Here is a 67,317-nt window from a genome sequence, read left to right on the forward strand (position 1 = left end):
TTAGATAATAGGCCTATGTATGGAATGAATGAATAATGCTACGATAATATATTGTATAATACTAGTGGTATGATCTATATAAGTATTTTATATTATCTATATATTATCTACATCCTCTATATAATCTATATTATCTACATCCTCAGCCAACTCACTCCACGGTAACACTTGGTTGCTAGTGCCAACATGCACAATTTTGCCCATGATTGTTTCGGTTTGGGATCCACCTGTGTACGTTCTGAATATAGCAGATCTACAAGCTTGTGAGCTTGTAGATCGGCTATTTTCAGCATGCAACCAAGTGTACAATCTGCCATTGCGATGCCATCAAGGCCATTCTAAAATCTTATGGTATTATTTAGTCAACTAAAATATGACAAACTCAAAGGAAGTTTATTCAAAAGACTGACTAAAACCTTTTATTTCAGCAGCCCTGCAGGGGAATTTTACTGAAATCCACCGACAGATTTCTCGTGTCGTCATTTCCCTTTCCCCTACGGCAACCTGAATCATTTTAGTGATCGTGGGACGTGACGTGAACAACACGGTCGCCTACCACTTCTCTCCTGCTTCTTTCTACCGCCGCTGCAATCTACAAAGCCATGCCAGTTATTTGCAACGTTTAAACTGCTAGAACGTTACTCGACTTTGAACTACACGCGGAATGAGCGGCTCCATTTAGCTACACTCCCAAAGTTAGGCCTACATTTCTGTGACAATGACCACCGTGCCGTCAGTCAAATTAAATTATAAATACATACAGATGCAATGACAGTTACTGACAGATATCCATCTATCTATGACTATCTATCTATCTTATATAATATTAATTTTTGTGCCCAAGTTCAACCCAACTTCGCAAAATCATCCGTTAACAATTCCCTCCCAATCAATGTGATCTATTATCGCATTACCCACACTGTACATAATTTCCAGTTAATATATTGGAACAGGTCTAGTCTATATAATACTACAATAATATATTGTGTAATACTTGTGGTATAATCTATATAATACTACAATAATATATTGTGTAATACTTGTGGTATAATCTATATAATACTACAATAATATATTGTATAATAGTGGTATAATCTATATAATTATTTTCAATGAGATCTATATTATCTACATCGTCAGCCAGCTCACTCCACAGTGACACTCTGCAAGAGGAAACGCATGAATTTGAGGGTAGTTTGGACCAGCGGCTGCCCAAAGTCCAATGAGTTTCTTAGGTTATAGTAGCTCTCTTTATCTGGAAATCTCTTTTGTACATTGGATGGAAGTTATATTTTGCTCTGTTCATGATTTGGGCTGTTTTGAATTTGACTAGATCTGGGAACATTAGGATGCGGGAATTATAGAAGAGAATGTTCGCATGTTCACGGTACCCAGTATTGTGTCTGACTCAGGCCTGACTTTTGTAGGATGGAAAGTGAGTGAATTTCTGTCTTGTATGCCCATACTAATACACCAGGGGTGCCCAAAAGGTAGATCATGATCTACCAGTAGATCACATGATGCCCCTAAAAATATATAATTTAACTAGAATTGCAGTGCAAGTAGGCAACTGTAGTGCCTACTTGCTTGTTGCACACACTAGTGCGCAAGCAGAGCGTGCAACTACTGTAGACCGCTACAAACTTTCAAATCTCAGCCTCTCTGTGAAGGAACGTTTGCAATATTGAATTACTAGGTTTAGCTATTTGCTACGTACCTTGCTTTTGGAGGAGAAAAAGTAGTATTTTGAAGTATGGTAATGATTACTTATGCCTGTTATGGCAGTGGTGTCAGATTACATACATGTATACATAGGGGCATTACCTTTAGTCCACCCGACACTGAAACATGTCATCGTTACGTCACCATCGATAACCAATTATACCCTGGCATTGGTACATATATTCATCACGTCATATGCTATGTATATGTCATTTCTGAGTTGATTAGTGGTATAATGTGGTTACTCGGGTGGTTTGATGCATATGTCCCTTTTTTTTTAAATCCACCCGACACTGAAACATATCATTACGTCACCATCGTAAACCAATTATACCCTGGCATTGGTACATATCTTCATCACGTCATGGGACATACGCGGAAAACATACCTGCACGGTCTGCTTCCGTATGTCCCGTGCCAGCATTTGACGTCATATATTTTGCTGCTAAGGGACATTGGTACATATCTTCATCACATCATGGGACATACGCTTCGTAGCATGACGTAAAACATACCGACACGGTCTTCTTTGTGCCAGCATATGACGTCATATCATATGCTGCTAAGGGACATACGCATCGTAGCACCTGACTGATAACATTACTTGCACACTCTGCTTGCGCAAGTAATTATAAAAAGGCATCTGCCACTTGAATTAAGGCGATTTGACTTGATTGATTGACATAAAAAAGGGCATGTCATCTCAAACCCACAATGCAATGTCTTTGTTTTCAACAGTGTTGCGCACAAATATCAGCATTACAAAGTTATGTACCAAAAGGAAGAAAACAATTCCATTTTTACTCTTCTATTGTATGTAACATCAGCGCCACTAATCCAAAGGTACATTTTTTTTTAAACTATTTTCAGCAATGGAATAAAAAAAAATTGGTGGGTATATCTCGTTTAGCTGGACATTTTGAAAGTAGCTCTGAATTCAAAAAAGTGTGGGCGCACATGTTCTACACAATAGGAGAGGTATGGTAATATCATGGTGCAGTACAGGATATGTAGTGATTTGGGATTGAGGATGTGTTTTGCCTTGTTAACAGAAATGCTCTTTGCTATCTTGACTCCCACAAGCCTTATGTGAGATCTGCAGCAGATTTTGTCGTTCAAAACGGCACCTAATGTACTATTTTCATAAACACGCTATGTCAATGTTGTCCATCTTTAGCTTGAGTTCTGGTGATTCTTTGCATGGTTGCCAAAGACCATGAACTTTGTTTTGTTAAGTTTAAAGATGTATTGTTGTCGAACCACTGTTTATATTTACTTTATTCTGTTATGGTTTGCAAATGCTGCTGGATAGAGGGACAGCGAGTGCATTTTCCGGCAGTGGCAGGCGGTAGTGTTTCACGCGGCAGGACACTCTAATCCAAACCCTCACCATAACCGCAAGCACGGCGCAACGAATGTGCAACGGCATGAGCCGAGGAACACCCTTACCGTAACCATAACCAAACCCTTACCTTAACCGCAAGCACGGCGCAACGAATGTCTTCACCGCCGCGGTTGTTGGCGGCAGTTTACCGCTACCGAGATGAAGCGGCAATGGAGTGACAAATCCCCCGCGGCAACTGCCACTGCCACACTCATTTTGATCAATGACATGCTCATGTCGTTACAATCTGATACCTTATTTTTTAATTTGGCCACCATTTCAAGGACGTCCTGCTCCTCCACATCTCTCAAGTATATTGAACGTGGATTAGTAAAGCCTAGGTCTATCTGCCGTCCACTGTTATCAGGTTGTGTTGTGATTTTGTCTGCAAGTTCAGGTCCTATATTTACAAAAAAAACTGTTGAAACAGTTTGCAATATCTTTCATGCTATCTATTTTTCGTTCTTGGTCAATTAATTGCTTTGGAAAGCCTGTTTGGGTTGAATTTTTCCTTATGATCCCATTTAATATATTCTATAGTCCTTTGGTGTTCTTTTTTTCTAGGATGATGTTAGTTATTTTTACTGGCTCATAATAGTTATTAACTTTTTGTATAATTTATAAAAAATGTCAGTATTTATAGTCCTATTGTTTATAAATTGCTTATCTAAATTATTTTTTTACAAACGTTTTTTTGTCCCTTTGTCATCCAGGGTTTAGTTGTTTCAGGCTTATTATCTTTATATTTTCTAACGGGGCAATTCTTATTATATACACTACTGAGTATTTGAGTATTTAAGAATGTGTTGTGTGCTTTTTTACGACCCTTTCATTCAGTACACTGCTCCAATTCTGCCTAGCGAGATCCCTTCTGAGGGCTTTGATGGAGTTTTCAGTGATTAAGCGTTTGAATGTGCATGTTTTTGTGTCTGTCCTCTCTCAATGTTGCCTTAAATATTATTTGTAATATTAAATGCCAATTAAGGTCACTGTGTTCCTTGTTATTCTACTAGGTTTGGATATTAAACGGAATAAATTCATACTATACATTCTATTTATGAAGTCATCTGTTTATTTGAGTTTGTGTGGATTCAAAAGATCTTGGTTGAAGTCGCCACAAATGCATATCATCATCATATACTACTTATAAATATAGTTTCCCTGGTAGCAGAGTACAAATCCAGCTTGCAGCATGCTACAGCTACATACTTTAAAGGAGAATTCCATACTAAAAGGCTTTCTTACCTTTCTTTGTAGTTGTTACGTCCCCACCAAAGAGGTCCAGGTGTTATTTTGTGCAAAATCTCCTTGCCTATTTCCCCTAATAAGCACTAAATGAATTGCATTGAATTGAATGGGGCTATGGGGTGTTGTGCTAATTTGCTTATTTCCTTCGCTCAAAATAAATTTTTTGTATATATCCTCTCTTCATAATGTAAATAATATCCCAAGCGGCACACTTTACTACTTATTTCGATGGAAATAAGCGAATTAGCACAACACCCCATAGCCCCATTCAATTCCCATTCAATACAATTCATTGAGGGCTTATGTTAGGGGAAATGGCCAATAAGGAGTTTTTGCACAAAACACCTGGACCTCTTTGGGGACGTAACGACTACAAAGAAAGCTAAGAAAGCCTTCTAGCATGGAATTCTCCTTTAATCTCTCACACTCTCATAATGGCAAATTGATTAGCAGGTGAAAAGAAGAGTCACCTTCACGACAAACTGTACATTTCTGTCGACTAAGGTTTTTGATATTTTGTCGACTAAGACTAGACTATAAGACAATCATTTCAGAAGACTAAAGACTAAATGTGTGTTCAAAAGACTGTTTTTTGAGTATTGTTGGTTGAATTACTTGAACATAAGTACAGTTCATTGAAACTAGGGATGCACGATTATGAAATTATGACCGATATCGAAAAGCGTAGCTACGTTATCCAGGGGTTTATATTCTTTAATCCATGTTTTGATCCGATCTCATCTTTAGCCACAGTTCATTAGCAAAACAGTCAAAGTGGGACAGTGGCCATGGCCATTTTGAAAATGCGCGCGCATCATTAGTCTAGATGGAACGGGGGGTTCATGCACATAGGGTGGATTTTAACAAGAAACAATATTGTCCCAAGGGGACATTCTAAATGAAGAGACAAGAGAAAACAGCATAACTATTGACAAACAACCTACAGGGACAAATGAACACATGTTTCCATACAATTAGGACCCAAGGAATGGGAAAATGGTTATTATGAAGATTCACACATCTTGACTATTTCAGGGCAAAAACTGCACAAAAATAGCTGAAAATGTTAGGATCACATCTATATTTCTGTTTACTAAATTCTTAGGTGGATTTTTTTGTTCCAACAGTTATTTTCTCAATCCTTGAAGGGTGTATTTTAAGATTCTGCCAGGTAACCGGCAAGAAAAATGTCCCATGGAGTTCATTTTTAACCCTTTCTTACACAATCCTACCCAAATCCGAAAATGGAAAAAAACAGAAAACAGTAACTTTTGAAGGAAACAACCTACTGAGACAAATTAACCAACTTCTATACAGTTTGGACCAAAGGAATCCATTAAAGTGGTTATTATTAAGATTCAAGCACATCTTGACTCTATTGTAGGACAAACTGCAAAAATATTGCTGAAAACGTTCAGATCAGATCTACACTTCTCTTTTCACTAACTTTTTGGAGTGGACTTTTTGACATAACCTGTTTTTTCTTAATCCTTGAAGGGTGTATTTTAAGATTCTGCCAGGTAACAGGCTAAAAAAAGGTCCCATGGGGTTCATTTTTAACCCTTTGTTACACAATCCTGCCCAAATCCTAAAATGGAGAAAACGGCATCTATTGAAATGAACAACCTACAGGGACAAATTAACACATGTGTCGATACAATTAGGATCCAAGGAATACATATAAATGGTTATTATTAAGATTCAAGCACATCTTGCCTCTATTACAGGACAAAAACTGCCAAAAGATTAGCTGAAAACGTTCAGATCACATCTATACTGTTTTTCCTTATTCTGCCGTGAACCCCTTTTGGTGTTTTACCCCTTCAGGCCGGGAACCCATTTTGGGGTTCTGTACGGTATGTACAGTATATTTTTCAGAAAACTTAGATTTAGAGGCGATTTTAGAATCGGCCTCAGGCCTAAATGGGTTAAGTGTGTATTTTAAAATTCTGCCAGGTACCAAGCTGAAATAATGTCCCATGGGGTTCCTTTTTAACCATTTCTTACATTGTTCCAGTCTCTGGAACAGTGGAGGTAGTCACTGTGAAGGCTTTCGGTCACCTCAGTTTTTTAGGCTGGTCATTGGCACAACCAGCAGCAACTGATCGGCTAGCCTGGAATTCACCTATGCTTTTTATGGCATAGGCAGCTCCCGGCAGGATCCGCCGGGAGAAACTATGCGCAGCTGCGCGACATGAGACTAATTACTTAGAGCGACAGAGAGATGTGTGTGTGTGTGTGTGTGTGTGTGTGTGTGTGTGTGTGTGTGTGTGTCAATTTAACAAAGGTGCAAACGATCAGAAATCAGCAGAGAGTGAGCGATGTTTGCGCTACTCTATGCCGAATTGAAGTGGACTCGGAACCAGACTTTTTTTTTCTCCCTGGAAATAAAAACGTCTGGGTTTCCGAGGCTACTGATCGGCTGACCTCAGGGCTCTGCATGGAATGTGGATATATACAAGTTTTGAAAGGGACAGGGGGCCGGTGTACTGCATCTATAGACTACTGTCTGTATTACATCTATAGACTACTGTCTGTACTACATCTAAAGACCACTGTACTGTATCTAGCTCTGTACGAGACCACTGTACTACATCTAAAGACCACTGTACTGTGTCTATAGACCACTGTAAATGGTGCATTTATATAGCGCCTTTATCAAGGTGCTATACATAGATTGTGCATTACATTCACCCATTCACACACCGATGGCGGTGGAAACCATGCAAGGCAGCAACCAGCACATCATGAGCAATTAGGGGTTCAGAGTCTTGCTGAAGGACACTTTGACACTAACTCTGGGGGAGCCCGGGTTCGAACTGGCAACCATGGTTACCATCCGGCCACTCTACCCCTGAGCCACCACCGCCCCACTGTAGAGCATCTGTGTGCATGGACCTCTTGGATAAACTTTGTTCATTGTCACGCTAATGACAGGCTCTGGTGCCACATGTGCCGGGCCGGTGATTCACTGCACTTATTGGTAGACATTGCCTCACCCAACTCTTTTGTTTCTGATGGTAAACCGATGTAACACCCAGTCCCATTCAGGTATGTGGTTAGGCGCAAGCTTGGCTCAGGGAGGAGGACGTCCCTGCCATGCAGAGTCCAAGGCACTTTGGATAATAACATCATATCCTCTGTTTGTAAAACAGAGTTAAAGATTTATCTGGGGACCATCTGGAACCCCCTCAAGGACCACTGTTGTAACCACTGTTGTACTGGTACTAATGCAATTTTTCCTATTTGTCTCCACCAGGCCGAAGGCATGGGGAGAGAGTAGTGACCACTGACCACTACGTGACACTGAAGACCATTTCCATTACTTTTTTGCTGGATCTTGAAACTAACCATGACCCTATGACACTGAACTTTTTTTTTCTTCTAGTATTGAAGTAGCCTTTTATATATTTTTTTTGTTCAACTTCTTTTTTTAAAGTGGCGTCTGTATATATTAACTTGACCTGTTAATTTTTTCACTCAAATAAATTGTTACATTCCTACAGTTGATCTGTTGTTGTTGTTGTAGTAACGACCCAACACAATCAAATAAAAGGGGCTGATGACCCCCCCTTGGGCCCCCTCCACTCACTATAGCTAGACACTTTACCTCCTCCTCTCTGTCTAGCCCCCAAAAGTACAGGTAAAAATCTCTCTCTCTGTTTAAAAGTAGGCTACAGGTAAAAATCTCTTGCTCTCTCTCTGTTTAAAAGTACAGGAAAAATGTTACCTCGAATACAACGGTTTTACGGGTGACTTGTCCGGACTTTTGGGGGCGACTTCGCGGAGATTTTTAGCGTGGTCGGGGTGACCGTTCTTCGCGGTTTGGGGCAAGCAGTTTTGTATTCGTATGTAAAACTGGGAGAATGCAAAACAAATCTTCAAAACATCACGTGTGGACTGGAGTACCGCAGGGATCAATTCTGGGACCGAAACTATTGATCATGTACAGTATATCAATGACCTGTGTACAGTATCAAATATAACAATGTACTTTTTGCAGATGACCAACACCTTCTGTACAGCAGCATGTGCAAACCATGACAACAGAATTAATTAAATATAAACACTGCTTCGACAACAATAAACTATCTTTAAACTTAACAAAAACAAAGTGCATGGTCTTTGGCAACCTTGCAATCACCACAGAACTCAAGCTTAACATTGACATGGAGCGTGTTTACGAAGGGAAAAAAGTAGGTGTTGTCTTGGACCACAAAATCTGCTGGAGACCTCGCATGTTGCAACATATATGGCTTCTTGGTTTACTGTATGTGCTTCGGACAGTTGGCCAACTTGCCCTACTACTCTTCAACCAGTAGGTGTCCTACCCGGCCGTCACCACAATGTCTCAGTGGATGATCAAGGGAGAGTAGTCAGCTCCGTGATCACCACCACCGTCCATGGCATGATGCCAGCGGCAGCCACTACTTTTACTTTACCATGACTGCCGATGCGCTGCTAGACTAGTTATATTATATTAACATATAAGTACGCTACAAAGCTTTAATGGACAGGATTTGTATAAGCCCCAATATGTTCCCTCAGTCCCTACGCTCATTCTGTAGATGATCGAGCGTAGGAACATATTGGGGCTAGATTTGTATGAACAGAACGGCATGAACATTGAACAGTCAGTGGAGACTACTGGTCACTGCGTGGAGAGTACTAGACCTGCAGGCATGTTGCCACAATGCCACACCTGGACAGGTCCGTAGTACGAAGAACTAAACATGCCTGGCTGGATGGATTTGCATCAACTCCACCCACCCACTGTCTGCGCCTCCTCCGTTCGTTCGTTCGTTGTTGACTGAGAAACTCCTGAGATTCCCCACGGATCGGATTCGGTCTGCTGCCCGTTCCTCCGCTTCCTTCCACGCAGATCGGAACGAAAGAGCGTCTTTTGTTAGTTTTGTAACTGTAAGTATATTCAAGGAAATCTACATCGGCTGTTATGTATTATATCGTTTTGTTGTTATTTGCAACATTTCGGCAACGTTGATTTATGGATACGCGCTATTACGCATGGAATATAGCCTATTGTAAAAGCCAGTAAGCCTATGATTATCTCTAGCACAGCATTTGCTAGTGGCTGAAAAAGCTGTTTGATTGTTTGTTCGTACTTCGTAGGCCTAATATATGTTTGTTTGTTTGTATCTTATGTGTGAATCTTGTGTGAATGAAAGTGAGTCAACCACTGTTTTCTTTACTAAAAAATGTTTAAAAGCTATTGGGGGAGCGGAGCCCGCTGGCCAAGTGGTTGTGGTCCATGCGTCATGCTCTGGCCAGACAGCGCGTCCCGTGTTCGAGTCCCGTTCATGCTCCGTCCGTCCTTTATGTCTCTCCCCTTCTCTCTCTCCCACTTTCCTGTCTGTCAACTATCAATAAAGGCCAAATGACAAAAACAAATCTTTAAAAAAAAGCTAATTGCATGTTTAATAATTTTATACTAATTTCTTAGTTTTTTGAGGAGATATGTAACATAACTGCAATGCATGTATCCAGTCCTATCTAACATTACTTACCCATTTATTTCTTGTCTTAGCTTTATTAAACACAAGAGGTTTGACTGTCAGGTTAATAAATTGTTACTGTATTCCATCTGTCTTCCAGAAGAGGGAAGGCAGTCTAGTCTGTGAGTCCAGCTCACCACCATGAACTGGGCATTCCTCCAGGGCCTCCTCAGTGGGGTGAACAAGTACTCCACGGCCTTCGGACGCGTGTGGCTCTCCATAGTGTTCCTCTTCAGGGTGATGGTGTTCGTGGTGGCCGCGGAGAAGGTCTGGGGTGACGAGCAGAAGGACTTCAAGTGCAACACGGCTCAGCCGGGCTGCCACAACGTCTGCTATGACCACTTCTTCCCCGTGTCTCACGTGCGGCTGTGGGCCCTGCAGCTCATCTTCGTCACCTGTCCCTCGTTCCTGGTGGTGATGCACGTGGCCTACCGGGAGGACCGCGAGCGCAAGAACCGCCTCAAGCACGGCGAGAACTGTCGCCGCCTCTACAAGAACACGGGGAAGAAGCGCGGTGGCCTATGGTGGACCTACGTTCTCACCCTGGTCTTCAAAATCGTAGTGGACGTCACCTTCGTCTACCTGCTGTACCGCATCTACGAGGGCTACGACTTCCCCTCGCTCATCAAGTGCAGTGAGAAGCCGTGTCCCAACCAGGTGGACTGCTTCATCGCCCGGCCCACCGAGAAGAGGATCTTCACCATCTTCATGGTGGTCACCAGCCTGGTGTGCGTCCTGCTCTCCTGCATCGAGATCATCTACCTTGTCGGCAAGCGCTGCCACGAGTGCTTCACCAACATCCACCACTCGCGACACGTCATGGCGACGGCCAGCGGGCAGACTGGAAGCCTCGTGGAGGCCAACACACTCAGGCTGACGGGGAAAGGTACCCCCGAAACACCGGCCCCTTCGTACAGCGTGGCCATCGCTTAATACCACCCCCCGACGGTGGGCAAAGACTTTACGAAACTTCATGAGGAGTCGAAAGGGAAGGCCGTGTTGATCGGCCTATGGAGATGACAGACATCATCTTTCTCCAACCTCACGGGCACTTCTCTTTGAGACTTGTCAGACATACTGTACAGTATAGTGTGTCTGTTCAAAGACTAATGAATAGATTTGCTATAATCACTATTGCTTTATAATAGTGTTTATTGCCACATGGTTTAACCAAATGAACCCTACCGTCCCTATTCTGGGGCAACCATTTGGCAAAAATAGCAGATCTACAAGCTCACGTTGCGTTGTGAGCTTGTAGATCAGCTTGTTTTTGCCCAATAGATATGGTAGAGGCTGGGATATTGTGGGGACTACCGGATCAAGTATAGAGCCCTGTGGAACCTCGTTTATAGGGTTTAAGTTCTCAGTTCAGCCCATTAAAAAAGAAAAGCAAGTAGATGTGATGCATTGAGTGTGAGAAGAATTGCCTTCGGGTATGATTACAGTAAAATCAAACAAGTTTTAAATGAAATATTTGTTCACCACTGCCACACCTCAAACTGTGTCACTGTGTTTTGTAAATTATTTGTTCAACTTTGACCATGGCTTGAAACTCGCAGGACTTTGGACTATTTTTGAACATTTTGGAAAAATCTTGAAAGTTTTAATAATTTTGAAATAATTTAGAAGGCGTTTGTAGAATTAGCCTCAGGTCTTAATGGGTTAAAGGTTAACATCATGTCCATCAGATGTCCACAATTGAACCATTATTAGGCCTATTCATAGTCATGTTGTCAGTGAAGAGGTGACCACCAAAACGGTGGTTAGTAAAAACAGACGTGTTGTGTGAGCGGTGACCACCGCAGCATGACGTCATGTTGTAGTTTTCGGTGGTCACCTCTTCACAGAAAAATGGAATATGAATAGGCCTTAAGACCTGAGGACCTGTTTCTACAAATGTCTAACAGTTTTCTGAAAAACCTATGTCAGTGGTTCTCAAACGTTTTCATGTTAAGGACCCGCAGAATTATGTGAATTTGGCCGCGGTCCGCATCTGAAAATGTTGTTCCAGGGACCCCCAGAAGCAAAGATTTGACATAAAAATGTTTGCTGTGAAAGAATATGATTTGTGACACATCTTCACAATCTTTCACAAACAGAAGATCTACATGCTCATATCAGCTTAGTTTTTATTTAGTTTTTATGTCGTTTTTGTCAGTGGAAAAAAGGTAGTCGACGAACATTTTTCGTCATAGTTTTAGTCGACGAAAACAACACTGCGTAATACGTCCCCGTCCACTCTTCCTGTCCCTCAGAGACCCCGCGGACGTGCTGGCGGAGTGCGACCCGGCGCTGACCTCCAGCACGGTCAGCGAGCTGGCGGAGGCTCGTCGGACCACGTACCTGTCTGGCCGCTGGGTCTGGGACGACCAGAACGGAGAGACCAGCATCAGCATCACGGGGACCCCCGTCACCCTGCTCAGCAACGGGGACTGCTCCACCTACTACAGCTGGGTGGAGGAGAAGAGCAGCAGCCAACAAGGACCAGGTGACGACACCCGACCCACCGTCTGTCCTACACAGCACGAGGGCTGTCTTTAACCCATTTATTTCTACAAAATGTCCTCCAAGTCCTGACAGTTTTCTGAATAACCCCCATGTCAGTCGTTTTCATGACCCCCATTTTCATGTCAAGGACCCCCCAAAAATATATGTAATTGGCCGTCGACACCCCCCTCCCCCCCATCTGAAAATATGTTGTTCCAGAACGTTTGCTCTGAAAGAATATATAGTCAAAGATTTGCACCACATTTTCATGATTTTTCAAAAATAGCAGATCTACAAGCTCGTAGCGCAGCACTCGGTGCCGCACTATGAGCTTGTAGATCTGCTATTTTTCAATAGCTAATGTATAACGTAATGCTTAAAACACCAGAAGGGGTTCCCACCCTGAATGGGTTAACTTCATGCTGGCCTGTCACGATGATCACATGATCGTCTAATCGCAATCATTGGAGATAATTTGCAATTATTGCATAATCGTCTAAATAAAATAAAAAGCAGAAATAGCAGATCTATAAGCTTATATTCCAGATAATTTTTTTGGAAGTATAACATTATTAAATGTCATTTATTTGTATATTTAAAAGGACAACTTTAGTTTTTTTCAACCAAGATTTATGTTTTAGGTTAGAGGGAAAGTAAAAGAGGAGTGTTCATTTTCTATTTTTAGCTATTTTTGAGAGGGGGGGTGGGGGCATTCGATCATGGGGCTAAATATGTATTTGTTTACAAAATGACCCCAGAAATTGCATCTGGGCTGCCTGTCGGCCTGTCTGTCACCTCGATGCGTTTGTATAGGAAGCAGGCAGCGAGTGACGGCCACAACCCCGTCGTGGTCTGGAGGCTTCATTCAAAACCCTGATAGGGTTGCGTGAAGGGGGGGGCTACCTGGTTCTTCTTCTTGTACGTGGGTGACTGGTCTATTTGGCAGCCCGTTAGCGCCACCTAGCGACATTATAGTGTTTTCATAAAGTGTGCGTTCTCTAGTAAGGGTCAATAAATAATTAGAACGCAACTGGACTTTGCCGTTTTATCTGGAGATGGTCGCCGTCTAAAAGAGGCCTGAGTAAACAGTGTTTAACATGTTGACCCTAATTATTGTGTGTGTGTGTGTGTGTGTGTGTGTGTGTGTGTGTGTGTGTGTGTGTGTGTGTGTGTGTGTGTGTGTGTGTGTGTGTGTGTGTGTGTGTGTGTGTGTGTGTGTGTGTGTGTGTGTGTGTGTGTGTGTGTGTGTGTGTGTGTGTGTGTGTGTGTGTGTGTGTGTGTGTGTGTGTGTGTGTGTGTGTGTGTCCAACAGAGCTGGACCATATAAATCCTGCTCACACCATCAGCGCGGCGCTGTGCTACGCCACCCAGCTAGCTAACATCCTGTCTCACATCCTGGATGTCAACCTGCCCAAGAAGCTCTGTAACAGGTACACACCTGTCCCAATTAACCTACACCTGCCCAATTAACAACTCATTAAGAAGCTCTGTAACTGGTACACACCTGTCCCAATTAACCTACACTACCCAATTAACAACTCATTAACTCATTATGAAGCTCTGTAACAGGTACAGTACACGTTAACCAATTCATTTGTCATGCACAGACAAACGGCAAACCAACACGGACGCGCTGCGACGTCAAGCCTTCCTCAGCATGTATGAACTCGAAAAAGTGCCCCTCGGGGCACAAGTCTCCACCAGGGCAGGTCAGTTTGTGGCCTCCTGGTGGCGCTATAATAGGCCAATGTGAAAAGGGTGCCATTTCTTCTTACGCCCTGGATGGCAATTGGATGATTTGAGGCATTTTGTTCCAGAAATGTGTGTTGCAAAAAATCCACCTGTTGGTGGCGCTATAACAGGCCAATGTGAAAAGGGTGGGATATATTCCTCAGCCTAGTAGGAAAGTCTGTGAAAGATTTCATGTAAATTGCATGCTGCGTTCATGATTTGAGGCTTTTTGTTCAAAACGGGCAAATCCTGCAAACTTTGAAAGCCAATGTTAGACAATTAGGATGGAATATGAAATATCAGACAGATCCGCCTTGAACACATGACTATAGAGATAGTGTGTAACGATTTGCGGGATTTTTGGACTGAATCTGGAGAAGTAATATAAAGAGGTTCATCGTTTGCATCCAGGGAGTGTGTGTGCAAAATTTGGCATCGACCGGGTTAAGTACCAGAAGGATTGCTGGCTATTTTTCTTACAGTGACTTATATAACCACATGAACACTAGCATCCCAATTCTCACACTAAAGGTCTCCACACACCGAGCACGTTTTTCGGATTTTTAGCTGCGTTTCTCCATCGGTTTTCCGAAAAACGCGTCCAGTGTGCAACCACCTTAAGATCCTTAAACATATTTAGTCTAGGGTGAAAACAGTGTAGAGTTTTAACTGGTTGAGGTATTAAACGATACCGAAAGTCTACCTAGTCTAAGATCATACACCTGCAACCTTGTTGTACCAGCTCAGTGGCCTTGTGGTTAGAGTGTCCGCCCTGAAACTGGGAGGTCGGGGTTCGATCCCCGTCCGGGTCATACCAAAGACTGTAAAAAATGGGACCCAATGCCTCCCTGCTTGACACTCAGCATCAATGGGTTAGATTGGGGGTCAAATCTACTAATCAAATGATTCCTGAGCGCGGCGCACGCTGCGGCTCACCGCTCCTTGGCTGTGGCTCACCGCTCCTTGGCTGTGGCTCACCGCTCCAAGAGATGGGTCAAATGCGGAGAACAAATTTCACTGCGGTAACGTGTGTGACAAATCGTACGACTTTGACTTTGACTTTGACTTTATTCCTGAACATGACATGACCATTTATACTCTAAGACTTAGAGTATAAATGGTCTGTGTCTTTGTGTTCTAGTGAGTTCTGTGATGAAGGTGTCTGTGTGTGTGTGTTTGTGTTCTAGTGAGTTCTGTGATGAAGGTGTCTGTGTGTGTGTTTGTGTTGTAGTGAGTTCTGTGATGAAGGTGTCTGTCTGTGTGTGTGTTTGTGTTCTAGTGAGTTCTGTGATGAATGTGTGTGTGTTTGTGTTCTAGTGAGTTCTGTGATGAAGGTGTGTGTGTTTGTGTTCTATTGAGTTCTGTGAAGAAGGTGTGTGTTTGTGTTCTAGTGAGTTCTGTGATGAAGGTGTCTGTGTGTGTGTTTGTGTTCTAGTGAGTTCTGTGATGAATGTGTGTGTGTTTGTGTTCTATAGAGCGTCGCAGTCCCGCCCCCTACCATGGACCAGGAAATTATTCTCCGTTAATTTTCCTCATAGACATTTCAGAAAGTATTTATTTAAAGCCGTTTACGCCACGGACAAAGCCAACTCGAGTCGTGACAAATCATGACAACAAACACAATTTTTTGGGCCGAACAAATAATTAGAAAGAAGAAAAAAACGGCAGGTTACAACACTTTTTTTGTTGTTTTTCTTTGTAATTATTGTTGTCACGACTCGAGTTGGCTTTGTCCGCGGCGTAACCGTCTTTAAATAAATACCTTTTGAAATGTCTATGGGAAAAATGCATTGGGATTCATTTCCTGGTCCATGGCTCAATAGAGCGACTGCGACGCTCTATTGAGTTCTGTGATGAAGGTGTCTGTGTGTGTGTGTGTTTGTGTTCTATTGAGTTCTGTGATGAAGGTGTCTGTGTGTGTTTGTGTTCTAGTGAGTTCTGTGATGAAGGTGTCTGTGTGTGTTTGTGTTCTAGTGAGTTCTGTGGAGAGAACCTGAGTCGCTACCGTTTCACCAGAACTCTGACCAAACTCAACACCAACATACTGCATCTCTGCTTCTCTCAGGTAACACTGCTCTGTGTGTGTGTGTGTGTGTGTGTGTGTGTGTGTGTGTGTGTGTGTGTGTGTGTGTGTGTGTGCGTGTGCGTGTGCGCGCGCGTCAGTGTGTCTCGTACACAATGTATCTTGTCTCTTCATCATTGTAGCATATTGCTGTTTATGTATGTTGCCATTTCATTTGTTTTTCTTTTTTGTTTTGTGTCTTGTGCTTTTTTTGCAAGCTTGAATTGTTCCCGTCTGACCACTGTATAATATGTAGGCCTCCGTCCGAATAAAGCCCCAGGGCTTTACAGTAGCTGGTGTTTATTTATTATCTTCTTATATGTGCACTGTAGCTCTACATTGAACCAGCTCAGTGGCTTCAATCCCCCGGCCGAGTCATACAAAAATAAAGCGTTTATGTCAAGGCTGTATCACAGGCTGCATCATAGGCTCTGGATCTTCTTTTTCTTTTTTTTTAAGCTCCCTCTGACTACTCGGGCCTTTACATGGATGGGGTATTTCCTTCATATATACTCTAAGGGTATTTCCTTCATATATACTAGAAGGGTATTTCCTTCATATATACTCTAAGGGTATTTCAGGTATTCACCTTATTTATTATGCCTGAAGAAGAATGTCATACGACCGCAAGCTCACATGTTGCTGCTTTCTGTTGTTCCCCATGGGGTTAGGGTTGGAACATGGCAAACAAAGATTTAAATGTAATTTTTAATTAAACATTCCTTGTGTGTGTGTGTGTGTGTGTGTGTGCGCGTGTGCGTGTGTGTGCGCGTATCTAGCATGTTGACAGTGAGAAGCTCCACCCACAACACACGCTGAGGAACCTCATGTTCCTGGTCGCCTCCGACAACCCCAGTCTGGGCAGGTAGGTTGGATGTAACTAACCCTAGAGCCATAGAGTAAGACAGAGTTACGCCATAGAAGGTAGGTTGGATGTAACTAACCCCAGAGCCATAGAGTTAAGACAGAGTTACGCCATAGAAGGTAGGTTGGATGTAACTAACCCCAGAGCCATAGAGTAAGACAGAGTTACGCCATAGAAGGTAGGTTGGATGTAACTAACCCCAGAGCCATAGAGTAAGACAGAGTTACGCCATAGAAGGTAGGTTGGATGTAACTAACCCCAGAGCCATAGAGTAAGACAGGGTTACGCCATAGAAGGTAGGTTGGATGTAACTAAACCCAGAGCCATAAAGTAAGACAGGGTTACGCCGTTGAAGGTAGGTTGGATGTAACTAACCCCAGAGCCATAGAGTAAGACAGAGTTACGCCATAGAAGGTAGGTTGGATGTAACTAACCCCAGAGCCATAGACTAAGACAGAGTTACGACATTGAAGGTAGGTTGGATGTAACTAACCCCAGAGCCATAGAGTAAGACAGAGTTACGACATTGAAGGGGCAGAGAACTGAGCACCCGAGACGAGTGCTGTTCATGCAACCTGGAGAGTGATGAGCTGGAGTTTGAAATACATTGTTTTCAACGAGGGCGGCACAAATATCAGCAATTTTAGGCATGTGTGCAACATGACAACTGTTATAAAGTTTTGTACAGTGACAACTGAAGTCTCTGTAATGTTCATGTTTTTATTACTAAAAACGATCTACAAGATCTACAATGATCTACAAGCTCACAATGCAACGCATTGTGAGCTTGTAGATCGGCTATAGGGATTTAAGATCATTAAAGCTGGGCTGTTGACTGAGTCCAGTGCATTCTGCCAACTTCCGGTCCACTCCAGGACATTGTCACTCTTCGCAATGCTCTTCGCCAATAGAAGTCTATGTAGAAGAGACTGGCCCCATGAAGTGAACGGAGTTGTCGTACCTCTTGTCTTACTCTATGGCTCTGCCTAACCCTAACCCCCGACAACCCCAGTCTGGGCAGGTACTGTAGGTTGGATGCGGGTGTCGCTCGCAATATACTCTGGGCAAGGCAGCGTTTTCTTCTTCACTCTATAGTCTACAAAGATGACCACAACATGTCTGTTCAGCCATTTCAATTTGCACTGTAAGCCTAGGAGGACAATATGGAACACATACTTTAGAAGAAGGTGAAGATAATGAGGTGAAGAGGCCAGAGTAGGGCAAAACAGATGCTGTCTGTTCTGTGTGCAGCAACAGCGACACACATTAAGGCACTACAAAATGGCATCAGAATGTACTCAGGCTTTTGTGAAAACCCCAGACCGTTTTTATGTTGCTTGATTCAGCATTTAGATATTTGATATACATTCAGTCAGTCACCAGAACCAAGGACCATTTTAACTATTCAAAAATGTTTAGCAAAATAGTAAAAAAAAAAAAAAGACGTTTAGGGATAATAAGGGGGTCTAGCGGTGATGAAAATGGAGCCCTAAATCTACAATGCCTCATCCTCGCAACACCGATAAGCATACACCTACAACCACACTCCCTGGCTATGCATCGTGGACCCCTGGACCCACTTTGAGAACCGTGGGTCTAAGGCATATCAATCCGGGAGTCAAACAAAAAAAAGGTTAAGAATTGATGTTGTACTGTGTGTGTGTGTGTGTGTGTGTGTGTGTGTGTGTGTGTGTGTGTGTGTGTGTGTGTGTGTGTGTGTGTGTGTGTGTGTGTGTGTGTGTGTGTGTGTGTGTGTGTGTGTGTGTGTGTGTGTGTGTGTGTGTGTGTGTGTGTGTGTGTGTGTGTGTGTGTGTGTGTGTGCGTGTGCGCGCGCGCGTGCGCGCGTGCGCGCGCGCGCGCAAGGACGGGTCCGTTCGAGGTGAGTCCAGACCTGGAGGAGTCGATGGAGTTTGTGCTGCCAGAGGAGGGTGGAGCGGAGGAGAGCGGAGAGGACGAGGTGACTGACGACGAGACAGACCTGGGAACAGACTGGGAGACGGTCCCCAGCCCACGCTTCTGTGACATGCCCTCACAGGTACTGTAATACTGTACACCTTCATTATATTTATACATGTGACATGCCCATTGCCCTCACAGGTATACTGTAATACTGTACGCCTTCATTATATTTATACATGTGACATGCCCTCACAGGTACTGTAATACTGTACGCCTTCATTATATTTATACATGTGACATGCCCTCACAGGTATACTGTACTACTCTACGACTATATTTATACATGTGACATGCCCTCACAGGTACTGTACTACACACCCTCGTTATATTTAAATGGATGGTAAATGTGCATTTATATAGTGCTTTTATCCAAGGCGCTTTACATAGATTGTGCATTCACACACAGCATTCATATACCGATGGCAGAGGAAACCGTGCAAGGCACCAACCTGCACATCGAGAGCAATCAGGGGTTCAGAGTCTTGCTCAAGGACACTTCGACACTAACTCTGGGGGAGCCAGAGTTAGTGTGAACCCCTGCCTGTCTGTCTGTCTGTCTGTCTGTGTCTGTCTGTCTGTCTGTCTGTCTGTCTGTCTGTCTGTCTGTCTGTCTGTCTGTCTGTCTGTCTGTCTGTCTGTCTGTCTGTCTGTCTGTCTGTCTTTCTTTCTTTTCCCCCGTCATGCATTGCAGACAAATAAAACTGTGTGTGTCTGTCTGTCCTCCCTCCCTCCAGCCCATGGATGTGTCTCAGAGTACTCTGATGCAGGTCTCTCAGCCAGCAGCCAATTCTGGAGGGATGATTTCATCCGCCGCCGCGTCCGTTTCCTCCTGGTTCCGAGCTTACACTGGACAGCGCTGACACACACACACTTAAAAACATATATATAAACTAGCGTGGGTTTGGAATGGACCTGGACTGTTTTTTCTGGGGAACAGAGGACTGGTTGTTGACGAAACCAGTAGTTCTAATAAATAAAAAATAAACTTTTTATTTTAATATTAAGGATGTCCCCCAGTGTGGTGTGCAATATTAGGGCCATGGATCCTAACTATGGATAATTTAGCTGGGGGACCGCCTCAGGGACTCCCAGGGGGGTCCCCGGACCCCACTTTGAGAATCACCGGGGACTGAACTCTAGCCAGACTGGAGTAGAACCTTGACCTGTCTGTCCATCAATAAGGGAAGTCTAGTTTTGATTTAGTTTTATTTGTCTGCAATGCATGACGGGGAAAAAGACTTTGTCACCATGCGTCTCCAGCTGTGCTCCACATCCGTTCTTGTGTCTAGCTTGAGGTCGTCGCTGTCAGGCAACGACGTTAAGACGTGCATTAAGACGACCGGATTAAGGTTGGTGAGGGGTGCGTTAAGGGTTGGGAGAGGGTTAAGGTTAGGTTTAGGTGTGCTGCCCCATTGGGAGGTGACGGTTTGAGATGGGTTATAGGACTAATGACTAGTCTAAACTAAGTATTGCACTTTTTGGCAGTGGTTCCCAAACTTTTTCACATCAAGGACCCCCAAATTGACACTAATTAGCCCGAGGACCCCGATTTGAAAATATTTTACAATTTATATTGTAAAATCATTGACTGTTTATTTAACTCTGCGAGTGTACAAATGTTTGTACACTCTGAATTACAGACCCATAAGGGTCCATTTGGTTTATCATTTAGCTGGGGACCACCTGGAACTCCATCAAGGACACCTAGGGGTCCCCAGACCCCACTTTGGGAAACACTGCATTGTGAGACTTGTAAGACAGTGTCACGCAAACTAATGTTTCGACGATTTTGTTGCCAACAGTGGCATTGGCAAAAATAGGGAGGCTGATGCCGACAATAAGCAACTCCCGACCTACATATATATTTCCTCAAAAGCGACGGTTTTGTTCATACAACGTTTCCACCTGACAGTGACGACTTGTAGTTTCATATTTTAATGTAACCACGTTATGAAGTGTCTTAGTTAAGATCATCCATGTCAAATTGTACATGATAAAACAGTGATTCTTCTAAGCCTCTTTTTTATTATGTTATTTCAACGACTCCCAATTTGATATGCACCCCCATTTGATACCATTTTCTTATCAAATCCTCGGTGTTCATTTAACTCTTGAGAGTGTACAAATGGAACCAAATGGAGCCACAAGCGTCCAGTTGGTTATTTTTGTACACTCAGAGTTACAGACCCACAAGAGATCAATTTGGACCCGCAGTGGGGGGTTTTCCAACCCAACGTTGGAAAAACGTTGTTCACTTCACAGCTGCTTGCTTTCTTTGCTGGGCGACCATGATGGCGCTTGTTGCTATGGATACCGTAACCAACAATGGTTCTATGGTTCCAAATCATAAAATCTAATAAGACATTACATCAACGTTACCGCCATATTGGCAGGGGACACTTGCCATAACTCCACTGCAAGACATATGCTTGCCTCGAGTAAGAAAGTGTGTTTTGGTCCACATGTTTTACTTGAACCACTTTGAAGCCTAAAACAAACCTCCCAGGGTACCGAGGCTTCTCGAACCCTAGCATCCCTAGTAAACAACCCTAGCATTCGGCCATATAAGCTAAGCTCTCACTAAGTTATACGACACGTGAGTTTGTAGATCGGCAATGTCGATCAAATAATGTCGGCAAAGATTGCCGACATATGGTGGCCACGTTCACACATGATCCACAGCGGACAACCAGCGTTGTCTACTACATGTACAGTATGTTTCTGGCTGCTATTTTGCAATTTTGTACCATATCTGTTTGGTGGCTAAGGATGCAGATAGTGCAGATGGTTTCTTTTTAGTTAAAAGTTTTGTTTTAAAATAGATTTGTATGCACATCTTTGTTATTAAATAAGTTAATTATCCTGTGTAATTCCAAAATTTGTTCACAAATTTGTTCATATTGTGTTGTACTTTGAATGCATGAAGAACGTCTCAGCATTCCAGACACTAGTCGGTAATAGAGCTTAATGCCATGCCATGTACCCTCCCCAGCGTCAGAGGGTATGCGCATGCATGAAGTGAGTTTAACATCATTTAACATTGTTTAATGCTATCATATAGGACTTTTCTGTTTGGATGTTTGGGCTGTCGAAGCCGGAAAGTCATTTTCAGTAGGCGTTTAATAATTTCCGGTGTTGATGATGATGTCACGTGCATGCCCTCTATTCTCTGGGGCAGTAGTTCCCAAGCCTTTTCATGTCAAGGACCCCCAAATTGACACTAATTAGCCTGCGGCCCCCATTTGAAATCACATGCCAGGGACCCCCATAAGAGATAAGAGAAGATTGTTACAGCTCTACCAGAGATTCTCAACTCGTTTAATTTCAAGGACCCCCGGTTTAACATGCATATTTGTGTACAGACCCCCATTTAATGGCATTTCTATCTCTGGGACCCCCAATTTATATTGTAAAATCAATTTACAAATGGAACCATTTGTACACTCTGAGTTACAGACCCACAAGGGTCCATTTGGTTCCTATCTATCATTTAGCTGGGGACTCTTGGAACTCCCTCAAGGACCCCTGGGGGTCCCCGGACCCCACCTCGGGAACCACTACTTACCTACTCCTCTTCGTTCCCGGTGGAACATATATAAGGATGCGACTATCTGCTTCCATCTGGTCCTATCCTGTGCAGCATGTGCCTCGCAGTGGGAACCACTGCTCTGGGGCAAACATCCGGTGTAAATTGTACATATGCAAGCTCACCGTGGCGCAACAAGGTCTTGTAGGGCTAAATGTAAAACAGGATAAACAAACTGAGATGACAGATGGGGAAAAAGGAGGCCTACAGAAATGGATTTGATGACTGTAGCAATGTAAGATCCATCTTTAATAACCATTCATTACTTAAAGGGATAGTTCAGATTTTTTGAACTAAAGTTGTATGAAATACTTGCCATTAATATAGTGGTTGCAACTGTATTAATTGATTGCCCGAGTCCCATGTTGGGAGTTCTGCTCTGGTTTTGGTCAATATTAAGTAGTTCCGGTCATTTTGTGGGGGGCACTGGGGCCACGCAGTAAAAGTAAATGAATCCACAAAACGAACGTAATTTGTATTGTTGACCTATTTCTAAAATATTAGCGCGACTTTCGTCCAACTTTGACCCCTCTATCACATGGAACTATTTTTTGGGCGTAGTGATATGGACACAAAAAACATTGTTCTGTGTGATAGAGGGGTCAAAGTTTTGTGGATTAATTTACTTTTACTGCGTGGCCCCCAGTGCCCCCGACAAAATGACCGGAACTACTTGATATTTCACCAAAACCAGAGCAGAACTCCCACCACAGGACTCGGGCAATCAATTAATACAGTTGCAACCACTATATTAATGGCAAGTATTTCATACAACTTAAGTTAAAAAAAATCTGAACTATCCCTGTGAACATCTCTGTAGCCTATGATTGTTTGCAATGCGATTTCTGCCCATATGATTGAATGCACTGAAATGTCTGGGTTTTCACAGTAGATGTAATCTCCTGTGTTCTGATGAATTTTGGGAGAGAAATCCAGGAGTCTGCCAGGATATGACACATGACTCCTGCAGGATCCAGGGGGGTTGGCAGCCCTGCGTGTCTGTCAACACGCTAGTCTGGAAGAGAAGTTTCCCAGTGAGTATGGACAGTGTTGGAAACGTTACTCAAATACAATAGCAATAAATTACCTTTCACTCGTTACTTGTTTAAAAAGTTATATATTACTTTACATATTACTACTCCCTGCCAAAAGTAACTTGTTACTTATTAGCCTAATTTACTTTTTTCCCTCGCCTTAACCCTTAGAGCCCCGTTGACGGAATTGACGGATTTAATCAATAAATCCGTCAATCGGGAGCCTAATCGGGACCTTAATGTAGCAAAATTTTGCATTTTTTGGCTAATTTGGCTAACGGCCGATGTAATGTTCCTAAAACCGGCTGAAATCCGCGCGTGCATGGTCGATCACGCACGCGCATGATTGCGCATGCATCGCTGCGTAAAATGCGATGTTTTGGGCTTGATTAGAGCTTAATTTGACTTAGTTATGAAAAAGACGATGATAGCTTAGCATTCCGGACATCTTTCATTGTGGCACACTAGCAAAGCTACTATACCGGATATTTTGATCCAAACCGGATGTGGTCATCGTTCACTCGCTCCTTTTTGTCAGAATCGGCACAATGGTGACGTTACCGCCACCATCAGGTCTGATTGTCCCAATACTATAGTCTTGCCCCATCAAAATGAGATATAGTGTGTAAATCGCGGATTTTTCTTTTGGCATTAAAATGATGAATTAAAAATATGAATATATGTCACAAAAGGGCTGCAATTGGGGGTGGCACCCCAAGGGTTTTAATTGCATCCTTTCTTACTTTGAATTTTCAACATAGCAGGTTTTTGCCCCTACATTGTAAAATCATAATTGTTGTTTTAACTCCGAAAACATGACATAATGTGTCCATTTGGTTCCATTTGTACACTCTTAAATCGATCAAATCAAATTAACACTAAGACTTTCACTTTGTATTAAAGACTAAATGAAAACTACACCATGGGCTCAAGCTGACGAAAAAACAAAATACATACATACATGGATGCACCTGGGACGTATCCTCAGTGATGTATCCCAAGGTCATCGGGGTTTCGGGTCTCCCAACATCATACCCCTCACTCAGGTGACCCAGCCGGGGTGATCAAGTCCCGACTTACGTCCCAGTAGCTACCCTCGATCAGTCCCATTAGGGAAAAACCAGGGCCACACAATCCGTTCCTCCTGAACTACTCTGCCGGGACTGGGAGGTACCATTCTGGCGCGTGGAAGGACTAGGGTCTGTGGGTTGACTCCTGTCCAGACCCCTCCTACGTCTCACCAGGTCCACTCCTGCTCTCACCAGGTCAGGCCCTGTGCGTTGCACCAGACTCCCAGCACCAGGCACTTTATTCAGGAATGGCGGATTCTCGAGCCGCAACGGTTCCACAGGCTCCACCTTGACGAGACAATACTTGAACAACTTCTGTTGTTTATTAAAGCAGTTCAGCTCCAATCAAAGTTCCTTTTTATTTATTTAAATGTATTATTTTTACATGATTATCATTTTACCGTATACTTTTCTACATATTTCAGAAAAGAAAAGAAAAGAAAAGGAGCAGGAAGAAGATAAATCTTATTGATATCTGCCCCTATCTATCATTAAAAAAACACGAATTGATGCTCTTCTACCAACCATTAATTCTACTTCACCATGATTACATCAAATAAAAAGGAGAGAGAAAACAAACTAAAACAAAAAATCACCCGTGTGAAGTAAGTGGTGCAACTCCGTGTGGGGGTCCCCGGAACATCCAGACCCCTAGGAACACGCCCAGAGGGCCGGGCCGGTTCCGGCGAGCCGCCCCGCGTCAGAAACCTTTGAGAAATGACAGTTACCATGTGAGGGTTCCCAGGCCAGGGGTCTGTACTGTACTGATTTGATACACCTGAAATCATCATATATACAGTTCATATGTACATGTATGTGTATGTTAGGCTGCACAACAGTGACACTTGGTTTTGAAAACCAACCAAATGCAATTTCCGTGCTCAGACACTGAGACACAGCCACCCACCCAGCCAGGCACACACAAAGCTACTTAAGAAAGTGGTTGCACCACTTAAAAAAATATATACAGCCTATATATAAGAGCACAAGAACAAGAGAACAAAAAACAAAGAGAACGCTTTACATAGATTGCGCATTACATTCACACACACATTCATACACTCCATCATTCATTCATTCACATTCATTCACATTCATACAATCCATGCGGAGGCGCCAACCAGCAATTAGGGGTTCAGTGACAGTCAGTGTCTTGCTCAAGGACATTTTGACACTAAAGGTGGTTGCACACTGGACGCCTTTTTCGGAAAACCGATGGAGAAACGCCGCTAATAATCCGAAAAACGCGCTCTGTGTGCAGAGCTGCTCTACTGGAGACAAAATACAACCACCCCAATTGTATAAGTTATATTGTATTAACATACCATACAGAAAAGATTAATTAATTAAAAAAAAGTTGCATAGTGCCACTTTAACCAGCCGCTGTTTTTCCACCCCTTTTTAAAACTTTTCTTTTGACAGTTTTGATACATTTATGTAAGATATTTGTTGTGTTTGTGACAGGTGGCCTGGCCGAGGAGGTGGATGAGAAGGTGATGCATGCAGCATTCATTCCATTTGGTGACATCACAGACATTCAGATACCATTAGATTATGAAACTGGTAAGGCATCAATTAGTTATGTTGTATAAGTGTGATAATAGTGCCACTAGTATTAGTGTATGTAACACCAACACCTAATAATAACAATAATTATAATTCATCAAATGAAACTTATTTTTTAGCACTTTAATAGATACAGATTTAGAATCTCTATTTTGTGTCATTCATTACTAGGGATGCACCGATAGGGAAAGTCTTGGCCGAAACCGAATATAGGAAACAGTTGGCCGAGAACCGAATATGATTATTATATATCTTTTTACCTACCATTGCTGTCATGGCCGTACCTTAAAGCTACCTGATTTATGGCAAAATAAATAGTTATGGCAAAACTTAACTTAAATAATAATAATGGGTCCATAAAACCTTTATTCAGCTCTTTTGAATGCATTAATTGCATACACTATTCGGTGATATATTTTCTGCCTATTTGGGCTGAAACCGAATAGTCAGAAAATGCATTTTTAGCCATTTTCTGCCGAATATTTTCTGCGGACGAATATTCGGTGCATCACTACAGGAAAAACCTCTCTCTCAAAAAAGTGACATTTATGGAGATTACGTATAAAATTGGGCTTAAACTGGTTAAAGCAAAAAATTAAGTAAAACTACAAGAAACGGCTACAAATAGAATGTTAAGATTTGTTTAAAAAAATATTAAGATTTTGTATTATCGTGAGAACAATGGCTTCCATTATCGCATTGCAACTTTTCAGGAATAGAAAGCCTGCAGTTTCTATTAGCTTGGATTCCCCATCGATGATGTCACTGGTGGACGGGTACTTGGTAGGGGTACTCTAAAGTTTAGAGCCTTGTAGGTGGCGAGGAGTGTTTTGAGATGTCTATGCATGTCGACTGGGAGCCAGTGAAGTTGATGCAGGACTGGCGTGATGTGGTGATTGTGGTCACGGTTGCATAAATCACAACGGCAAAACGCAAAAGTGTCTCTACTTCTATGGAAGTCATGGCTGAAAGACGTCTGTGTTACTGTTGACAGCCACCATCTTTGTTTGGTGATCTGATAATGACCATAACTGATGCTTCTTCACATGGAACAGATGCATGTGGATTGCTTACTTCCTCTGTGTAACAGGATAGGTGGGCAGTGCACCAGTGTTGTTTTTGGCAGAACATTTTTATTTTAGTTTTAGTCATAGTCTTTTTATTTTTTATTTTAGTCACCTGGAATATTTTAGTGTTAGTCTAGTTTTAGTAGACTACATCTATAGTTGATTTAGTCGACTACAATGTGTTTTGGCGGTGCCTTGATGCTGTTGTAAAGACTGATTTTTGCACCTGCTGAAAATAGCCGATCTATAAGCTCACAAAGTGTCGCAGTGCGACGCATTGTGGGCTTGTAGATCTGCCATTTTCAGCATGTAACCAAGTGTAAAATGACTTGTACTGGATTTCTTGTCCACTAGTCCCTTCCTAACATTTTAGTCTAGTTTTTATTTGTTGACGAAAATTGTCAGTATATTTAGTCTTAGTTTTAGTCATCATAGCTTAGATTTCATTTCAGAATCAGAATCAGAATCAGAATCAGAATCAGTTTTATTGTCACATCACAGGTTTACAAGGTAAAAAAGTGGGTGAAATTCGTTTTTGTACATCGTTCCCATCGCAACGTTAATTTCCATAGAAAGAAGAGGGGGGGGGGGGGGGGGGAAGAGGGGTGGGGGGCAGGTGGGAAGGAGATCAAAACAAGAGAGCAACAGAATCTACATATTTACAAAAACCTGAGATAATAATAAAAAAAAACTAACTAAGGTGCCTGAGCATAGCAGCAATGTATGTAAACTGTGCATGTTATACTTATACTGTGCATATACATATGGACGTTAAGGTGCTTAGAGAAAAAAGAGCAATAACAACACAACAAGAGCAACAATAGAAAAACAAAAAGTCAGTGCGTTGTACATGGGATTAAGGTGCAAAAGGTCAGTGCGTGTCCACCTAGGGTGGACTGACCCTAGTATAATCCGCAGGTAGCTCCATGAGGGAGTGCAACAAAAAGTTTGGTGTGTCCGAGGGGGAGCTAAGTCCAAGTCCAAGTCCAAGTCATTGTCCCTGGTATAATCCACAGGTGTGTTCAGGAAGAGCCAGAAAAGTTTTTTTTTGCACTGCCTGCTGTCAGGCTGCTGAACAAGGCTTATGCCTCATTCAGCATCCTGACAGCAGCCGGATTAAAACTGCACCAGAGCCTGGTGGTGGAACTCTTGATACTGCGGTAGAGCCCCTTGCCCGGTCGCGGTCGTTGTAGGGGTTTGAACAGTCTGTGACTTGGGTGGTGCTTGTCCTTGATGATGCGCTTGGCTTTGACCACGCACCGCCTTTTGTACAGTTCCTGGAGCGCTGGGAGCTCGATTCCCATTATCCGCTCTGCCGATCGCACTACTCGTTGTAGGCTGATCTTTTCTCGGGCAGTGCAGTTCCCGTACCAGGCCGTGACACAGTTTCCATTTAGTTTTCGTCAGTGAAATAAGTCGACGAACATTTTTCGTCTTAGTTTTAGTCGTCAAAATCAACACTGCTCTGCAGGCCAAAGAGTACGCCGACGTGGTCACTAATCAGAATGGGGGGGGACTGTTATATTATTTCCACACAACTCTTAAAGGTATATTCAGTGATCTCACTTAATTCAAATATCACTTATTTTTTGGATAATCCTCCCTACTATAAAGTGTGCTGACCATATAAGGAGTTCCTCCCTGTCCCCAGTGAGCCCCTGGGGTCAAAAAACCCTGGTTTCGGTTTGGGCTTTGGGTGGCAAAGCCTTCATCCAATCAGGATGAGAGGGGCCTTCCTCCAATCATGATCGAGTGGGGCGGGCATTGGTGCACGTGCTGTTGGTCTGTTGTACTTCCCCCACTGTAGAGCGTGTGCATGTGCACATCTTGTTACCGGGTGGACCGGGTTTTTTTCCAAATCACCCAAATCACTGAATGTTCCTTTAAGTTATATTAAAGGGATAGTTCAGATTTTTTGAACTTAAGTTGTATGAAATACTTGCCAATAATATAGTGGTTGCAACTGTATTAATTGATTGCCCGAGTCCTGTGGTGGGAGTTCTGCTCTGGTTTTGGTTAAATATCAAGTAGTTCCGGTCATTTTGTGGGGGGCACTGGGGGCCACGCAGTAAAAGTAAATGAATCCACAAAACTAACGTCATTTGTATTGTTGACCTATTTCTAAAATATTAGTGCAACTTCCGTTCTTTTTTTACCCCTCTATCACACAGAACTATGTTTTTTGTGTCTATCACTACGCCCAAAAAATAGTTCCATGTGATAGAGGGGTCAAAGTTGAACGGAAGTCGCGCTAATATTTTAGAAATAGGTCAACAATACAAATTACGTTCGTTTTGTGGATTCATTTACTTTTACTGCGTGGCCCCAGTGCCCCCCACAAAATGACCAGAACTACTTAATATTGACCAAAACCAGAGCAGAACTCTCACCATGGGACTCGGGCAATCGATTAATACAGTTGCAACCACTATATTAATGGCAAGTATTTCATACAACTTAAGTTCAAAAAATCTGAACTATCCCTTTAATGATATAGTTCCATGTTGAAAATGAGCATTTTTCAACACATTACATGTTACATTTGTTTTAGTTTTTCTTTTTGACAAAAATACACATCGTTATTGTACATCGAGGTGCCCTGGTTGTCCCTAGTGCCGACCTATCCTGTATCCGTTTTATATGCATGACCTTTTGTTGTAGATTGTTGACTTCTTCATTGGTTGTTTTTCAGAGAAGCACAGAGGATTTGCCTTGAGCTGGCAGAGGTAAGTTACTGCTACTGTGTGCAGTGACTTGTGTTGTTGTACTGTAGATTGCCACCTTGTGGACATGGTAGGTCATAGCTTTGTCACAGAGTATGAGTGTTTGATCTGCATTTGTGATTGACATCTCTTTCTGAATGTTGTCTTCCATAGGATGCAGCGGCTGCCATTGACAACATGGTGAGTTGAGTTCACCTGACTCGCTTAAACCACTTTGAAGCTGTCATCCCTGTTTTGGGCATGTCAATAAACAAATGTATAAAGAAATATAGCTTTATTTACTTTTTATTTTTTCCAAAAATAGATTCACCATATATTAGCTATTCTACTTGGCATAAATGGTAAATGGTGCATTTATATAGCGCCTTTATCCAAGGCGCTTTACATAGATTGTGCATTACATTTACCCATTCACACACACATGGTACCAACCAGCACATTGGGAGCAATTTGGGGTTCAGTGTCTTGCCCAATGAAGTACATTATATGTGGTTAAGCGATGACAAGTCCACAATGTCCACACATACAGTATGTGTCAAATTTCTAGTATAGTGAGGAAATGACACTGGGCCTCTGCTGTTTTCTCCCCAGAACGAGTCTGAGCTGTTTGGACGAACAATCCGGGTAAACATCGCCAAACCGATGAGAATCAAGGAGGGCTCATCCCGACCAGGTGATTATTAATGTATGACTAGTCTAAACTAAGTATGGCCCCCCCTGGAGGGTATGTACAGATCTAAACTCTGTGACCGTCCTTCATCCTGGCTCCCTCTGTCTTCGTCCCTCAGTGTGGTCCGATGACGACTGGTTAAAGAAGTTCTCTGGGAAAACCGCTGAGGAGGGTGAGACGGAGGAGTCCGCTGGGGACGCCGCCAGTACCACAACGCAAGATGTGAGAATGCGGTCTTTTCAATTCACCCTTTGTCAGTAGTGCTGCCAGAATTGGCCAAAAATGATATTCGAATATTCCTTTTATATTGTATTCGAACAATTTTCGAATGATTTCGAATGTCGAATGTATATGATTTTAATATGAATATTGCAGCCTAATATGCTGTAAAACTTGATCTTTCTTTATCTATATGGTCCGGTCCTGTATGGGCTGTGGTTGGTGCTGAGAAATGCACTCTCGAGTCTTGCAATATCAAATGAATGATTCATAATTATCTTAATAGCCTAATGTTTTAGTTTACGTGGCACAGAGTCTCGGCAGAACTCACACAGCAATTTTATTGTTATTTTTTTAATTCGAATCCTAATTTAAAATATTCGATTATTCTTTTATTTGTTACATTCGAATATTCATTCGAATATGGAATATTTGTTGGCAGCACTATTTGTCGGCAGCACTATTTGTCAGCCTTCTGACTGGTCCCTGACTGAATAACCTTGTTTCTGCCTTGTTCATGTTGAATTTGCTAAAACATCATTGTTGGGGAAAAAACTAAAAACAAACATGACATGCCGAGTCACCATGTGATGTTCCTTTTTACTGACACCAAGTTTAAAATAAGAATTGAATGCACAGAATATCAATATGAAGCAACTTAAAAACATGTTATTTCAATGGTAGTGGATGGAGAGAGGATTTTTGTCCAACCACGAAACTGCAACCAATGGGTGTGAAGAGGGGCACAACCACGGACGGCACTTGACAAAGGGGGAATTGTGTGTTGACATGGTCTGGTCTGTCTTTTTTTATTTAATTTATTTGGCAGGGACAGTACAAAACTAGAAAAAGTGCCCTTCTGGGCACAGGTCTCCACCAGGAGGATAGGAGTGTGAGTGTGATGTTTGGCAAAATGTTTAGAAGCAATATAACCGTGTGTGTGCGTGCAGCGTACATGCATGCGTGTGTGTGACGTGGCTTGGCCTGTAGCGTCACCATGAGGCTGATTTGAAAACTGTCAAATGGCATTTCTTCCAAAGCCTAGTGGGAATATGCATGCACAGTTTCACCACAATCGGACGCTGCGTTGAGTAGTTGTGGCGATTTGTACAAAACGGGTACAAAGCGGGCTACTCCTGAAAATTTTAGAAGCCAATCGTAGCCAATGAGGGTGGATTATGAGAAATCAAACCAACCCGTCTTGATCACATGACTATGGAGAGCATGTGTACCGATTTGCGTGAAATTTGGATAAGATCTGAAGGAGTAATATTAGAAAATGTGTTTTACATATGTCGGCCTCCTGGTGGCGCTATAAAGAGCAGATGTGAAAAATTCCAGGTAATGGTTTTTCCTTGGCCTCTAGGGAGTTGGCATACAAAGTTATCCACAGATCCGTGCAGTTAGAGGTAAAAACACTTTTCTGCCAGTTATAACGCCACCATGAGGCTGAGTTGAAAATGTTCATGTGGCATTTCTTCCTTGGCCTAGTGGGAATGTGCGTGCACAATTTCACGGAAATCACATGATGTTTTCATGATTTGCAGCATTTTTTTTAAACTGAGCACTCCTGCTTGCTTTGGAAGCCAATCTTAGTCTGAATGAGTTGTTGCACCTAGGAACAATACAGTTAGTTACCACTCGTGGAGGCTTGTGTAGTTGCTCTACCAGAGCTCGTCTTGTGGATTATGGTCTGTCTTGTGGGTCAAGACAGTATGTTGTGATTGTCTGTTTGAGATGGTGATAATATTGTCTTATTATTCTTGTTGTCAGGGTGAGCCCCCAGCCAAGAAGGGCAGAGTCAACCCTCAGGTCTACATGGACATCAAGATTTGGAACAAGCTGGCAGGAAGACTTCGATTCCTACTGCGAGCTGACATCGTTCCCATGACTGCAGGTCTCTCTCTCTCTTTCTGTCTCTCTTTCTCTCTTTCTATTTAATACAGCTTTCCGTTAGACTCTGCCAGAAGGTAGATTTGAATGAATTGTTTGTGTAATAACAGGTTGAAACAATCCTGATAAAGGCAGATGTATGATGAAAAGATGTCTTTTCTTCTAGAGAACTTCCGCTGCCTGTGTACACATGAGAAAGGCTTTGGGTTCAAAGGCAGCTGCTTCCACCGTATCATCCCTCAGTTCATGTGTCAGGGAGGCGACTTCACCAACCACAACGGAACCGGCGGAAAGTCAATCTATGGTCGCAAGTTTGACGACGAGAACTTTGTCCTCAAACACACGGCTCCAGGTGAGACCTGAGTTGCTTAAGTGCACACTAATATTCCAATTGCTGGTATTAATCAGGTTGTCATATATTTGATTGATGTTTTTACATGCATAATTGGGGTGTCGTGTTACAACGTCGAGCAAGACATTGTTATTTATGCATGTTAAAATCCCGACCGAAATCGGACAAGTGTCAGAAGATTGTGTGGGGAGAAAAAACATGGTGATTTTGGATGTACAGTCATTTTAACCTGAGACCAGATTCTACAGAATGTGTTCCAAATCCTGACAGTTTTCTGAAGAACGTAACAGTGGTGCTCAAACCTTTTCATGTCAAGGCACTTACACCCGCCTTCTAATGAGAGCGCAAAATCTGTCTTGGAAGAGCCATCCATCGACTAATCTAATATACGGCAACCTTCCCCGTGTTTCTTCACTGGTCCGCAGTTTGCCGGCCACTGCTACAGAGCTGACAATGAGGTTATACAGTATCTTCCCTTCTTCTCTGGAGTCCTGCCTCAGGGCGGACCAGAGGTAGAAAGCTGTCGTTCCCTGATGTCATCGCTAGGGACACATGCTTCAGTAGGCAGGAACTGGGGGTGGCAATGAAGGACCGGGAAGTCTGGCGTAGCATTGTGGAATCCATGATCTCGACCGCGGTCGAAAAATGATGATGATGTCAAGGAACCACAGATACTATCTGTATTTACAAGCGCCACAAGCTTGTAGATCTGCTATTTTTCAACAGATTGTTTAAAATAAAGTAATGGTTAAAGTGGTTTAAAGCTATAAGGTGACACAGATGCGTCCTCTGGTCTAAATGAGCTAAATTAGGGTAAGATCAGCGTATTTGTTGCCTAGTGTATTAACTAGGCTTCTCTTTTGGTCATATAGCACAGCTCTCCATGGCCAATTCTGGTCCAAACAGCAACGGCTCTCAGTTCTTCATCACAACGGACAAGACGGACTGGCTCGATGGCAAGCATGTAGTGTTTGGAGACCTGATAGAGGGCATGGAGGTGGTCCGTGCAATGGAGGTAAGATCTGGTGTATGTTGTTATTGTATACAGTATCATTTTCAACAATCATCACAATTAGCCCTTTGCTAAATCCCACCCGAAAAAGCCATTGTCCAATGCCAATCCAAATAGTTTAGCAACTGTTGCTATGCAGGTCAAGCTTTCACCACCTCATAGCTGTCAATGTTATTTTGCATGGCTGAGTTGTTGAACATATACATGGCTTAATGTCGAGAAAGTTACACGACTGACCCACCCAGGTGATGGCAATAATACTAATGACCGTAGTCTACCATGCAACATGAAAACTCCTGTCGGGTGGTCGTTAAAAGTTGATTTCTCCCTCTGTCATTTCCTCATATTTCTAGTTTATTTAAATAGTGTCATGCACATTTGTCCAGTGCATAGCCTACTACAGGCCTGGTAAGACATTTTGATGCTCTTGCTACTGAAATGATCTATTATGGAGAAATCCCATTATTTAACATGCATCTCAATGGGGGAGAAGGAGAGCTTGCCCTGTCCTCACTGCTAACGTGCCTATTGGACAAGGACGGGTTGGGAAGGGACTTAGCAAAGGGCTGCTTGTAGTTTCTTCCCCCAGACCATCAGAACCCTGAATGCTCGCCATATACTCGCCCCAAAACAAACCTCTTGAGATGAATAGCACTTTATCTATATTGCACTTTGGATGCATCAGCACTTTCTGTTACAAATGTGACAAGCTAAGTTGTGGAGAACAGTATTGTTCCCCTGTATTCCTAGTGTGTATTGTGACAATAAAAAACTGATTCTGATGCATGATTAGTAATTGAAACATTTGTACCATGTGCATTTTATTTAGAGACTGTCCAAGCAATGGCGGTCGGTTCCAAAGCTAGTCTTGTAATCCTCAGCATGACCCTGTCTTGTGTCCGTACAGGCTCAAGGAGCAAAAGATGGCAAGCCCAAGCAGAAGGTGATCATCTCTGACTGCGGAGAATATGTGTGTGTGTGTGTGTGTGTGTGTGTGTGTGTGTGTGTGTGTGTGTGTGTGTGTGTGTGTGTGTGTGTGTGTGTGTGTGTGTGTGTGTGTGTGTGTGTGTGTGTGTGTGTGTGTGTGTGTGTGTGACAGATGGGGATGACAGAAGTGGAGTTTTTTTGTCTCTACTCTATTTTGAACTTGTGTTCTCTGTCAATATTTCAATAAACCTTTTTTTTTTATTATTAAGAATTAGAACCAAATTGTATCTTTGTCATGGCTGGTGTGCAGTTTTATTTGTTTTTTGTGCAACTATGTCAAATTTGTCTCATAAAATTGCCAACAATTTTTATATGGTTTATATGGTCCACTGATTCCCCACATTTTGGCACGAAGAGCTTCAATCTGAAAGAAAACCATCAGTGTCTGATATAATTGTACAACACTGTTGTTAGAGCTATTCTACTAAAGGCAATATGTGTTCCCTTTCATTCTCATATGACATTCCAAATAGGTCATTGAGGTCACATCCAACGGTAAAGTCTTGTAATCCTCCTCAGCACGTCTTGTTTACATTCAGGTTCAAGCACGCAGAAAGCATGCATGTGTGGACAGGAATTAAAACAAATCTTTGGGCGTCAGGTTCTACCTACTCCGCTCATCAGGCACTTCAAAAGACCTATAACCAGAACCAAATTGTATCACCACGTTTGCATTTTAAAATTGCATATTTTATCCTCATCGATTTGACAATTTCATGTTTCATTTTATTAATACTCTTGACTAGAGTAAAGACCCAGCGTAGAGTTTCTGTTGACCGTTATGGAGATTATTATATTTTTTTCTGGCATACATTAATCTATTTACAGAGAAACGAGTTGGTAGAAAAAAAAGTGTTAATGGAACTTCTATTTGTTCACTGTCATATCAAGCCGTTGACCCATTTAGACCTGAAGACGATTCTACAAATGTCTTCTAAATCCTGACCGTTTTCTGAAAAACACATGTTTCTATGTCGTTCTCAAACTATTTCATGTCAAGGACCCCAAATGATATGTTATGTTGTTCCAGGCACCCCTCCAGAAGCAAAGATTTCAGTAAAAAACGTTCGCTCTGAAATATTATATTCAAAGATTTTGCCACATTTTCACGATTTTTCAAAAATAGCAGATCTACAAGCTTGTAGTGTGGCACTCATGAGCTTGTAGATCTGCTATTTTTCAATAGCTAAAGTATAACATAATGCAGTTAAAACACCAAAAGGGGATCCCGCCCCAGTTAGGGGTTTAGTGTCTGGATTTGAACCCCACATTATTTTTTTCACTGTCCAATCATGCTCCTGTTTGTGAACCCGGCCAGCAAGTGAACTCGGTGAAAGAAGGAACAAAGAAAGTGAAATGTGTCAACCATGTGTTGTGTTGTGTAGGACAGGCTACCTTAAGCCAGGGGCTCTCAACCAGTGGCTCGCGACCCAAATTATTTTGGGGTGTCCCCAGATTTTATTCTTTTGTTTCAACTGAATGTCTGGTAAATGGAAATGTCCTTAATGATTATATCTGGTTTCAGTATTTATTTATGATGAAATGAAATCTATATTTACCCAGGGTATCTGGGCTAAGCTCAAGAACTTGTTTCCAGCCAGGCCCTGCTCATAGAACACATTTCATCGTAGTGGTTCAATGCCTTGTTCAAGGGCACTTCAGCGGTGGTAATTTTTTTGGACGGCTGATTCGAACTGGGAACCTTCCGGTATCAAGACCGCGCCGCTATCCGTTCGGCCACCGCTGCCACTATTTTTTCTATTTCTATTGCCATGTATTTTCTCTATTATTAAGGTTATTGCAGCGGTCAATTTGTATTGGGGAGGGGGACGGGGCGCGGGTCACGAGACATGGTCAAAGCATTTCCGGGGGTCACGAGCCAAAAGCGTTGAGAAGCCCTGCCTTAGGGCTACATGAAACTTGATCGAGTGCTCTCATCAGTGTTTTAAAGGTCACCAGAGATTTCGACCCAGGACGATTCGACCCGGACCATTCGACCCGCTCTCGACCCGCTTGGACCTGACTTTTCGACCCGGACCGCGAGAGAGAGAGACAGAGAGAGACAGACACGATGAAGAAGTCAAAAGTTTCATCAAGCAATTGTTTGCTTTGCCCTACATCCCGGCCGGTGAGATAGTAGACGCATTCAATCGCCACACATCGACGTCGACAGAACGGCTAGAACCTCTTGTGGACTACATCCGTGACACCTGGATGAATGGCCAGTGGAAACCACAGCAGTGGTGCGTTTACCGACAAGCCATCAGTGTAGCGGACCGGCTGGATAATAATTTGGGTAAAGCCGACTGATGAGTTTGACGTTTCTCTTTATTCAGAACCCAACGTAGAAACTGGAAAAAGGACATAACATATAGGCTATATCAATATAACATTCCATAATCAAAAGGCATAATACATTTTCCATAACATCCATGAGCATATACATCACAAAACTATACAATATTTAATCCATCATATCAACATGCAATATAGAAATAAATAACCCTCAGACAATACATACAACAATAAGACTAATTACCAGTATCCCTCATACAAGATTGACCAACAATAAAAGTATCACCTTTTTCCCCTTTCCAGCTCGGTGCTAAAGTGGCTTGTGCAAAACTGTTCTGTTCCAGGGCTCGTTTGGGCCATCCGTCCTTCCTTTGCGGTCTGACCGTCCGTCCTTCCTCAAATAAACTTCTCCATGTTTGCCATTACTCTCTTGTGGCAAATCTGGCAATATCTGTTCCTCTACCAGCGAGGTGGGCAAGTGACAGTTTTATAAGCTTCAGTGTGCAACCCCATCCTGGGCGTTGTCCTCAGTCACAGGTGAACTTGATCATGTTAATTGCAACTGATTTGTCACTGGGCAGGAAATCTTTCAAATAACAGCATTGGAGAACTGACTTTTGGGCAGGAAACGTTTCAAAATAAAAGCCACAAGGAAAACACATATTGACCCTGGAAACATCCCTGTGGGTCCGTTACACTCCCACCAAATCATTAGTGCTTTAAAAACAGGTTGCATAAATCAAAAATGATTTTACATCAAATTACGTGACCCCATACTCATTTAAAATTTTAAATAAAATATGTAGGAAGGGGCTGTGCAGTCTGTCTCCCACCTTTCCTCCCACCTTAAATACTCCATCTCCAATGAGAACATGCTCAGCACTGACTTCCGATGAGCATTGACTGATGAGCATAGTGTCTTGGGCCTTGAACCTTCCAGCCTTGGCTGTTTTCCTTTTGGTTTGTTTGGGCAGGGATGCCCGTTCTTCGTCTGGTTGTCTTTGTTGCAGTGGCACTCCTCTAGGCCGCCGTTCCACCTCGACTGCAGCCGGGGTGTCTTCCTTGGTAGTCACCTTGTAGGCCATCGCAGCCACTGCATTAGGATCGCCCCCGCCGGCCTGTAGAGTACCAGCTCCAACTGAACCCCCTGGCGCCTCGGGATCTGAGGCCAGGGCAGCTGCACCGTGCTGGGCCGGGTCTTTGGGCTTCACTGCTGCTGCTCCCTCAGTCACCTTCAGCTGCCTTTTGATGCCATTTTCTTCCTCGCCAGCCGGAGCACCCGGGCCTGGCCGTTTTTGTTGAATCTCCTCATGTTGCTCCTTCATGGCAGTCAGGGGTTTCTCCTGCTGCTCCTGCTCCTTCATGGCAGTCAGGGGTTTCTCCTGCTGCTCCTGCTCCTTCATGGCAGTCAGGGGTTTCTCCTGCTGTTCCTTCATGGCAGTCAGGGGTTTCTCCTGCTGCTCCTTCCGTTCAGCTTCAATCTGCTCCTTCCGTTCAGCTTCAATCTGCTCCTTCCGTTCAGCTTCAATCTGCTCCTTCCGTTCAGCTTCAATCTGCTCCTTCCGTTCATCTTCAATCTGCTCCTTCCGTTCAGCTTCAATCTGCTCCTTCCGTTCATCTTCAATCTGCTCTGATAAACTCCTCCCCTGCCTCTTCCTGGCAAGCTCTACTGCCACAGATGCAGAGTGATAGCTACTCTTGGTACCAACGTGTGATGAAGTACCAAAAAGAGAGTGAAAAGGATCATGGCCAAGCAGTTCATAAAAACAATCCTGCATCCCCGTTCCAAATTCATTATCAACAATTCTGTCAAAAAGAACTTCAAAAATGTCCTTCGATATAAATTTACAAGCATTTACTCTTCTTCTCACATAATCATCTGGGGTGCCATGTTTAAAGATGTCAGAGTAGAGTTTTGAAATATCCTTACACTTAACCAAAGTGTCAAGGACATGTCCTGGGTCGCTCTCAGCAATGTTGGCCTTTAACTGTGTCTTTGTGATCCATGCAATAGCCTTCCACTGGTCATACATAGATAGAAGCTTCTTTACCTTATTCTCAACAAATTCTAGATCTGCATTGTCATCTGACTCATTCACCATCATGCTAATGTCTGCCATTTTGGATTAGATTTCAAATAAAATGTAAAAACAGGCTATGGGTGTGACTGAAAATAATAACCATAAATAAATGCAACACAAAAACATATGGACCTTAAATCACTGTATTACAATCTCACTGTAAAACACCATAATCTTTGCATGTAAACCATTAACTGAAATTAAATTCAAGAACCCTTATATACAATATGTCCATATATGTTCCGTCTCCTGACCATGTAATGTTCTGTCATGCAGTTGTAGTGTTTGTGTTAATGTAACCGTTCACCAGATTCATTTGACTGTCCGATGTGTTGCAGGCCTGATGGCATAGTTTGAGCTCCAGTGTAGATGAGTGGTGAAGAGTTGCAGTCCTTGGGTAAAGTTTCTACTGTAGCGGACCGGCTGGATAATAATTTGGGTAAAGCCGACTGATGAGTTTGACGTTTCTCTTTATTCAGAACCCAACGTAGAAACTGGAAAAAAGGACATAACATATAGGCTATATCAATATAACATTCCATAATCAAAAGGCATAATACATTTTCCATAACATCCATGAGCATATACATCACAAAACTATACAATATTTAATCCATCATATCAACATGCAATATAGAAATAAATAACCCTCAGACAATACATACAACAATAAGACTAATTACCAGTATCCCTCATACAAGATTGACCAACAATAAAAGTATCACCTTTTTCCCCTTTCCAGCTCGGTGCTAAAGTGGCTTGTGCAAAACTGTTCTGTTCCAGGGCTCGTTTGGGCCATCCGTCCTTCCTTTGCGGTCTGACCGTCCGTCCGTCCGTCCTTCCTCAAATAAACTTCTCCATGTTTGCCATTACTCTCTTGTGGCAAATCTGGCAATATCTGTTCCTCTACCAGCGAGGTGGGCAAGTGACAGTTTTATAAGCTTCAGTGTGCAACCCCATCCTGGGCGTTGTCCTCAGTCACAGGTGAACTTGATCATGTTAATTGCAACTGATTTGTCACTGGGCAGGAAATCTTTCAAATAACAGCATTGGAGAACTGACTTTTGGGCAGGAAACGTTTCAAAATAAAAGCCACAAGGAAAACACATATTGACCCTGGAAACATCCCTGTGGGTCCGTTACAATCAGAACCAACAACCACCTGGAGGGATGGCACTACAGACTCAACAACGCAGCACAGCGGCCAAGCTTGAATCTGTACCTGCTTGTGTCGTTGCTGTACAAAGAAGCTGGCACAATCTCACACCTACAACGTCTCGTCACAATGGATATGGTGGCACGCTACCAGCGAAAGAAAACTAAGGACACAGAGGGCAAACTGGTGAAACTATGGGATGCCTATGCAATGAACGAGTTGGACATCACCCAGCTGCTGGCAGCTGTTGCTGAGGTGAACACGATGCCACACGGGGTCGGACTGGCAAGAGCGGACAGAGCCTGGTCTCCTTTCTCTTTTTTATTCCCCCATTTTTTTTGTATATAACTATTTTTGATAACTTGTTTTTCTATGACTGAAATAGTGCACATTCAATCAGACTCAGCCTTTTTGTAATATACATTTTATTTCAATTGTTTTTGTATATACTACTATTTTTGACTTGAAATTGTTTTACACTGCCCTGTTTTGTCAAATAAAATAACAGTTACGTTAATTCATTGACTGAAATAGTGCACATTCAATCAGACTCAGCCTTTTTGTAATATACATTTTATTTCACATTTTTTTGTATATACTACTATTTTTGACTTGAAAACTATGGGATGCCTATGCAATGAACGAGTTGGACATCACCCAGCTGCTGGCAGCTGTTGCTGAGGTGAACACGATGCCACACGGGGTCGGACTGGCAAGAGCGGACAGAGCCTGGTCTCCTTTCTCTTTTTTATTCCCCCATTTTTTTTGTATATAACTATTTTTGATAACTTGTTTTTCTATGACTGAAATAGTGCACATTCAATCAGACTCAGCCTTTTTGTAATATACATTTTATTTCAATTGTTTTTGTATATACTACTATTTTTGACTTGAAATTGTTTTACACTGCCCTGTTTTGTCAAATAAAATAACAGTTACGTTAATTCATTTCACCTCTTGTGTTGTGTTTAATGATGGGGACTACTGTAGATCTGCTACTTTCAAATGATTTTAGAGGAGAGAAGGACAAAACAGACAACATTACAATAAGGCATACATTATTATTTCATTTAGAAAAGAAGGTTTACAAAAAAACCTTCTTAAAAAAGTATGCAACTGGGGGAGCATGCTTACAATATTTACTCTTAAATATACTCAATCTTAATCACCACCGTCACCTTGTACTCTACTACCCTCTAGGGGTTACACCGTTTGTCTGTTTTCTGTTTTTATGTTTTGTGTGAGGACTGCGGATGAAAATTAGCATCTTTGCTAATCCCGGTGTATTTACGTTCATGTGACGTTCATTAATATGCTCTGTCCTGTCTAAATAAACAAATAAAGTAAAGTAAAGTAAAGATAATTCGACCCGGTAAAAACGGGTCGAACGGACTCGAATTTGCGGTTGGGCGAGTTGTCCTGGGTCGAAATCTCTGGTGACCGTTTTAAAAGCCCTGATGAATCATTTTGGACTATTTGATGTGCATATACATGGTTCATATAATGTAGCCTATCTTGCCTCCATGTAGACTCATTTTGTTAGTTTAATTTAACAATTATTAATGTAACTTTCTATTTTGATTATTTTGATTTAGCAGCAGTTTATAAGACATAAAAGCAATGGTGATTTTCAACAATCTTTTGGAAACGTATGCCCAAAAAGGTTGCCCAAAATGCCCACTCAATTTAGACTATAGGCCTATAGACTATACAGAAGGAACAGGCCAGGGGCTCAGACTTTGCCTGCATCATATTCATAAAATAAATGGATCAGCTTCTGAGATTATTATTTTCTGGAGGGCTCCCTTCACTTTTATTCGGGGATCCCCCACAGTAGTGTCAAAGTGTCCTTGAGCAAGACTCTGAACCCCTAATTGCTCCCGATGTGCAGGTTGGTGCCTTGCATGGTTTCTGCCACCATCTGTGTATTGTGAATGGGTGAATGTTATGTAATGTACAATCTATGTAAAGCGCCTTGGATAAAGGTGCTATATAAATGCACCATTTACCGTTTCAATTGTTGTAATCTAAATACGGGACCCTCGTCTGGGTTGACAGACAGGTAGTGTGTGCAGGCTGGGTGGTGTGTGACAATCCTGTTGAAGTATTACTTTGGTACGGCGACTACGGCGGCGGCCGGCGGGTACCCGGGAGAACAGATTAACGAGACACGAGACAGTATCACGCTAAGGTTCACAAAGTTTATTACACAAACATGAAACATATATAGTGCTGGATCATCATGACGTAACAATAAGATATGAGACAGAAGAACGTGCCTACTGCAGCAAGGCTGACCTTGCTGTCGCCTAGATGTCTCTCGTAGCCTATCTATAAAGAATGCTACAGTACCGGCAGTACACAATACCTATCAAGTACACTGTATCTCAAGTTCAAGTACATAGACTAAGATGTACTGTGCATGGGCTAATATCACAACAAGTTGAGTAAAAGAAAATGATACGCATGCAAGTGTTGCGTGCTACCTTCATGTGATTAGTTAAATAAATATTACATTGTATCGAAAATCCTCAAAAAAGTTGGTAATCAGGTGTACCACACATTTCTTTGAGTCTTGGTTTCATTCAGGTAGTTGGACTAAATTATGTTATAAATTGTGTGAACTGTTTGGACGCCATCTAGTGTCCATCAGTAGACACTACATGCACAGTAGGCTACAGTTCAATACAATGTCTGCTATTAAACATCCATTGTGTCCATACTGGTTTTAAAATAGACAATGTATTCAAATATGTAAATCGTCTCATTATGCACTATTGAAAAATGTATGAAGCCTAGAATTGCTATAAGAAGACACATCATTGCTGAATGATGGATGTCCAAAACCATTTATTTTTTTGCAGTATTATTATTTTAACCCAAGCAAAATTAAAATAGATAGACTTTTACGTATGGTATACGGGCTATGTTTACATCATGTATCGCTACTTTTACTTAAAAACCCCATAACGTTTATTGTATTTATTATAATGTAATTAAATATAAAAAGTTCCACCACTAGCCATCTCATTTCTAGGCTATTTTCTATCTTCCATCATATATACACTGTATAGTTGTTCTTTCCCTTTTTACCTCCTTTATGATGAATTCCTGTTCTGTTCTTTGGCTATAGTAGTGTCTATTTGTACGTCTCTAAATGTTTTGATGAATTGAACAAGGTGGACCCTCTTGTAAACAAGTGTAATTCTTTATTGGGTCGTCCACTCACAGTTAAGAGTCTTTGTATTGAGTTGTGCTTGAAATGTACTGTAATTCTGCTGCTGCAAACTGTTACAAATGTGAGACTTTTTTGGTGCAAATAGGCCTGGGGTAAATTATGTCTAATAGGCTACTTCCATCAAGACATTAGCATGTGAGACATTTTTGGTTCACACAGTTCATTAGATTGTGAGACACATTCACACACTAACTTTAGTAAGTCTTCTCTCATATTTATATCTCGGCGAGCTGTTTCGGCGACACGTCTTCACTTGTGCGTGCGCGTGCGTGCGTGTGTGTGACAGAGTGCAGATGATCAGACTTGATTGAAAAACACTGCATGTTGGTTTGAACCGTTTGGAATGAAACGCACCACGCCACATGAGGTAAATGCTGATTTTATATCAATATGACATGTTTTATACTCAAATCTTTAACACTATTAAACCTTTTATACACCAATAGCCTATATCTATCGAAGTAAAAGGCATAGCGCTTACTCGATAAAACACATGCTCAGTCTTGATCCAACAAACATCTGTTCCAAATAGATAGTGTTGTCCTAAAGTTTAAACCTTAAACTACACTGGGTTTTAGCCGCTAACTGGGTTTGTACTTTGTAGTTCTATCGTTAAAGTGTTAAATCCCGAAGCCACGGATGTTAGCTGTCCACACGGGTTGGTTGTGTTCTATAATGTTACGTAAGGTTTAATTAATATTGAAGGGTTTTAAACTTTAAACGCCGCTCCGAGGCTAGTGCTCAGTACACGTATGCAGTAGGCATATAGCAGCATCTAAGGGTGGAAAGCACACGGTTTTTGATTGATTGAAATATGTATTAACAGTTTGCAGAATTACAGTACATTTCAAGCACAAACTCAATACAAAGACTGTTAACTGTGAGTGGACGCCCCAATTAAGCATTACACTTGTTTACAAGAGGGTCCACCATGTTCAATTCATCAAAACATTTGTGGCAGCGGTGGCCGAACGGATAGCGGCGCGGTCTAGATACCGGAAGGTTCCCAGTTCGAACCAGCCGTCCGACACGTTAAAATTACCACCGCTGAAATGCCCTTGAACAAGGCATCAACCACTACGATGAAATGTGTTCTATGAGCAGGGCCTGGCTGGAAACAAGTTCTTGAGCTTAGCCCAGATACCCTGGGTAAATATAGATTTCATTTCATTTCATTTCATTTCAGACGTAGGCTACAAATAGACACTTCTATACAGGCAAAGAACAGAACAGGAATTTCCGACGGTAGATAACGTCGGCGATTTATGTGGTTTTAGACGTTTAAGAGTGATTTAAACTTTAAATGCTTGTTTGTGTCGGAGGAGGACGTCAGGGTTATTTAATAATATAGTGTTTTGTTTTTTTCAAGTGCCGTAGGCCTATCTGTTACCTTCGCTGCCCTGGCTGGCTGGCTGTCACTTGTGTGAAATGAAATGAAATGAAATCTATATTTACCCAGGGTATCTGGGCTAAGCTCAAGAACTTGTTTCCAGCCAGGCCCTGCTCATAGAACACATTTCATCGTAGTGGTTCAATGCCTTGTTCAAGGGCACTTCAGCGGTGGTAATTTTAACGTGTCGGACCGCTGATTCGAACTGGCGACCTTCCGGTATCAAGACCGCTCCACAATCTGTTCGGCCACCGCTGCCACATACAAAGAACAGAACAGGAATTGCCGACGGTAGATAACGTCGGCGATTTATGTGGTTTTAGACGTTTAAGAGTGATTTAAACTTTAAAGGCTTGTTTGTGTCGGAGGAGGAGGAGGACGTCGTCATGGCGGAACTTCGAGCCGTTTTGTTTGCACTTCATGCATTTACAACCCGTACAGCTACACAAACGTTCATATTTCAAATGTAAAGTGCTTAACCCCATGGGTGTTCCGTATGGTAACAAGACAATTCACCCTTTTTCCACCTTAAGTGAGTTGTCCGGACATATCCCCGAAAGTCCGGACAACTCACGATCGCCGAGGAAAAAATACTTGAATGTGAGTTTTCGCATTTTCCCATCATGTCAATGGGGAAATTTAATGCACGAATAAATGAATATCAATTAAACTATACAACATTTCTCTTAGCAATGAGCAAGCACACGATTGCCGGTGAAACATAGCAGATTTATCCCCCAAAAAGCATGTTTTTGCGGCACCCCTATGGATGAAAATGGAATTGCTCTCCGTTGATTAAACCACCCTCTACATGTGAATTAAATTTGGGGTGGATTGGACATTCCGTTGGTGATTAGTGTCATTTTTTGCAAAACAGGATGGATACGACTGCTGCTGCTGCTTCTGGCGCTGCTGCTGCTGCTGCTGCTGCTGCTTCTGCTGATGCTTTTGGCGCTGCTGCTGCTTCTGCTTCTGCTGATGCTTTTGGCGCTGCTGCTGCTGCTGCTTCTGCTTCTGCTGCTGCTTCTGCTGCTGCTGTTGCTTTTGGCGCTACTGCTGCTTCTGCTGATGCTGATGCTGGGGCTGCAGCTACCGCTGCTGGCGTTGCTTGTATATCTGCTATTTTTCAATAGGTAAAGTATAACATAATGCTTTAAAGTATCATTGGGAACAGCTGTGTGTATCCTACTATCATGTCCATATGGGCATGAAAAAGGTCTATGGACAGAATGAGATCTGTTATCACGTCAGATTGTAAACAATACTCGCTGGTGGGATGAGTTTGGGATCATTTCAGACCATTCTGTTCTTCATTACAACTCCCCATGGAGCCTACAAATGGGTTTCAAAGGGTTACTTTGATATACCATGTATCAAATATTAGCAACAGAACACACTAACAAAAATAGCACCTCTTCCTTACAGTTAATTGCCAACGCTTTGGCATGAAATCTCTGTGGGTCCAATTACTAAAGATACAGTATGAAAGAGGCAAACTATATATATACACTACTGTAGCCTCTAAAAGTGTTGAGTGTCTGTGCTTAGGGTTTTGTGTGCGTAACCTCCTGACACAAGTATCAGTTTGTGTATCAACAAGGAACATCAATTTTCAATGTTTTATTACTCTTTTCTAATGAAAAGTGAAATAAGTACTTGCATGAGAATGAGAATTCTTTGACAACATTTTTTTTGGAGCCGTTGTTGAAGCTGGAGCTGTTTTGTTGTCATTATGTTGCTTGTCTCAAAAGCTGATGTCATACCTGCTGACAGAGATGCCTTAAAATAATTTGTAAAAATGTACACAGTCAAATTCATAATTGAACTCAGATGGACCTTATGAAAACGAGGGGGAGGGGATTGGGGGTGGATTTTCTAAAATCCCTATGACAAAGTTTACCTAACATACCTGGGAGGTACCAACATGGACTTCCAGATGGAGCATTATGTCTACGAGATATATTTATTTTTAAATTATTACCATGTATCTTTTTTTTTGAGCGGTGCACAGTGCACACCGCTCCAATGACTGCCTTCGTGTGACCCTATGTCTGTTTGGGGTATGAACAGAGAAAGCCCGGAGGGGCGAAACGTTGTATTTAGGTTAAAATAAAAAGGACAGGGAGCAGAATTGTATTGTGTGCGGACATTCCACTTTTGCACTTTTGCACTTTTCACTAACTTTTTGGAGTGAACCTTTTTACATCACCTGTTTTTAATTAATCCTTGAAAGGTGTATTTTAAGATTCTGCCAGGTAACAGGCTAAAAAAAGGTCCTATGGGGTTCATTTTTAACACTTTGTTACACAATCCTACCCAAATCCGAAAATGGAATTAAGGAGAAAACTATTGAAATAAACAACCTACAGGGACAAATTAACACATGTTTCCATACAATTAGGACCCAGGGAATACATAGAAATGGTTATTAAGATTCAAGCACATCTTGACTCTATTACAGTACAAAAACTGCCAAAAGATTAGCTGAAAATGTTCAGATCACATCTATACTTCCCTATTCAGTAACTTTTTGGGGTGGATTTCTTTCTTGACAACTGTTTTCCTTAATCCTTTAAGTGTGTATTTTAAGATTCTGACAGGTACCAAGCTGAACCCTTTCTTAAACCATTACCAAAACCCGAAAATGGAACAAAATGAAGAAAATGCATAAACAATGCAGAGACAAATGAGCACATATTACCATACAATGTGTACCCAAGGAATTCATTTAAATGGATATTATTAAGATTCCACTACAACTTGACTCTATTACAGGACAAAAACAGCAAAAAAGAAAGAGAGAAATAAAACAACAAGCAGAAACATTTCAGATACATTTCCCTATTTATTAATAACCTTTCAACATCTACTTGGAACTATGAGTACCACCTCACTGAAATGAAAGACAAATGTCATATTCATGCTGGGATGACATTGTAAGACATGCCAAGTGCAGAGGAGGGCTGTTTCGCCACAACTAGAGAGGGAGAGATTTCTTACTTAGTGACACTTGAGTCTGCATTTTCGCCACTCCTCCTCCGGCGTGTGAGTATGAGACAGTATTTGAAGCGTTCCAGCGGGTCTGTCTTGTTAATGTTAACTAAAGCCGGTAAAAATAAGAACTGCCTGGCTGTCACTCTGGGGGCAATATAACCGAAATACGCCAATTAAATAAATAAATAACCGATTTATTTCTCGTGCCTGAAGGGGTAAAACACCAAAGGGTTCCCGCCCAGAATGGGATAACATATGAATTATGTAACACTAGACCTTACCCATTCTGAATATATGAACACCAAATTATGTTTTATTTATATTACTTTACTTGTGTTATCTTTCTTCCCCAGCTATCCCCTCCCACCCCCTTCCAAAATTGGGGACCCACATAGGCCAGGCCTGGCCAAAAGCAAGGCCTGGCCTGGGTTCCCCCCCCCCCCCCCCCCCCCCCAATCCTAACCACTAGGACAATCAGGGATTGTTGGCCGTACTGCAGCTACAAGACGCCTCCCCCTTAAGAGTCATGGGCGTGGCCACAGAGCTCTTTGCTACACCTGGCAGACCCTCCGGCGGTGCCGTCCCATCGCAGAGTGAGTGCCACCAACTGCTCAAATCAGAATATTAATCAGATCCAAAACGGCTATATATTATTGCTCATTCACAATGCATTTACTGTATGGTGGCGAGAGCCCTCCATCAGATGGAGCTGTGGTGCTGGATGAGTCAAGTATACACAGTAAAACCAGTAAGATGCCCTGAGGGCGAGAAGCAACCTGTTCTGACATGTCATATATGGAGATCTAAAGGTTTGAGGTCAGATGTAGAGCTGCTGGCTGGCTCCATATATGCAGCCTTTCAAAGACTAATCCCATCTACAAGCGTCACATTGCGACACACTGAGCGTTTGGCATTCTAATTGGAAGATTGATAGTATTTGAATTGGTCAAACGATAGAATAATGCATGTTCAGAATCATCTTCCATTAAAACCCTAGGATGTCCATAAATGCAAAGGTTAAAAGCCTCAGTCTGAAATGTCTTCAACTGGTTGGATGTAGAAAGAGAGAGAACATAGTTTTAAGAACGTGATAATACCTTATTCTATATTGTGCTATATTGTTTAGGAACTGATCAATAGTGGGGAGCACCTTTCATGCTGTCTTACAAATGCAAGATTACGTTTTCCATGTCATGAGGTTTGATTTAGCTTCATTCTATGAGCTCTGATGTCAACTAATTTCGCTTGTACTATTCCTCCTCCAGGTTCTCTGTACGACGGGGTGGAGAGAATCGCCGATCTGCAGGCGAGGAACAAGACTCTGCTGCCTCACCTCAAGTGCACCTACCCCCTGGAGCCCCAGGTGAGTGAAGAACTGGACCTTTTCAAGGACACCCAAGTCGATATGTACTTGGCCGTTGAGCCACGTCCAAAAATATTGGATTAAATGTCTTCAAAATTTTACACAAAGGAAATATTTTTGTCCGTATTATTTGATCAAATAATTGTGTTTCGGCTTGGATCAATGGAACTAACGTGAAAGAGTTTAAAGGAAAAAAATGCTATTGCCATTTATTTTATATTATAATCTTTAGAGGTTTGTCAAATTGTTTTGGGACCCACTTGCTAAACTCCACCCCTCCCCGCCCACTCGTTTTTATCCCTTTAGTTAAACCCAGTTTTTGTTTTTCTCTTCCCCTCCAGCCTAGCCTCGGTCCAGACTTTACAGTCTCAGACGAGGAGCTTCCCACGGGAGACCCTCTGGAGATGATGAGGCGGGTGACCCTGATGCCAGGCCAGCTGCAGGACCCCCTGGCCTCGCACATGGGACCTCCTAGGGCCAGTGCTGCTGCTTCCTCTCACCAGGAGAGCCCCAGAGTCCCAGCTCTCTCCTGAGGTAACATTACCTTTATATTATTTTCCCGTGAATTCCAAAAAAAAGGTGAAACTTTCATATACTGTACCTGTTCGAGAATAGATTCCTTGCCCAAAGTGCAATATGGGCAGGGCTAGGGGTAAATATTTGTTTTTTAGAATCTGCCTGGACCACCTCACCCATGTTGAACCTACCTGTCAACCTATAATTGGTACACTTTTCCTTCTACTTGCCTGTCTCAAAAGGCCGGGCTGTGGACTACTCGGAAACTGGCATTATCGAGAGACTGCTTTGGTCATTTTCCAATAATATTTCAAACTTGTTCTCATAGATTGTATAACCTCAAGAACAGTGGCTTCTATTTCAGCATGCTAGCTCTCCAGTAACAGATTTCTGTCATTTCTATTAGCTCGACTTTCCTATTGTGATGTCGTTGGTAGGTAATCTAGGCAGGTGTCAATGGGAAATTGCACCTAGTTACCACCCTGCCATTAACTTACATGGCAAGATGGCCGCGGTCTGCTTCTGCATATGGTCAATATTTTGATGACCGGTGTAAAGATGCCAATGTCTACCGGAGTCTCCTGCCGGCCATCAAATTATTGGTATAGGAATACAACAAAAAACAAATCTCCATGTATTCATGGGGTGTGTAATTGGTAGAAAATAAGTCATTTGTTGTGTGAACTACTCCTGCTAACTAAGTTACATACGTTTTGCCTATGCCTGTAAGGTCGTCGAGGCTAGTGCGCTGCGCACGCTTATCCGACACACCAAGTCTGACATGCGTAAATCACTCGTTGTTCCAGACATGCGTTGGTCCGACATGATTTGCATCCCGTGTGCGGTTAGGGTTAGGTTGGGGTTTGGGGTAGGGTGTCGGACTAATGACTTAGTATGTCGGAACGTATGCCTGCCCTGTACCCAGTGCAAGTGCTACGGGCATTTTTCTGGTAGGCACTGCAGGCACCACACTTTTCATTGTCTCTGCCATGACATCTACATCTCCGTGCAGCCACCACACTTCATTGTCCCTACAGCAGATGCATGTATGCTGTGCCTGATGTACGCATGAATCAACAGATTGTTTAAAATAAAATAATGGTTAAAGTGGTTAAAGCTATAAGGTAACACAGATGGGTCTAAATGGGCTGAATTAGAGTAAGGTCAACGTGTTTGTTGCTGTGTGTATTAACTAGGCTTCTCTTTTGTTCATATAGCACAGCTCTCCATGGCCAATTCTGGTCCAAACAGCAACGGCTCTCAGTTCTTCATCACAACAGACAAGATGGACAGCTCGATGGCAAGCATGTGGTGTTTGGAGACCTGATAGAGGGCATGGAGGTAAGATCTGGTGTATGTTATTGTATACAGTATCATTTTCAACAATCATCACAATTAGCCCTTTGCTAAATCCCACCCAAAAAAGCGATTGTCCAATGCCAATCCAAATAGTTTAGCAACTGTTGCTATGCAGGTCAAGCTTTCGCCACCTCATAGCTGTCAATGTTATTTTGCATGGCTGTGTTGTTGAACATATACATGGCTTAATGTCGAAAGTTACACGACTGACCCACCCATGTGATGGCAATAATACTAATGACCGTAGTCTACCGTGCAACATAAACTCCTGTCGGGTGGTCGTTAAAAGTTGATTTCTCCCTCTGTCATTTCCTCATATTTCTAGTGTTATTTTGATGCTCTTGCTACTGAAATGATCTATTATGGAGAAATCCCATTATTTAACATGCATCTCAATGGGGGAGAAGGAGAGCTTGCCCTGTCTCCTCACTGCTAACGTGCCTATTGGACAAGGACGGGTTGGGAAGCGTATATCTATTCTACGTCCGAGCATAGACATGGTAACACCCCGCCTGCCTCTGATTGGCCTAACGACACTGCACTTCTTGCCTGTCCTCCGTGGTGGGAAATAATACAAGTAGGCTACAAGATAATGGCAACACGCGACAGTAACTTGTAACTTTAATTGTTGTAGAAGAGGTAAAGGTTTGGGCTGTTTGCTTGATTGAAGAAAGAGTTGGTGTTGATTATCGTGTATTAATCTAATTAAAGTAAACTAATACTGTCATAGTAAAAAAAAGATCAAGGGGAAAAGAGACTTTTACAATAATGTTTCACTCATTAAAACATTGACTGCCACTGCTGTAAGAAATGTTGTCAGACTGAATTACAGTATGTTTATCTGCTGGTGCAGCGAGAGTATTCTGTCCTCGCACTTGCGTGTCTGTGCAAAGCTAGACAGATAGCGTACAACTCCAAATAATAAAGACGTTTCTTGAGAAGAGTAATCTTTACTGTTGATTATGGATTTTTGTAAGACTGCAAAACAGAAACAAACAAGACATGGTTCTCAGAACACACTCAATGAAAACATGAAAGCATTACACACAAACAAATGAACAAACCGCTATCTAGTAACAATTAAGCCACAACCAAACATTTGTTCACTACTGAAAACATGGCTGATGCAATCAGACTCCTGTAGCTACCATGGTACATGATACTCTGTAGACCAACATACACTACTAAATTGACTAGTTCACATTACTCTACAAACATTTTCTTTAACAGTTTTGCATTATCACATTTGAGTTTACTTACAGACATATCTACACCAAAACACATAACGTTGGAGAGCTGTGGAGAACACTCTGCTGCATGCTTGCTTCTCAAATGACAATGAGGGAATGAACTAAATTGCTTTCAATTTCCCCTGACAAACCTAAACTGGAGCATACCATCACCCAAACTGGACCATACCATCACCCAAACTGGACCATACCATCACCTGGAATATACCATTCAAACAAGAGATGAAATAACACAAAACAACCACAAGGTGGTGCATAAGTCTCAACTAAAGAGGTCAGGTTCCAGCACACTCCCCGCCTGGTATATTAATTTGTATACCATTATTACTATAACAGAATAAGTATCATTACTTTTCACCTGACAAGAGAACAATCACTTCTGACACAGGCCTAAGGTATACTTTGGCAGTCCCTAGTTTAACAATTTTAACATGAACCTTGTAAACACTCTTGTCATTAAGAGCCCTCTACTGGCCACTCATTTTGCTACACCTGACAGTCTTTCAGAAGGACAACATCATGAATGTTGGGTTTGCCATCACAAGTGACTTCCAGGGGAAGAACTTGTTACATCTGTTTGACCCCTGTTGCTGTTTAGTGACCCGAGTATCATGGGCCATCGCTTCAGGCATGATTTCGCCATCACAGTCTGGGCCAGGGTCGAAGGTTTTTGTCTCTGTATTTTTTCCTGTATCCTCCAGGTGCAGGAATGTTGGGCCTGAGGACCAGTTAGTCTGCTGTATATGAGCTTCCATGAGTGAGCTACTGTTGGATGCAAACTTGTGTAGCTTGAAACTGCTGGCTGCTAACATCTGTTCGGTTCTCTGCAACAGGCTGACTGCTTCAGCTTCCATAGATACAGAGGCATGTCCATCATCCATGTACACTTCTCTGTCCATATCCAGGAACACGCTATCCTCCATGGACAGAGCGGGTTCCTCTTCATCTGGAGTCCTAACATCTCCCAAGCTGTTTGTCTCTAGACAGCACTGGGACGTTTTGTGTGGCTGTGGTGCGTCGGGACTGCATCTCTTCTTTACTTGAATTCTGTTCTTGCAAGGACTGAGCAAAGTTGTGCGTCCGTCGTGTAGCACATTTGTTTTGAAGATGCTTACATCTGCTGGTGTGTGAGCTCCACCCAAGCATACTTCTTCTACTATAACCCAACCCAAATCTAGCCGTTGTGCATAAGGGGTGTTGTGAGGCCCATTAACCTGGTCACGTACCTTGTGTACACTTAAAATATCTCTGCCTAAGAGAAGGATGATTTGGGCGCTAGGGTCTAATGCTGGCATCTGGTTTGCTGCTTGTTTCAGGTGGGGGAAATAATGGGCAATGTCGGGTGTAGGAATTTCTGATTTGTCATCCGGCATCATGTCGCATTCAATTAGAGTGGGAAGTTTTACCTGAGTTTTCCCATCAATGGACTGGACAGTGAAATTGGATACTCTCCTCCCTGTTGTCTCCATAATGCCTGAGCATGTTCTCAGAGCGTAAGGGGTTGAGTCTGGTACTGCTTGCTGAGCATCAGGTGCTGTAAACTGGTTTTGATATTGTGTCATGTCTTCTGCCACTGCGTGGCTCTGTACATACTCACTGGTTCTTTGCACTGGATCTTGAGTGGCAAATTCAGTGAAGTCTCTATTGGGCTCACCCTCCAGTTCAGCTTCAGCTGCAGCCTCGTAGACCTCTGCCTCTGCTGAAGCTACCACTGCTGGATCTTGAGTGGCAAATTCAGTGAAGTCTCTAATGGGCTCACCCTCCAGTTCAGGTTCAACTGCAGCCTCGTAGACCTCTGCCTCTGCTGAAGCTACCACTGCTGCTTTCTGTACCTGCAAAACATGTAGTTTGGCTTCCACGTCTGCTTTCTCTCTCATCATTTTGGCTTCCACGTCTGCTTTCTCTCTCATCATTTTGGCTTCCACGTCTGCTTTCTCTCTCATCATTGTTGCCTCCTTTTCTGCAAAGGAGACCTCTGCCCGTGCTGCTTGAGCCTTGGCTCTGGCTCTGGTGGCTGCAGCACTGGCTGCTGATCTGCTGGAGCGCTCTGAAGCCTTGCTGGAGTGTGCTGAAGCCTTGCTGGAGTGTGCTGAAGCCTTGCTGGAGTGTGCTGAAGCCTTGCTGGAGTGTGCTGAAGCCTTGCTGGAGTGTGCTGAAGCCTTGCTGGAGTGTGCTGAAGCCTTGTTCGAGTGCACGGACGCAGCTCCGGTGTGCACTGAAGCATTGTTGGAATGCACCGAACCATTAGAGCCGGAAACGTGTGACCTGGTTACAAAGGTCTCCTCCATCTTCTCTGGGAGAGACATACTGGCTATTTGCTTACTTGCAGCTTGGCCACTTCAGGTTAATGTTAAGCATGCAGAGTGTCAATCTGTAGACAGCTCCCGTTTGTCTTTGTCCTTTGTGTGGTTGTCTTCTTACTATTCTGTCCTCGCACTTGCGTGTCTGTGCAAAGCTAGACAGATAGCGTACAACTCCAAATAATAAAGACGTTTCTTGAGAAGAGTAATCTTTACTGTTGATTATGGATTTTTGTAAGACTGCAAAACAGAAACAAACAAGACATGGTTCTCAGAACACACTCAATGAAAACATGAAAGCATTACACACAAACAAATGAACAAACCGCTATCTAGTAACAATTAAGCCACAACCAAACATTTGTTCACTACTGAAAACATGGCTGATGCAATCAGACTCCTGTAGCTACCATGGTACATGATACTCTGTAGACCAACATACACTACTAAATTGACTAGTTCACATTACTCTACAAACATTTTCTTTAACAGTTTTGCATTATCACATTTGAGTTTACTTACAGACATATCTACACCAAAACACATAACGTTGGAGAGCTGTGGAGAACACTCTGCTGCATGCTTGCTTCTCAAATGACAATGAGGGAATGAACTAAATTGCTTTCAATTTCCCCTGACAAACCTAAACTGGAGCATACCATCACCCAAACTGGACCATACCATCACCCAAACTGGACCATACCATCACCTGGAATATACCATTCAAACAAGAGATGAAATAACACAAAACAACCACAAGGTGGTGCATAAGTCTCAACTAAAGAGGTCAGGTTCCAGCACAGAGAGGTATGTTGTGGTCTTGAAGAAAATAATTCACTGGGTAGCATTAGTAATGCCCTCAAAATGTCATACTTGATACATTGATGTTAGCCTGATACAAAGTCCTACATACATAGTCCTATCATAGAATGTGGAGTTCAATATTGTTGTTAGTTCTATTCTATATGTACCTGTACCCCACTGAAAAATGACCCTCTCCTCCCCAGGCTGTGGTTCTATTCTATATGTACCTGTACCCCACTGAAAAATGACCCTCTCCTCCCCAGGCGGTGCTGCGGTGCAAGTGTCTTTTGAGCAGCAAGGTCCAGAAGTCATTGCCCTCGATGGTCAGCTGGAGCAGGAGATGGTGGCCTGCAGCAACCTTCGACAACAATCGAACAATGGTGCAGTATTTGGAGAATTTCTCGATTTGAGGATAAGCCAAGTTGAGGACAAGTTCTGGTTGAGCGTCACCGTGGTCCGTGTGTGCACACGGGTGGCGCCGAAGCAACAGAGCCCGCGGCTCCGCGCTGCTCCTGTACACGATCAAGCTGTCCCCGTCCTTCAGCAGCTGCAGGTTAAGAGAGGGGGGGGGGGGGGGGGCTTTTGTTTTGTTCTTTTCTTTTTTTCCCATGATTCTGCAACCCATTTTTTCACCCAATGTCAAGAATTATAGAATGTAATCTTGGGTGCTACACTTCCTCTGCCAACCTGGAGGGGCAGCAAAAAGCACACGTGTATCATAAAATTACTTGATACAACTCATGCAGCATTACACCAAGCAATCTGAAGCCAAATCATAGTAGAAAAGGTCCTATATCTATATTTTGTGAAAATTATGACACGCCTGGAATACAGGCGCTGGGGTGTACGTATTGAAGGAAATCTTTAGGATTTCTCTCACCCGGTTCAGCTGCAAGTTGAGGGTGGGTCTGTGGTCTGCAGTCTGGGGTTCCTGGTCTAACTCTTCCAAATCATCAGGCTCTGTAAGAAAGACCCTGGACAGCACACACACCATAGAGTAATAAAAGGATAGAGACTGAACCGCAGCGATAGCCCAGCTATTAATTTCAATAAAAGTTGCTCAGTGGCGTTTTGAAGCACCCGGAAGAACCCTCTACTTCCGCATTTGCCAACCAAAATTTGGTTGGCAAATGCGGAAGTGTAACCGAGCACTCTGTTAAACCCCAGCTGCACGGGTTTCCTTGTCATGAATCCACGGGTCCGCCTGCAGTTCACGCTCCAACCACTAGGGCCGAGTGCTTCAACGCTGGAGAGCCTCACTGGGGGCTTGACACACACGCACACACACACAGAAAGGCCCTGATTACTCAGCTGTTTTACTTTAGTTAATTGATGATTGATTGGGTGCAGTCTGGGGTTCTTGGAGTTCTTCCTGGTCCTCAGAGTTGTCGCAGAAAGACACCATGGGCTGCTGTTGTTGTTTATTCATCTCAAGAATCTGAGAGTAGAAGAGAGAAAAGGAGAGTCTGACACACGGGTGTCACTGTGGAATGGGCGGCACAGGTCTCACTGAAGGTATAACACTGGTTTAATAATAATGGGTATAGAAAGAGCTACAATTATGTAATTCTATAGTAATTTAATCTATAAGATAATTAGATAATATGTTTCAAATGTTTTGATGCATAATTTGGAGCCAGCTCAATTCGTGTCCAATTCTGTCTGTGGTTGAAGTCGGGTCCAATGAAGATATATGGTGTTGATTACAAACTGATTCTTTCCCAGAAATTAACTACCAGTGTTGATTTCGTTGACTAAAACTGTGACGATAAATGTTCGTCGGATACCTTTTTTCACTGACAAACGTAGTAAAAACTAAGCTACGTTGACTAAAACTAAGAGTAAATATATTGACAATTTCGTCAACAAATAAAAACTAGATTAACATGTTGGAGAAGGACAAGTGGAGAAGAGAGTAGCATTAAGAGTAGCATTAAAAGTAAGTAATTTTAGTAAGTTTGGTTGCGCTAAGGTGTTGCGTTCTGAATATAGCAGATCTACAAGATTGTGAGCTTGTAGATCGGCTATTTTCAGCATGCAACCAAGTGTACAATCTGTCATTGCGACGTCATCAAGGCCATTCTAAAATCTTATGGTATTATTTAGTCACTAAAATATGACTAAAATTCAAAAGACAATGACTAAAACTACATCAAAATGTTGTGTCAAAATCACTGTTAAATACCTTCATGTCCATACGCCTGAGAGGGTAGTTGGAATTAATCCAGTTAAGGATTTATTTTCTGGTCGTCATCCCCCTTTCATCAAGTGCCAACCGGCGCATCTTCAATATTGAAGGACCCATCAACATTTTCAGAATTTGTTAAATTCCTTTATTTCAGTAGGCGAAGACGTTGAGGGCGGGATGATAGGACTAAAACATTGTCAGAGTACTGAACAGTGGTTGTGGAAATTGTGGAGGCGTTTGATCGTGCGTGTGCTGGGGGGGGGGGGGGGGGGGTCTCAAAGCTCCATAGAGGGGGCGGTGTATTGTGTAGCAGGATGGGACCCATTAGAGGGATAGTTGATTTTCTAAATTGTACCCGTCATATATATATATACTATACTATATAATACATTTACCTGTCCTCAAACGGTTGACGATGTGGCGGCGTCTCCGGATCCGGTGGGACGGCACCGCCGGAGGGTCTGCCGGGTGTAGCGAAGAGCTCTGTGGCCACGCCCATGACTCTTAAGGGGGAGGAGTCTTGTAGCTGCAGTACGGCCAATCCCTGATTGTCCTAGCGGTTAGTATTGGGGGGCCAGGCTGGTTGGCTGACCAGAGAGGCCTGGCCTATGTGGGTCCTCAAATTTTGAAGGGGGCGGGAGATGATAGCTGGGGAAGAAAGATAACACAAGTAAAGTTAAAAAGCTCCCGCTGGACTCCAGCATTTGAAGACAGCCTCTCACTACTAACAATGTCAATGTAGTTACAACAATGACCGGCCGCATAAAAACATTGTGTTGGCCCAATACCCTCCACTTTAGTTACACATGATATCTGATGACGTGGCAAATAACCATAGGGGGCGCCACATATGCAAAGAAAATTAACCGTTTGTTGCAAAAACATGATTTTGGGTTGTGTCAGCCATGTCAACATGTTTGACATGGCTTTGTTACGTAAAATCGAGTACTATTGGCTTGCAAGATGTGGCAGTATCGGTGTGTTTGTCCAAGTAGAGTACCTTCTGGAAAACCAGTTTGAGCTGGCCCAGCTGTATATGTTGTATTCTTTGTTTCTGGGTCTGGCAGTCCAGCTGGGCCGTAGAACCAGGAGTGCTGGCCGCAGACCTCATCACCAGCTCCTTCAGCTCCTTTTATGTTGGTTAAAATAGACATGTTTGTCCATGTAGAGTACTGGGGAGGGGGGGGGGGTACAGGTCATACTTACAGGCCTTGGGGGTACAGGTCGTGTAGATTTTTTTGAGTACCGTCTGGAAAGCCTGGTTTTGCTGGCCTTGCTGTAGTAATTGTAAAATCTTCTCCTGCTGGGTGACATGGAGGCCCCACCCACCCAATGCCAAACTCCAAGAAGTCTAGTGGTTGTCTGGTGGTCCCTCAAGGAAGCACAATCACAGTTCTACTCAAACATCATAAATGACAACCCAGGAAATTCCAAAACACTTTTCTCCACCATCAACCATTTTCTGAAACCACAAAACTCCAAACGCAGCGATACCACAGTAGAACAATGCAACACCTACCTCAACTTTTTCAAAACCAAAGTAGACAACATCCGCTCCCTCCTCTCCAGCCCCACCACGCCAGCTGTCCCAAACGCCACCCCACAGTCTGCGATCCTTCACCCCCTGTCCTGCTTCACCAGCACCACACAGCTGGAGGTCGAGGACATTGTTGGAGGGATGAAGCCCTCCTCCTGTGCCCTGGACCCCCTCCCCACCCCCCTACTCAAATCCAACATCCATGCCATAAGTCCCCTGATCACTAGCATCATCAATCACTCCCTCCAGGCTGGCCACATTCCTCCCTCTTTAAAGACTGCCATTCTCACTCCTCTCCTCAAAAAACCCTCCCTGGACCCAGACATACTTGCAAACTACAGACCCATCTCCAACCTCCCTTTCCTGTCCAAAATATTGGAGAAAGTAGTAGCCGCACAGCTCCAACACCATCTCAACCTCAACCACCTCAGCGAAAAATTTCAATCTGGCTTCCGTTCCGCCCACAGCACGGAAACCGCCCTGGTTAGGGTCACAAACGACCTCCTGATGGCGGCTGACGCTGGCTCCCCCTCCCTACTCATCCTTCTGGACCTCACGGCCGCATTTGACACCGTCGACCACAACATTTTAATCAACCGCCTCCACTCCACCATCGGCCTCAACAACACAGCACTAAATTGGTTCATATCCTACCTTTCCGACCGAACTGAATACGTATCCCTGGGAGGTTCCAATTCCCACACCCAGCCCGTCACTTGCGGTGTCCCCCAGGGTTCTGTCCTCGGCCCCACCCTTTTCACACTCTACCTACTACCCCTCGGCCATATCATCAGCAGACATGGAATATCATTCCATTGTCATGCTGATGACACACAACTTTATCTCAAAACCAACACCACCGCCCCATCACAATCCTCACCATCACCACCCCTATCCACCCTCACCACCTGCCTGGAGGAGATCAAGGCGTGGATGAGTCGCAACTTTCTGCAGTTAAACAGCTCCAAAACTGAAGTCATCAAAATAGGCACACCACACCAGATCCAAAACTCCCCCATAACCACCATCACCTTCTCTGGACAGGACCTCCCCCTCTCACCGGTTGTCACCAACCTGGGAGTAAAAATGGACCCTCACCTCAACTTCGAGCCCCACATCAGACATATCTGCAAAACTTCTTTTTTCCACCTCAGAAACATCTCAAAACTCCGACCAACACTCACGCTAGCTGACTCAGAGAGACTCGTCCACGCCTTCGTCTCCTCCAGGCTGGACTACTGTAATGCACTTCTCATCAGGATCCCTAGCAAGAGCCTTCAAAGGCTCCAATACATCCAAAACAGCGCTGCTAGGATCCTGATGAGAGTGCGCAAACGAGAACACATCACACCCATCCTCCGCTCACTTCACTGGCTCCCCGTCGCGTTCCGAACACAATACAAAATATCCCTGCTCACCCACCAATGCGTCCACGGAAACGCCCCCCTCTACCTCAAAGAATTAGTCTCCCTGAAACCCTCGACCCGCACCCTCCACTCATCAAACACATACTGCCTCAACCCCGTCACGGCCAACCTGCGCACCATGGGTGACAGGGCCTTCTGCACAGTTGCCCCTGAACTGTGGAATGCTCTCCCCCCACACTTGAGAGTGCCACAGTCAATCGACTGCTTCAAGAGAGTATTAAAGACCTACCTTTTTAATAAGGCCTTCCCCCAAACCCACTGATTTTATTCCCTGACCTCGTGTTCATTAACTGTTGTTTTTTTTTGTTTCCTGCTTTTAATCATGTAATGTTCTTTTTTTTCTGCTTTTACCTATTGTTTCATATATTATGCCTACTGTAGCACTTTGAGATTCTAAGGAATGTAAAGTGCATTATAAATAAAATCCATTATTATTACCTGGTTGACCAGGTACTGCAATAAAGACTCTATATAATGCACTAGGCAGTCTGCCCTATTGATGAGCTTGGCGGGGAGGTCCTCCTGTTGGATGGCTAAGAGTTTGGGTTTGACCCGGGACAACACTTTGACCATACGCTCTTTGATCAGACGCCGGAGAGTCTGCCGGGTGTAGCAAAGAGCTCTGTGGCCACGCCCATGACTCTTAAGGGGGAGGCGTCTTGTAGCTGCAGTACGGCATGGTGGCATCGTCATCTTTGTGATGGTTCTGAGGTGGGTTTCCATCATGCCTGCGTTCCAGCCTTGGTCAAACGCAGGCCTAATCCACCTGGGGATTGGCTGATGAATTCCGGATGACATGGAAATGATCACTGGACCCTAAGAAATGCTCAAGATCTCCACTTTTCTTCTCAAGTTCTGCAATTTGTTTTTTTAGATCTTTCTTCCGCCCCCTGGCCTGTTGCTCAGCTGCCTTCTGCCAGTGCTCAAGTTCTGCAATTTGTTTTTTTAGATCTTTCTTCCGCCCCCTGGCCTGTTGCTCAGCTGCCTTCTGCCAGTGCTCAAACGTTTCATCCATCTCCAATTTCCTTTTCTCCAAAACCTTCCTCACAGTGGAAAACACTTTGTGGCATAACTTTCTAGATCGAGCCATCTTGAACTTCTCAAGTGCTACCGTGTGTCTCACACCCTTGAGCTCCTTTTTATGACCCTGGATCATCCGCTTGACCCTTGCACTCCTTTGCCTGGCCTCAACCTTGCTCACGAGCCCCTCAATTTCAGTGGACAACATGTCATGTCCTTTGTGGCCCAGTTCGGCACATAACTCACAGATGAACGCACAGTCTGTCTGGCAGTACAGCTGCAGGACCCTGTTGTGTTTCTGACACACTCTGTGCTCGAGGTTCTTCACAGGGAGTGTTAGTGTGTGGTTCTTCAGAGAGGCGACCCTTTCATGAGGCTCCACGTGAGCCTTGCAGTAGGAAACCAGACACATGAGGCAGGAGTGGACAGCCTTGCTTTTGCTTCCAACACACACATCACATGGCACCTCCCCTGCTTTAACCACCTCCTTTCTGCCACTCGCCAGGCCTGGTTTCTCCTTCAACTGGTCAGCCAAACCAGCAAGGACCGTCCCAACCCAAACCTCTGTAGGACATGTCCCTGGGACCGTCCCAACCCAAACCTCTGGAGGACATGTCCCTGGGACCGTCCCACCCCAAACCTCTGTAGGACATGTCCCTGGGACCGTCCCAACCCAAACCTCTGTAGGACATGTCCCTGGGACCGTCCCAACCCAAACCTCTGTAGGACATGTCCCTGGGACCGTCCCAACCCAAACCTCTGTAGGACATGTCCCTGGGACCGTCCCAATCCAAACCTCTGCCCCAAGCATTCACTCAACATGCCGTTAACAGTGGTCATACAAGTATGGAGGGATGCCATGTAGCTGCTCTGTGCTCTCTAGACTAATATGGCTGCCACTGACCCAAACATTCAATGTCTGCCTATCCTGAAAAATAAACAAGCATGAACTGACAAAATATATACTTTTGTCTTAAAAGAAATCTCACTATCCCATACCACCTTTCTCAGTATACACAGATACTGTACAAATTATTCAAAAAGGTCCAAAGTCAACGCTTTTAATATAGCCATAAAAGTAACTCAAATTTAGCCAAACAGTCCAATTTCAATGAAAGTATTGAATGCTATTATGACAGCTAAATTGTCCCCAAAACAACAGACATGCAATAATTAAATACATTCAGTACCAAGTATGTTTCTTAGACATTTCCTCAATGTTATATGAACAGACTTTCCGTAATGCCTTTTTCTTTACTGCAAAGCGGGGAAAAATATCTGAATTGTCTGTGATACATACTGTAGATATGCAACATGTAGTATAATACCTTTATATGTTTAACATATCGAACAAAGAAATATCAACTTTCCTGTGTTTTTATGTAATTTATAGTCATGCAGCCAACATCACACAGTGACTCTTTGGTTCTGTCACTAGTAGGGTACCATAAAATAATACTAGGATGGAACCAAACATTGTCCTGCATGCCAATGTTTTTGTGAGCTTGTAGATTTGCCTTTTCTTTTTCTTTTCCAAACGACAATCGAAACGTAGAAAAATCTTGAATCACTTCAATGTTTTGCCCCTCAAACCCTCTTCATGGCAAACTGAAAGTTGACTTGGTTCTACCTCTTGGTTATTTTGAGAAAAATTGCTTTTAGTTAATATTTTGTATATATTGACCTTACCTAGGTCAATACCACGGCACCAACTTAACCAATAAGAGCTCATTCCCTCAATGTGCTCTGGGAATTAAACATTGAATTAATTAATTTTAAAGCTATCACAGAATGACTTACTTTTGACTTAAGCCCTTTGCTCCTCTAGGGTGCATAGGCCGTTGACAAATGTCCTCCATTTCACTCGGCTTTTAGCCGTTCTTTCTAGATCTCCCCAGTTGAGCCCACTCTCTGCCATTTCTGCCTCGATGCTCCTTCTCCAGCTGTTCCTGGGGCGACCTCGTTTCCTTTTCCCCTGGGGGTTCCATTTCAGGGCTTGTCGGGTGATATTTGTCGCAGGTTTTCTGAGGGTGTGGCCAATCCAACTCCACTTTCTTTTTCGGATCTGTAGGTCAATGGGATCCTGGTTTGTTGTTTTCCACAGGTCCACATTGCTAACTTTGTCCCTCCACCAGATGTGTAGAATTCTCCTGAGGCATGTGTTGGTGAATGTTTGCAGCCTGTGTGTTGTGAGTTTTGTTGTTCTCCAAGTCTCAGCCCCATATAGCATCACCTGTTTCACACTGGAGTTGAAGATGCGTATTTTGGTGTTGGTGGAGATGTTATTTGAGCTCCAGATCTTCCTGAGCATGTTGAAGACCACTCTGGCCTTGTTAATTCTGCTTCTTATGTCAGCCTCTGTTCCTCCGGTGGTGTCCACAACACTGCCTAGGTAGGTAAAAGCGTCTACCTCTTCTAGGGCAGTGTTTTTCATAAGGATAGGGTTGATGTTTTGGCATTGATCTTGATCACCTGTGTTTTTGCTATATTGGGGGTGAGACCGATTTTTATTGCAGTTTGTGAGAGTCTGTCTGTTTTCTCTTGCATCTGTATATGTGTATGTGAAAGGAGAGCTATGTCGTCCGCAAAATCCAGATCATCCAGCTGCTCCCACATTGTCCACTGAATTCCATTCCTCCTCCCTTCAGTTGTTTCCCTCATTATCCAGTCGATTGCCAGGAGGAACAGGAATGGTGAAAGTAGACATCCCTGCTTGACGCCTGTCTTGACCTCGAAGCTCTGGGAAAGCTGGCCTGCATGCATAATTTTGCACGTGGTTCCATCGTAGGAGTTCTTAATGAGGTTTATGATCTTGGTGGGGATTCCATAGTGGTCCATTAGTTGCCATAGTGTTGCCCTATCCAAACTGTCGAAAGCTTTCTCAAAGTCAATGAAGTTGATGTACAAGGACGTGTTCCATTCAATAGACTGTTCAATGATGATGCGTAGTGTTGCTATTTGGTCTGTGCATGAGCGATCTTTTCTGAAACCAGCTTGCTGGTCCCTTAGCCTCTTGTCTACAGCTTCCTGGAGACGGTTAAGGATGACCCGATTGAAGATCTTACTGGGCACACAAAGTAAGGTAATCCCTCTGTAGTTGTTGCATTTCCTTAGGTCACCTTTCTTTGGCAGTTTCACTATGTGATCACAGAATGCAGTGTTCAATTTACAATCAACCATCAATATGTTTACTGATGAGCCATGTCATGGCACTCCTAGTTTTAGCTACAAATGCTGTGTTGGCTCTAAATGTCTGAGGCCTCATGGATGCGGAGCTTCCTTGGTAACACTTTCAGGGGGAGGGACATGTAGGTCCCAAATGTTGGAAAGACAATATCGGTGAAAGTGTGTCTGAAGGTGTGTAGGTGTGTGTGTTAGAATCAAGGTCAAAGAAGGACAGCATTCCTTTGAGCCAGTCTAGCTGGACCCTGATCCTCTGGACCTTCTGCTTAACAGAGAGTTTAGTGGACACTGCTCCTGTTGAGCTTGCTTTGTAATTGCCATCACGAAACCCTATTATCCAACATCTACCGTGCAACTTCCTCGGGTAACTCTCTTCTGACACGCCAAGTTTCCAGGATGTATGGTCACCAACCTCAACCTCCCAACTGTGAGTCCCTGACTTAAAGCCATCAGAACCTTGGACATAGAGATTGCCACACCTCTCAGGGTTATCAGGAAGCTGCTGTGGTAAACAAAGTTTCACACAGGTCAGGTCTTCAGACAGGCTGAGTCTATCATGGGCAGTGTTTGGATCCAGAATAACAGGAGTCCAAGAGATAATATTCTGCATCTTGGCCCAGACATGGTAGGTCAGGTTGCCCAGGTGTTGGGCAACATCCATCAGTACTCCTGGGACTTGCGGTGGGTTCGGCAGCTTGACTGTGAGCTGGACATTTTCCACTGTGGCCCTGTAGTTCTGCAGGAATAAAATGTCATTGTTGACTTTGGCTGGCTCCTGGCTTGCTCTGGGGACGCTTGCACTGGGGAGGGGGAGGGGAGGTTGCTACAGGTCATACTTACAGGCCTTGGGGGTACAGGTCCTGTACATGTTTTGAATTGGACCTTTTTTGGAGCTGGCTCCTGGCTTGCACAGGTCATGCTTAAGAGTGGTACCTGCTGGCTGCTGGCGCTACTGCTGCTACTGCTGCTGCTGCTGGCGCTTGCTGTTACAGGAACTCTAAATATAGGTTGTGTAGATTTTTCAACTGGACCTTTTTCGGTCCAGCTGGCTCCTGGCTTGCACTGGGGACGCTTGCACTGGGGAGGGGGGTACAGGTCATACTTACAGGCCTTGGGGGTACAGGTTGTGTAGATCTTTTTAACTGGACCTTTTTGGGTCCAGCTGGCTCCTGGCTTGCACTGGGGACGCTTGCACTGGGGAGGGGGGGGGGGGGGGGGTACAGGTCATACTTACAGAGTTTGGGTTTGACCCGGGACAACACTTTGACCATATGCTCTTTGATCAGACGCCGGAGGGTCTGCCGGGTGTAGCAAAGAGCTCTGTGGCCACGCCCATGACTCTTAAGGGGGAGGTCTTGTAGCTGCAGTACGGCAAATCCCTGATTTTCCTAGTGGTTAGGATTGGGGGGGGGGGGGGATAATGAAAAGTGGTACAATTTGGGAATCTACATAGCCGTAAATGTGCTGATTCCAGCCTGGTTAAAAAAAACGTACTCAAAAACATGCTTACAGGCCTTGGGGTGCAGGCTGAGTTGCTTTCTTGAAGCGGACAACCTTTTTTGCACTGGAGACACACCAATATTAAACAGTGCAGTTGCAGGTGTTCAATGGTCATTTTAACTTTTTTATAACAATATTGCTATGGTAAATACTTTAACATCATCAACACATCAATTTAACTTGAACAACCAATGTCAATTTGAAGCTATGATTCCCTGCTTTAATATGACATGAAAAATAAAATCCAATGGCAGTCCTTCAGTCAAAGCAAGTGCAGTCCCAACATAGTCCTTTAAGTAAGTAACCCTCAGCTACACACTCCATCCCCCGGGCACAATCCCAACGCCACCGGCTTGTTGGACTCCATGTTGATGTTGGGTAAGGAACCTTTGAATTGAATCTATGTGACCCATTAAAGGGATAGTTGATTTTCTAAATTGTACCCGAGATAATAAAAGAAAATGCATTGACGTGTCAGGGTCCTCATCCTCCGAGGACTCTGATATTACAGGAGCTCTTTTGGCCCCACGGGGTAAAACGTACATCCTGAGGGGAGAGAGAGAACA

At 43.2% G+C, this 67,317-nt stretch overlaps 5 protein-coding genes across 5 annotated transcripts; 4 read left to right on the top strand and 1 right to left on the bottom strand.

The window, feature by feature from the left end:
* Positions 1–8,973: 8,973 nt before the first annotated feature.
* Positions 8,974–21,787, top strand: LOC306942602 (beclin 1-associated autophagy-related key regulator-like; the record flags this gene model as incomplete). Its single annotated transcript, XM_079528609.1, has 9 exons — positions 8,974–9,019; positions 9,181–9,268; positions 12,123–12,355; positions 13,667–13,784; positions 16,060–16,150; positions 16,927–17,012; positions 18,876–19,047; positions 19,706–21,602; positions 21,654–21,787. The coding sequence occupies 8 exons, from the start codon at positions 8,974–8,976 to the stop codon at positions 19,829–19,831; spliced, it is 960 nt and encodes a 319-aa protein (XP_079384735.1). The 3' UTR covers positions 19,832–21,602; positions 21,654–21,787.
* Positions 9,133–10,800, top strand: LOC306942603 (gap junction beta-4 protein-like; the record flags this gene model as incomplete). Its single annotated transcript, XM_079528610.1, has 2 exons — positions 9,133–9,268; positions 9,968–10,800. The coding sequence occupies exon 2, from the start codon at positions 10,009–10,011 to the stop codon at positions 10,798–10,800; it is 792 nt and encodes a 263-aa protein (XP_079384736.1). The 5' UTR covers positions 9,133–9,268; positions 9,968–10,008.
* Positions 21,788–26,139: 4,352 nt separating the features above from the next.
* On the top strand, positions 26,140–37,927 carry LOC306942604 (peptidyl-prolyl cis-trans isomerase E-like; the record flags this gene model as incomplete). The annotated part of the gene is made up of 10 exons (XM_079528611.1): positions 26,140–26,224; positions 29,987–30,020; positions 30,171–30,197; positions 30,609–30,690; positions 30,806–30,909; positions 32,680–32,803; positions 32,966–33,151; positions 34,024–34,166; positions 35,071–35,231; positions 37,912–37,927. The coding sequence occupies exons 3-10, from the start codon at positions 30,195–30,197 to the stop codon at positions 37,925–37,927; spliced, it is 819 nt and encodes a 272-aa protein (XP_079384737.1). The 5' UTR covers positions 26,140–26,224; positions 29,987–30,020; positions 30,171–30,194.
* Positions 37,461–40,659, bottom strand: LOC306942135 (uncharacterized protein). Its single transcript, XM_079527870.1, has 2 exons — positions 40,252–40,659; positions 37,461–40,020 (listed from the first exon to the last, which is right to left on the bottom strand). Exon 2 carries the CDS (start codon positions 39,563–39,565, stop codon positions 38,207–38,209), a length of 1,359 nt encoding a protein of 452 aa, XP_079383996.1. The 5' UTR covers positions 39,566–40,020; positions 40,252–40,659; the 3' UTR covers positions 37,461–38,206.
* An 8,171-nt stretch (positions 40,660–48,830) lies between these two features.
* Positions 48,831–56,440, top strand: LOC306942605 (nuclear mitotic apparatus protein 1-like; the record flags this gene model as incomplete). The annotated part of the gene is made up of 5 exons (XM_079528612.1): positions 48,831–48,897; positions 49,570–49,667; positions 50,009–50,201; positions 51,401–51,524; positions 56,160–56,440. 3 exons carry the CDS (start codon positions 48,831–48,833, stop codon positions 50,198–50,200), a joined length of 357 nt encoding a protein of 118 aa, XP_079384738.1. The 3' UTR covers position 50,201; positions 51,401–51,524; positions 56,160–56,440.
* Between the last annotated feature and the right edge of the window lie 10,877 nt (positions 56,441–67,317).

Source organism: Electrona antarctica, assembly GCF_951216825.1.
Source record: "Electrona antarctica genome assembly, chromosome: 18".
Classification (NCBI taxonomy): Eukaryota; Metazoa; Chordata; class Actinopteri; order Myctophiformes; family Myctophidae; genus Electrona; species Electrona antarctica.

Coding starts and splice junctions, on each gene's coding strand:
- LOC306942135 (XM_079527870.1), bottom strand. CDS start 39,565: ATGGCAGACATTAGCATGATGGTGAATGAGTCAGATGACAATGCAGAT.